The sequence below is a fragment of the Crotalus tigris genome, unplaced genomic scaffold (genome assembly GCF_016545835.1).
Source record: "Crotalus tigris isolate CLP2741 ecotype Arizona unplaced genomic scaffold, ASM1654583v1 scf7180000017631.5181431, whole genome shotgun sequence".
NCBI lineage: Eukaryota > Metazoa > Chordata > Lepidosauria > Squamata > Viperidae > Crotalus > Crotalus tigris.
Window position 1 is genome coordinate 947,319 of NW_024096525.1, and position 72,089 is coordinate 1,019,407.

The 72,089-nt window shown below is 36.9% G+C and overlaps 1 protein-coding gene across 1 annotated transcript; it reads right to left on the reverse strand.

Annotated features, from left to right (window-relative positions):
• Positions 1 to 3,993: 3,993 nt before the first annotated feature.
• IBTK (inhibitor of Bruton tyrosine kinase) lies at positions 3,994 to 50,029 on the reverse strand. The gene is made up of 29 exons (XM_039334449.1): positions 49,867 to 50,029; positions 43,673 to 44,313; positions 42,951 to 43,047; positions 41,286 to 41,410; positions 40,261 to 40,371; positions 39,094 to 39,264; positions 36,915 to 37,032; positions 35,570 to 35,750; positions 33,326 to 33,449; positions 32,483 to 32,657; positions 28,168 to 28,339; positions 26,946 to 27,554; positions 26,200 to 26,286; positions 23,731 to 23,813; positions 23,603 to 23,640; positions 21,420 to 21,516; positions 20,788 to 20,889; positions 20,305 to 20,422; positions 19,447 to 19,507; positions 17,693 to 17,820; positions 16,006 to 16,115; positions 13,547 to 13,704; positions 12,111 to 12,274; positions 11,451 to 11,543; positions 10,924 to 11,067; positions 8,651 to 8,773; positions 7,338 to 7,409; positions 7,117 to 7,249; positions 3,994 to 6,644 (listed from the first exon to the last, which is right to left on the reverse strand). The coding sequence occupies exons 2-29, from the start codon at positions 43,994 to 43,996 to the stop codon at positions 6,519 to 6,521; spliced, it is 4,044 nt and encodes a 1,347-aa protein (XP_039190383.1). The 5' UTR covers positions 43,997 to 44,313; positions 49,867 to 50,029; the 3' UTR covers positions 3,994 to 6,518.
• Positions 50,030 to 72,089: the final 22,060 nt, after the last annotated feature.

The following is a 72,089-nucleotide window of genomic DNA, read 5'->3' on the forward strand; positions in this document are numbered from 1 at the left end:
AGGGACGTGTACATGGAGCCATGGTGGTGCAGTGGTTAGTATGCAATACTGCAAGCTGACTCTGCCAATTGCCAGCAGCTCAAGGTTGACTCAGCTTTCCATCCTTCCATAGTTGGTAAAATGAGGACCCAGATTGTTGGGGGCAATATGCTGTCTCTCTAAACTGCTTAGAGGGGGCTGTAAAGCCCTGTGAAGCTATAAATAAGTTTAAGTGCTATTGCTATTGCTACATATGCATCCAGCTAGCACAGAGGTAGGCAACCTTGGCTCTTTTGACTCATGGACTTCAACTCCCAGAATTCTGGGAGCTGAAGTCCATGAGTCACTAAAGAGGCAAGGTTGCCTACCCCTGAGCTAGCATAACAGCTTGGGAACATTTTCAACACAGAAAATGTTAATTTTAAAAAATCTCAGGTCATTGTGGGTACCTTCCAAGTGGGCAAAGGAAAGCAATTATCTATTTGTAGATTATGCTTGCAAAACTAGCTGTGAAAAGTAAATGTTCCTTGTTTGAGTTAATCTATTTTTTTTAAAAAAAGAGGGAGACAATACACAAGTAGTGTTTTGCATCAAAGCCTGTGAATTTACGAAAACTTATATGTGCAACATTAAACATACAAAAACTAATACATCTTAACTCTAATTGTAATGATGGAAAACTCAGAAGTGCTTCTGAAAATAACTACAGCATTGGGAATAATGCTTTTATTTTCTGTCTCATATATTAATAACGTACCATTCAAGAGTGTATAGGAAAGAACATTAAAAAGTGCCGTTACTGTGATTAAAGTCTGACACACAAATCTCCTTGAAATGATGGCTGACAAGATTTCAATTATAAACCTATAATTTCAAACAGTGGGATATTTGTAGTAATGTCAGCAGTGATAGAAGTCCATTACTATTCTTCAAAACATGAAAGCTGACTATTCAGTTTTTAGAATTTATATAATTATAACAAATATAAAATAAGTAATTTTTTGTACCCTAGAGATTTCCATTCTTGCATGCACTATAGATATTATAAAAACAATGGAAAAAAATAAAAGTTGGCACGCACAGCTGGGAATATTCTTTTATGCTGCCTATCCTGATTTTAATGATTTATTTTCAACTCATTATGTTTTTTTTTTTTATGAATTTGGAACTCTATAAAGAAACTGAGACAGGCTCATTTCCAAAAGAACATTGTAATGGCAAGAACAGAGATGTATAAGAATCTTGGTAAGACCTCAAAAAAAGAAATGCAGAAAACTTCAATCACTGGGAAAATTGGAACTATTTACAAGTACCACCTAATGTTTTAAATGGTGCATAACAGATTTCTGTTTGTAATCCAGAACATCATTCTATTGGCAAAACCAATTCTTCCTCCTTTTCCCAGATCCCTCAAATGTGCTCCACGTGAGATGGTCCGAGCAGGTTCAGACAGGATGTCAGATGATGTGGAATTCCACAGAATAATATTCAGAGGACTTTCTTTCATTATAAACACGTATCTAATCAACAATTGCAATCTTGCAGCTGCTTGCATTTTTAATATCAAAGTACAATATGAGCATATTAATTATGCTCTGAATCTGAGAATAAGGGTAGCTTCTGTCGGCTTTACTTTTATTTTGCTGACATTTTAAAACACGTTTTCCTTGGAAAGTTTTTTTAAAAAGCATTTGCGCGATGGCAATTTTTTAAGATTTATTTATGAATCCAATCAGAAAACTGTTTCTCCAGGATTACCTTGCAAAATTGATCACAAGCCTAATCTGCTTGCGTACTATGATGCAATTCAACATGACTGGCAGGACCTCTACTCATTCCTGGGTAGTACCACCCCTTTTCTCAATCTCGTCCACACGGATCATCTATCTTCTGTAATAGATTTTGAAAGCACAAACCAAATTTTACTCTAATCTTTGTATTTCATTTTAGGCATTTTGTGATCCTGGCACTGTATTTCCTATTTTCCACGTATAACTTTAGTAATTTTTCTTTTCGAAGTCCATATTTTAAAATCGTATTTTGTCTGCACTTCACAGAACAAACGTGTCAATTATTTTTCAACCACTGCAGAAATTGAAGTTTTGCAAGAACATTTTGATATCAAAAATTACTTGTTTGTGACGATGACCGGTTATATAAATTTGACAAATACAGTGCATTCAGAAAGTATTCAGACCCCCTTCACTTTGGTCATTTTTGTTATGCTGCAGCCTTATTCTACGGTTGTTAAAATCCATTTTTTTTCTCATTAATCTACACTCAGTACCCCACAATGACAAAGTGAAAACAGAACTTTAGAAATGCCTGTAAATTTATTTTTAAAACTGGCATATCACATTGGCATAATCATTCAGATCCTTTGCAACAACACTTGAAATTGAGCTCAGGGGCCTCCCATTTCTCTTGATTGTTGCTGACATGTTTCTACGCCTTGATTGGAGTCCATCTGTAATAAATTAAATTGGACATGATTTGGAAAGGCACACACCTCTCTATAGAAGGCCTCACAGCTGACAGGGCATACATACTGTAGCAGAGCAAAAGCCATGAGGTCAAAGGAACTGCCTGCAGAGTCAGAGACAGGATTATTGCAAGGCACAGATCTGGGGAAGGCTACAATAACATTTCTGCTGCACTGAAGGTTCCTAAGACAGGGGCCTCCATCATTCTCAAATGGAAGAGGTTTGACACAACCAGGACTCTTCCAAGAACTGGTCGCCTGGTCAAACTGAGCAATCATGGAGAAGGGCCATAGTAAGAGAGGTGACCAAAAACCCAATAGCCACTCTGACTTGAGCTCCAGAGAGCCTGTGTGGAGATGGGACAGAGTTCCAGAAGGACAACCATCACTGCAGCCCTCCACCGATCTGGGCTTTATGACAGAGTTGGCTAGATGGGAGCCTCTCCTCAGTACAAAACACATGAAAGCCCACTTACGAGTTTACAAAAAAGCACCCGAAAGACCCTGACAGTAAGCAGCAAGATTCTCTGGTGAAACCAAGATTGAACTGTTAGGCCTCGATTCTAAATGTTATGTCTGGAGGAAGCCAGGCACAGCACATCAGCTGCCCAATATCCTCCCAACAGTGAATTATGGCGGTGGCAGCATCATGCTGTGGGGGTGTTTTTCAGCAGCAGGGACTGGGAAACTGGTCAGGGTTGAGGGAAAGGTGAATGGAGCAAAGTACAAGGATATCCTCAATGAAAACCTGTTCCACAGGACTCAGACTGGGCCGAAGGTTTACTTTCCAACATGACAATGATCCTAAGCACACAACCAAGACAACACAGGAGTGGCTTAGGGATAACTCCGAATGTCCTAGAGTGACCCAGCCAGAGCCCTGATTTGAGCCCTATTGAACATCTCTGGAGGGACTGGAAAATGGCTGCCACTTATGGTCGCCATTCAATCTGACTGAACTTGAGAGGATTTACAAAGAAGATTGGCAAAGCTTGTCGCATCATAACCAAAAAGACTCAAGGCTGTAATCGCCGCCAAAGGTGCTTCAACAAAGTACTGAGTGAAGGGTCTGAATACTTATGCCAAAGTGATATTTCAGTTTTTTTCTTTTTAATAAATTTACAGACATTTCTAAAATTCTGTTTTCACTTTGTCATTATGGGGTGCTGAGTGTAGATTAATGAGAAAAAAATGAATTTCAACAACTGTAGAATCAGGCTGCAGCATAACAAAATTTACAAAAGTGAAGGGAATCTGAATACTTTCTGAATGCACTGTAAATGAATAAATGTAGCATTAGAAAAAAAAGTTTCTACTATTTGATGTAGATTCAGCTTTATTACTTTCTGCTACAGCTTGAAAAATATATACTTTTCCTCAACTGTGAAATGGTACATTTATAGCTTTCTCAGATATTTTTGGCTTTATTTGAAGACTTTTAAAAAGAAGCAATGGCTCTATAAATCTATGTACTTTATTGGGTGATGGAAGAGGATTTTAAGCAGAATACGATCTGAAGAGAAACCAGAGTATACATAATAATATTTTTATTTTCCAAAGTGGATATGAAAAAGTGTATACCTTTTGAGGAAAAAAAGAGCATTTTTTTTTTTCATGAAAGTGCTTTCACACTGTGACAACCAGAAAAATTACAATTGGGCATTTTCTAAAATAAAGGTGTGGCAGTTTGCAAGCTGAAAAAAAGGCTGACAGTAATTTTTAAGAGATTATTGGTTACTACAGACAACTAATTGTCCAATTTATAGGGAAAATCAATTAATACATCTAGAATTATTCTTAGGGAATCTTACATTTAATGAGAAGTTTCTGGGAATAAATATTTAAATTACCTACAGATTATCTTGGAAAGTATGCCCTGCAACTCTTGAATTTTACAGTCAATGTAAAAAACACACTTTATTGTTCTGATGCTAAGTAAATGTTTTATCTTGAAATAATGGATATTTACCCACTTGTGAACCACTTAGGTAGAATGGTTTAATAATGACAAAACTATAATTCACTTGTAATCATTACACCAAGCTCCATGGTGCTTAGAAATCTAGTGATTAACTCTGAACCCAAAGTACTATTCATGACTTTAGAGTTACCCAAAGTTCTAACTGCCCATTTTCCACTTTGGGATGAGAAACTTTTTTTTTAAAGACAGTTATCGCCATACTGCACAACTGAACACAGTTTATTGTGTTTGAAAGAAAATGTGAAAATTAATGAAAGTTATGATGAATAAGAATATGTCATTAGTACACCCTAGTGGTGTCCAAAATAATTCAGATCTGAAATGTCCCATTTTGAGTTTCCAATAGTCATTTCAACATCAGCTGAAGTATTTTGACACTGACATAGCTCAGAGCTTGGACTCTCAGAAGATCAGCATCAGAAAATGTTTTTCAGCTGGTTTTGTAACTAAAACAACTGTTTCCAATCCAAAGCACTTTGCACCACTTAAGTTCACCACGGCATATTGAAAAGGTGGACCTTATAACTGAACACTTAAAAAAAACTAATATAAGAAAAAAAAAGCTATACTACATGAGGAAAGTGGACTACTTAGAAGAAATAACACATGTCAATACAGTTTTTATAAGCAACCAGATAAGCACATCTAGAATGAACTTTTTCTTTTTCACACACAAAGAAAAAGGATTTCTGCAGAAAGCCTGATCCGTGCCAAAGCTATTATTTGTGAAGATATCTTGTGAAGAGATAGCCCGTGGAAAAAACATCACTTGAGAAGAGCATTCAAGAGCTTCTTCAATTCTAATCTTAGGGTTGCAAATGAAATTAAATTCATTTTACCCATTGTGCTTGGATCCTGCGTAAGTACAATAAACACGCTCAGAATTTCTCACACTGACACAGAAGGTAAGAACTGCTGTTTTGAGATTGCCTGTTGGAACTTGCTCTTTGCTCTTTAGGGCAGCTCTGTTGACAAGAGTTATTTTTATGCTTCAATCACACACCATTAGACAGAAATACATGATTATGGATAAAAATTATTTCTTCCAAGGACCATTAGTGGTCAGGAGGGGAAGTCCACTGTGGTCATAGGTGACTATGGAAGAATCTGAAATAATGGAAAGAAATCATCCTGCCCTTCTCCCAACTTCAGACATAATTTACATCATTTTCTAGACTTTGCAGAAAAGCTTTTGAGCAACCAAAACCCATACCGCAATCAAGGCTTTGAAGACCCAGTATTAGATGTTATATTTATGTCAGCGCTTCTCAATATCAGCAACTTTTAAAATGTGTGGACTTCAACCCCCAGAATTCCCTGTGCTGGCTTGATAATTCTGGGAACTGAAGCCCAAACATCTAAAAGTTATTTGAGACTGAAAGATGCTGAAATAAGTTGTCCCATTTCCTTTCAAGCTTTAATACGTAGCTTCCATCTTTCCTGAAAGGTAAGACCTCATCTGAAAATTAGCTTCAGAAGAAATTAGTAATAATAGTAATAACAGAACTAGTAGTAAGTAATATCATCATCATCATCAACATTCTTATAACTATGTAAGCGCTTGCATTCCTGTAAGGCATGGAGTTAAGAGCACTGTCCAGTAAAACAAAGACTATAATTCCACAAACATACAGACATCAAATACCCGTTTCTATAACACCACGATTTTTCTTCCTTTTACATACAAAAGCATTTTTAAATGATCTGAAATCCATGTTGATCATTTTTAGTCCCATTCATTTCACAGGTATACATGAGTGTGAGAAATCAATTGCTGCCAACTGGAAATATGGTACTTATTATTGACAACTAATTATATGAAGTACATGACCTGTGTACTTTAACCCTATGTAATATTTTTCAACTCCAAATAGCGAGTAAAAAGCATCTGGTAAATGAGCACAATCTAGTACAGCAATTTGATAAAGAAATCGCACATTTCAAAACAGATACTGTACTGAAAAGCGGTGACATTATCTTACTATCCTCATTCTTACTTTAGAATCAGCATGTCCATGCAAACAACAAATAACCTCACATTTATGAGCAGCAGAATTTTTTTTTAAAATGAGGGCATCAATGCTTATTCCACATAGGAGCTGCAATTGGCCCCTGTGGAGACCTTTCAACAACAACAAACTCATCAGGGTTGCCAACTGCTTGGTAGTGGATTAACAAATCCTGAATAGCGCGTTCTTCAATCTGAAATGAGAGGGGAGAAAAGGAAGGGAGAAAATCTCAGGTATCTGGCAAAAATTGGAATAAGAGCAAAAACTCACAGGGCAAAGTACACAGGGCAGTGACTAGATCTTTCATACACACTAAAATGTTTAATGGGATAAATCACAGCTTATTACTTTCAATTATGGATTCTGGATTCCACAGTTAGAAGAGCAATCCATAAGGTTTTAGCAAAACACAAGGGAAGCAGCCATCAATTATATCCTGCTATGCTACTAAAACCACGATAATTTAGTGTAATCTAGGTGTAAAATGCTTAAACTGAAGTTTAAATAAACGAATTGCAGCCTAAAACCTTAAGAATATTGTACTATATGGCATTTTTAGAAACACCACTAAGGCTCCTTGGAACCCCAAAAGAAGGAAGAGGTGAAAAGAAGGCAAGAAACAGACTTTCGTATAGGGCATAATTCTGACTTTTATTACTCTTTACCTGGATCAAAGCTAAAGGTTTTTCTCTACTTCGTATAAGAGCAGCTTCTTGCTGAAGTTCTTCCTCTACAATTTCTGCAAATGTCATAGGCAATGCTGCAGCCGGGTTTCTTAAGGGTGATGCTAACCAAGGACTGCAAGATAAGTTACAAATAATAAAGCATCACATTTTTACAATATGTACTTTTGTACATATATATTTGCAGTATAAATTTAACTTACTTCTGATTTTCTGATGGTGTTGGTTCACAAGAATAGTCACTTTCTGCTCCAAGAGCAATGGTGTTTTCGTACCTGCCAACAAAAATAAGTACAAGAATTTTTAGAGAGCCATGGTGGCGCAGTGGTTAGAATGCAGTATTGCAGGCTAATTCTGCTGACTAAGAGCAATTCAATCCTGACCAACTCAAGGTTGACTCAGCCTTCCATCCTTCTGAGGTCGGTAAAATGAGGACCCAGATTGTTGGGAGGCAATATGCTGACTCTGTAAATTTCCTAGAGGGGGCTGTAAAAGCACTGTGAAGCGGTATACAAGTGCTATTGCCATTGCTAATACCAAGTGTTCTTTAAGGTACAAAAGGCCAGAACACAGAGCCCAAATAACTTGTATAAATGCAGCACTCTTGTCTTTCACACAGTAAATGTTGTGACCACATAATCTTTATTCAGCAGGTAGGTACTAAAATGTTTCAATCAACACTTCCGTGAAGACATAAACAGCCACTGCAGCGTTGGGATTCACTAGTAGAGAATATGAGTCAGAGGAATGGTATTTTAAGGAGAAAAAATGGTTGAGTAAAATAGAACAGTACTTCAGCTCAGGATGGTTGTTTTGACAGGACTGGAATTGGCAAACATTCCTTTGGTTATGGTAGAGTGGCATATATCTAGACTTTAAAACTAGACTGCACATCAGGAGGAAAAAATAAGAGACATTCCGTTCATCTGCATCAAGTAAAATGTTTTGCAGTCCCAAAAGGATGATCTGTCGGTCATATTGCCTTACCCAGGGACAATGGATGAAGGTTATAATGTAGCCTCCTAATCTTCCTTTGATATGATGCCATCAACTTTTGGGGGGAGGGAGGAACAGGTACAGCTAGCAGCAGAAGGGCAACTTTTAATCATTTCAGTGCGTTGGAGGTAAGAACAGTTTGCTTCCCATTCCCATCATTATAACTTCCCAAAACTTTAAAACGGCTGACGGTGACCCAATTAAGAAAGATTTCAGTCTTTGGAATATTAGATCATGAATAGTAGGAAAGAATGCAGGAGGCACCCCAGCAGCCTGCTGCTCTCACCCTTCCGTTTTGAGGAAACAGAAGTCATGAAAAGTCATACTGAAATTTGACTATTTTGTCACTGAATTTTGGCAGCCTAATTTCATGCTGGACGGCCACCAAATGGCCATCACATCCTTACAGAATGTACACCAAAGTAAAATAATACTTCTTTACTGACCTCTTTTATCCTTGCATGTATTTCTCAGAAAGGTATTTTATCAGAAATGGCAACACAATTTAAATCTTTCTCACCTCAAACATTTTTGAGCTGGTACATTCTCCATCACGTTAGCACAATTGGCACCAACTACTTTTTTCTCTTCTAACAGAAGATCTCTGAATGATTTTGGCAAAGCAGAATGCAGTGAGGAAGCCCTAAAGTAAAATAAACCAAATCTTACTACGCTGCATTTACTGATAATCCTAGTGCAATTCTTCCACCAACTAACTTTTCTATAGGTTGAAATGAACCTCTCAAAAGAATGAATCTTCATAATTGCTGTCCTAGAACATTACTTTTCTGTATTCGCTACTTCCGCGTTCAATCAGTACAATGCATTGAGGAATCTGCTTTTGCTAGAAACTCTAAAATCATTCAATTAAGGGTAAGTAATGCCTTTGGAGGGGGGCCTTTAACATAATCAATGAAAATCACAAAATAATATCATACACTGAAAGATATTATCAGTAGGCTGCATGGATGATGCGTTCCCTCAGGACACCACTATAGGACATTGCACGCCATCACTCTGCTGCACACCCAATTACCACAGTTCTGTTTTACGTCTAAGGATATTTACCCATGTAGTATGGCTGTATTACTCTTATCTATCTCATCTTCTCTTATTGGTATGATTATATACTTTATTGTTTGTATGGATACTGAGAGCTTATAAACCGGAAACAAATTCCTTGTGTATCCAATCACAGTTGGCCAGTAAGTATTCTACTCTATCAGTAATCCGTCTGAACCTAATATAGCTTGCTAAATTTATAGCTCAACTACACTAAATTATATGACCAAAACCAAAAATAAGTTGTAAGGGACACACAAAGTAATTAACAGTGACTAGTCTCCCCTTCTAAACTGACTTTCCTTCTTGAAGCGTGGGTTGAAAATAGCTGAAGTAGGGCTTATTTTAAGGAAACTATTTGAACAATTCTGTTACCTTAAAATAGGGGTGAGCACAAATATATGATGGCCTTATAAAGTTTTCCTTTCTACTATCACAACAAAAAAACCATTGCACCATTTTTTTCTCTGTTAGACACAAAATGCTCTCCCTCTCAACAAGGTATTTCTTCTTTTCAGGCGTTGGAGTAATTGGGATGTTGTGGTCTGCACCTCCATTAAGTTTCAACATTCTAGATGAAGAAACACGCTTACAACGTTAATGTACCGTGAGTATTGCAAGCCTCCTCATGGCCTGAGTTAGGCAAAGGAGGAGGTTTTTCAATTAAAGCCACCGAAGGTCTTAAGCATAATATGAGAAATAAACAATACTCAGAGATGAGAACCTGCTAAACCTGTTAACTGAGGGGGAAAAAACCTGACCATCTGGCACTTAGGAAAGTAACAGCATAATGTATCCTGCCAGGAAGAAGTCGCATCTCCCAAATAGATAAATTGTTATGTTCTTTCACCAGAGATGTATATGCACACATACACACATATTTGGAAATTATACTTAAATCCATTTCCGAATGGAAAGATTAGTCTCTGTTCTTTTAGTGTTCTTCCACGTTTCACTCTTAACAATAATCTCTACATATTTTATTTAATTAATCTTCAAAGAACAATATGAATCCCTGATTCCACAAAACCGTGAAACTGGACATTATTTTTGGCAAGAAAAATGCAAGTACGTTTTAAGGTAGCCTGAATCTCCATGTCAACCCCCCCAAAAAAAAGAATTCCAAAAGGTCCCACACGTGTTGTCTCGCCAGAAGACCTGCTGGATTTCCAAGACAAGTATCTTGTTTCATTGCAAAACAACGCTTCAAGAGAATGCCATATATGTGCAAGCACAGAGATCTCAATGCCAAATGCCATGTTCGTTTTTAAAAATTAGAGTTATGCCATATCAACGTATCTCAATGTTAAGTACATCTCCGTTTTTCTCACTATTAATATTCAGTGAATACTTGATTTACTAATACTATTTACTGATACAAAAACATAAACAAACTAAGCCTAAGATATTAGTTTTACTTGGAAACCTTAAAGACAAAGATAAATACAGTTATTCAATGAATCATGTGCATACACGAGTCTACAAATGACTCTATAAACTTTTAAAATAAAGATTTTGTACTTCCTTTGGACATAGTCATGTTCTTGGTCCAACTACCCAATATTTCCAAAGAACACCCCCTGTAGTGATACTTCATGGTCTAAAGGAGTTTCTTTTCCTATCTAGAGATGCTAGGGATGAATCAAAAATTGTCCTTCCCATACATGAGTCTGAAACAAAACTGAAATGACCCCAATAAGCAGTAATCTATAAAAATAAGAAGGCTCATACCACACAGTTGCTGATTTTGTAGTTTTGGGAGCTGCAGATAGCACAACTACATCTGGCACAATCTCTGGGTTGTTATCCTTAGCAGCCAGAGCCATCAGTTTCTTTTGCTTCTGAGAAAGTTTATTTCCATGAGAAGTCGCTCTACTAAAATTAGACACAGAAATGTAACATTATGTTACTAAAGTTTATCAAACAGAACTATCCAAAGACTATTAGTCACAAAACTAATGGATTATACATTGTGAATTTACAAAATTATTTGCTATTGTTGTCTAAATTCATAATTAGAATAGCAGTTTTAAAAAGAAATGTTCCTAATTGTGATTATGTATCTATATAATGACCCATGTTTACAACACAAATTCTGCATTACTAATGCTAATTTTTAATCCAAAACTGAAACTTCAGAAACATTGTTTGTAACAAAGTTGTGCTTTTTTTAAAAAAAAAAGATACCCAACAAATTAGGACTTTAATACTCATACTACTCAATACAAATGGATTGTATTGCACTCTTTTTTACTAACCATGAATTTATTTTTGGCATGCCTTCACATTTCTGCAAATTTTCTTCACTTTCCATAATAGTTCTTAAATCAACAGCAGGAGGACTGGCAGGACTGAATAAAAAAAAAAATACAAATTGTTCACTTTTTAAGATATCTATTTTTACTTACATTCCAGTTGCCAAACACCATTGTAGCCTTCTATATGTAACCGGATGTATAATTTATGTCTACCTCCTCAATTATGGCAAACCTCAAATAGAATGTTTTCGAATGAACGCTTTATTTATATATATTTTTCAGGAAACATATACACCAAGGATACTTTTAGATCCACTAACAAGACTCGGTAAAATATTTAAGATAGAATTTTAGGAAGCATGTATGGTTATTTTTCTTTTAAAAACTATCATGAATTAATTATTACAGATGGAAAATTTGGAACTGCAACCAAACATAATTAGGCTTGCAAGAGTGCTCACTGAAAGGTAGAAATTAGCAGGCTATGCAGAAATACATTTAATGTTTTGTGCAGAATGATCACAAACTAGCCGTAAAGTCAGGTGATTTCATTCTTCAAAAATTATTTTGATGAAGGCCCCGAATTTTAATGGAGAGGGAAGTTCACATTCCACAGAGGACAGAATTTGACAAAGGCAGAAACACAGAGAAAATGTATACCTAAAAGAGCTGGCAACCCAGTTGGAAGGACTCACATAGGTGCTTTTGTTACTAGGAATACTCTGTGGAAGAGAATGTTTTTGCACTGATGATCCATGACAGATTTTTATTTCTTTATTGGCAGGAGAAACAAATGTATTTGAAATATCCATTTTCTCTTTCACCTGTAGTCAAAACATACAGCCATTACATTGTTACAGAAAAGGAACCTTATGAAGTTTTCAGATAATAGAGTTCAATCTATTTTGGCTGAAGTCTACAAAAGCAACTACTCTCTCTCTCTCTCTCTCTCTCTCTCTCTCTCTCTCTCTCTCATTTTAAAAGCTAGTTCTCGTGTCACACTGCAACGCTTTTAACATGCTTCATCTTGGGAAATTCACCTGGACAAACCCTACTGACTTTTGTGCCACTTTCTCAACTGATTTTTATTTCTCTTAAATGATTTATATGGCTACCCATGTCACAATGATGATTCTGGGAAGCCCATGAAAATTGAAGCATGAACCATGGCAATTCAATGATTGCATTCTCCAAGAAGTTTGGAAAGGAGGACTGTTTTGGCCTGATGTGCTCTAGGAGCTTTTTTTTTTTTTTTTTTTAAACAAGTGTTTTGACACGCAACACTCCAGGAGTTTTTGCAAAGGGGCTTTTTGCTGTTCTGCCACTCAGGCATCATTTTTATTTGTATTATTTTTTATGCAACTGAACCCAACCCTGATCATTCCAGCAGTCAGGCAGGGTACACCCGGCAATTAATGAGAGCTCTAAAATGGCAAAAGTGCAGGGCAATAGGGATCTCAAAAGGGCAGGCTGGCAAAAGAGACTGGGATTGGGCTGGAGCAGCTGCAGCTTCCTAGGATGTGGCAGCTTCCCCTAGAGCCCCATGGTTCTGGGTCTGCTTGCTGCCCTGCAAGGCTGGGTCCAGAGTGGCCCAAAGGCAGAGATGGGGGGGGAGATAGACAGTTGGGGGGAACTGGAATGCCTCTGCAGTTTAAGTGCAGGTGAGTTGCCAGGGGCCCCTACATTTCGATAACATAACCACATAACTTTGGGCACATGCTGTATGCCCATTTTTCAGCACTTTCACAATTTCAACAGTTGCTGAACAAATGGTCATGAATCAAGGACTACCTGTAAATTATTCTGCACCAAACAAAACGTCACTTTTATGTGGTACAGTATTTTGCAGATTACAAAGCCACAATCCGTAGTAGAGGGTTAACATCTGCAGAATTCAGGAAACAGCCCCACATAAATGAAATACCCATAAACCGCCAACGCCCAATCGACAGGACATGGCAGTTTAGATAAGAAAGCATCTCCCCTTAGTCATTTAACCATTGGGTAGGGCTATTCTGTCTCTAAAAAGCTTATTAAAGTTTATGCTGTGTTTAATATATGTCAGTATTAAGGAAAAACAATCAGCAAAGACAAACCTCAGTTTTATCCGTAGGGAGACCTGCTGTGAAATCAGGAGACTGCAAATCTCTGGGACTGTTCACTCCCACAGAACTGCCTTCAGAATCAGATGTCAGCATCTCAGGAAGGGATTCAGTAGAATTAGCTTTATCCAGTTTCAATATTCCTACATGAACTGGAGGGGGGGGGAGGGAAATACACAATTATCTTGGGACAAATCAGAAATGTCCAGGGAAGCAAAACTACTGATACTGCATTCTGCTATCTGGAGAATGGATCACTATGCCGTACAACAATGTTCCTGAAGCTCAGCAACTTTTAAGATGTGTGGATTCAGTTCCCAGAATTCCCTTGTCAGTTGGGGATGAAAAATCAAGTTGCTGAGATCCAGAAAGACTGCTCTAGCCGTCAGATTGCCTGCTTGAGTTCATAGAGAAAGGGATTGCCCCAAATCCCCTGTTTCAAACATGCAGTCTTCAGGATCCACTCTTTTATGCCCAATTGTCAAGACTCCCATTGCGTCACATTGTCACTTCTGAGGAACAAGGTGGCAATGGTTTTTCTTCTTTGCTGCGGAGTTGGAATACAAGAATGTGTGACCTCTTAAATACAAATTACGCTATTTCGAGGAAACATTTTGAAACAGCATTGCTTCACGCATGGAATGGTTTTCTGAGTAATTGAAACACCTCTTTCAAATTTTCAGTTCAAGATTGCACGCCTCAGTGATGTGTGTTATAATAAGTTGCTTGCATGAAAAAAAAAGATTGGTACATTTTCTTCTTACAGAATAAATTTATCATTTGGAAAATGTAACACAATCTTCCTTTTAATTTTCCTTTAGTAAGGTTAGGAGGGCTACAACCCATTTAATTTCCAATTAAGAATGTAGCAAAAAATAGTATTGTTTCTACATAGTCACTATTTTTTACACACATTACATTTAATAGTATTTATTTCACACAATTCAAAAATGTTACTTTGAAATGTTACTTTAAAACTACACAAAAATGACATGAAGAAAATAAGTAATCTGCTACGTGCAGGACGCTAAATATACTTTTTATTACAGGGAATTCTAAAATGCTCAACTATTTAACTCTAAAATGCTCAACTATTTAACCAATGTAAGCTAATTCTATGTGACTGATACAGGCAGAAATGCACCCATTTTAATTAAGTAATCATTACATAATTAAGGAAGTGTTAATTTTATTTTTTAAAAAACCCTTCTTAAAATATAAGGGTAGATTATACTGGAAAGTGATGAGGTTTTTAGTTCTTTACTGTTGTCAAACGAGAGATATTTATGCATATCCTTGATGTAACCATCAAGATCAATGAGGCTTGAAGTAGTCACTTTGGATAGTGAGATGGGCAGCATATAAATTTATTTATTTATTTATGCATTACTTCAAAATAGTTCTTAGCTTAAACCTGAATGAAATTGAAACTCAAAGACTGAAAACCTCTGGAGTTCAAATCTATATTCACCATTTCTTCAGCTGTATGTTTAATCAGCAAGTTTATATTTTAATAAGTCTTGTCTTAATTATATTGTTATAATAAGTAAACATTATAACTAGAGTATGCATTCATTAAGAGGAACAATGTGTATTTACATGTAACATAGTTACTAAATCGTATCATGCAATTCTTGTGTGTTTGGGTATTTTTATTGTAATTTTTCAGATGACTCTATCATTCTGATCCTCTCTCTTTACTGAGATATCTGCAAACTGCAGCCACCTCCCAGTATTGTGATCAACTTTACAGAAAAGAAACTTCATTGTTTAAATTTCACAAGACGTTGTAGTATTTTTCATTTTACAATCTCCTTTTGTGTGATCTCTCCAGGGACTAATGGCAGTAAACTCTTGTGCATAATGTTATAGGGGGAAAAAAGCACTGTGGTTATTGGGATATGTATTAACTTGCTTCAGCAAAAAAAATAAATTTTAATTTTACCTCCTTGAATGAATGTAAAGGGAAGATATATATAAAAGGGAAGGTATATATAAAAGATATATATAAAAGTTAACATGAATCTTGCTTCAAATAATTAAAACGATGGCATCTTTTTCTGGTGTTCTAAAAACTGTCTCCAGTTCTCTGGAATTACCAACAAAGTGAAGTGGCTGTGCATGTATAGCTTTTAAAGCGGCTACACAAGATGTGAAAAGGACACAGCTCCTGTAATGATTGAAAGAAAGCTACTTCATTTGTGCTATTGTGCATTGTGAAACATCTCTTACACACTCTTTCTACAAATCTAGCACGCAATACTCTTCATTTATGAAGTAACTGAACATTGGGATACATCAAATTCCGAAGTTAATTCTAGCACTACAAAAAACCCCCAGCCATTGTAAGCCATATGTTAAAAGTTCATGCTTTATAGTCATGCCATTATGCAGGAAGTTACCTAAAATCGCTCTTTTAAAAAAATAGATTAGCCCTACTTTTTGCCACTAACCTGTAGGTGGATTCTGTATAATATCTGACAGATTATACCCTCCTGAACTGTCGGAACGTCTTCGAGGTTTCTTTTTAGCCTTTGCTTTAGCTTTCTTGAGGAGTGCTTCTCTAATTTAAAAAAAAACAACAACCAATATTGATTTCCATCTCACTAATTCCTTCAAAGTAATTAAAGTGATCATTGGTACCCTGTAATCTCTAGGCAACAGGCAGACTCCTAATCCTTTTACAGACAATATGTTGAAATTCAGTGGCATGGTTTCCCATTATATTGAGAAAGGAAGCAGATAACAGTTGTAGTAATTCTCCTTAACACAGCAAACGCTCAGTGGAAAACACCCCTCTCTATAGGGAAGAACTCCACTCATTTTGCGTCACTGCCCATCAACTGTGGTAGATAGCCCCAGCCATCAAAGAAAGACCTAAAATATTATTATTCAGTGTTATTCAAACTTGGCACCTTTATGTGTATGGCAACTTCCAGAATTTCCCAGCCAGATGCATCACACATCTTAAAGTTGCCATTTTCAAAAAAAAACCCCTGATTTAAAATGTCCTTCCCTCTTAATGGAGCTTCCCAGATTAAAATTTCTCCAAATTCGAGATCAATGGTTTTCTAGCTCAATTTAGAAAAGCTTTTAATTCCGTTCCAAGGTTCCTTTAGTACTCTGCAATTTACCTTGTACCATAACGCTGAAGTGGGCTTACTACTCATAGTACAGGCCAACTAGGCTCAACACCTGAACATTGAAGTTGCCTAACCTCTTCTCTTCTTCTTGTTTAGCTCGAACCAAGACCATGGAAATTACAGCAGCCATTTATAGTACTCAAGAAGCATCAAAGAAAATCTTCTAAGAGAAGAGTACACAACTCTCAGCTGTTTGAAGGCTGGACCAGACTTTCTGCAGCACGGCAAGCACCCTTCAATGTTTTCAAGAGTGAAATTGGTGCTTTAAGGCATTACAAAGCTCTGAATACACATTGTGCCTCCTTTGCCCCTCCCCCATCAATAAAATGGGCCCTGTTCTTTGAGCCTATTGCCTGGGGAGGGAAGATGGGGGGGGGGCTCTGAAGTCTGGCAGTCCCGCTTTATTAAGAAAGATATTTAATTCCATTCCAAATGTATGACTGTTTCTTAAATATTAGAGCTGTATGGAGTGGCAGTACTTCAGAGCCCTCTGGACGGTCTTCTCTGGAGTGAATGCAGGACTCAAAATCCTGCAATCTAAACGTCAAAGTGTGCCCCTTTGCTCGGATATTGCATTTCAGCAGAAATGATTTTATACATGTGCAAAAGACCGAAGGCCAACGCAGCAGCAGCCCCTCCAGAGTAGCAGCTCTGAGACTCTGCTACAAGGCATGGAGCTACAAAGCTTTGAATACACATTGTGCCTCCTTTGCCCCTCCCCCATCAATAAAATGGGCCCTGTTCTTTGAGCCTGTTGCCTGGGGGGGGGAAGATGGGGGGGGGCTCTGAAGTCTGGCAGTCCCGCTTTATTAAGAAAGATATTTAATTCCATTCCAAATATGTGACTGTTTCTTAAATATTAGAGCTGTAGCAGCCCCTCCAGAGTAGCAGCTCTGAGACTCTGCTATAATTAAAGGCTACTTCCATCCGAAGAATGAAGCGCTTCCTTCAGAAGAATTCAGAAGAATACTTCGATCAGAAGGAAAAGAATTCTCACTGCAAAGCTTGCTCTGTGTTCCGCTCCTCTTTTAGGAAGACAAAGGTTTCTCCTTCCTCAGGCTCCAGAGAACTAATATCAGGACCATCTTGGTAGGGAGTAATTACTCTGCGCTCCATAGCAGGAATCTGCAACATTGTAACATCTTTTTAATTTGAAAATTAGGAGGGGGGGGAAAAAAAAGGAAAGTATCAAATTTGTATTTGAAAAAGCTGTTAGGATGCTTAAATTCTGAAAGAAAGAAAAAAACCGTAGAGCAGGGGTTCTCAACCTTGGCAACTTTAAGACTTGTGGACTTCAACTCCCAGAATTCCTCAGCCAGCTTTGCTGGCTGAGGAATTCTGGGAGTTGAAGTCCACAAGTCTTAAAGTTGCCAAGGTTGAGAACCCCTGCCGTAGAGTTTAGAGTGCTACAATGTTCTAACAGTGTTATATAATGAATGAATGAATCTCAGAGAACAATATATAAAAAACACCTAACGCAGCCTTCTTTATCAAAAAGTAGAAAATGTTTGTGCGTTTTTACTTATATTATACAAATGCAACACTGTTTTTTGCTGCCCCGGGAATTTTAATGCAATATCAAAAGAAAACCTATATTATTCTCTAAATCAACTTTTTCTGCCAAGGAAAAAAGCAACATCGGGGATGGCCAATCTTTTCAGGATGCCCCCACTCCGATGCATTCATAAATCATTATCAAGGACAGTAAAAATTAAAAATAAATTTACCAAAATCTCAGTAACGCCAAATTTACAAGCATGAATGCTGGAATGTCATGGTATTTCTAGACCTAAAACCTGATGTAATATTGAATAGGGATATTCCAAAAGTTTCACATAAATTGCAAGCATCTTGGTTCCAACATATGTATTTCATGCTACCATCAGTTGTGCTGCTCAACTGGTTATACTATTTTTAGAGCTGCATTGCTAATCCTAAAGCTATGTTTTTTTACAAAATGAGTAACTATTTACTCTGTCAAGATTCATTAGTGCATTTCATTTTATTTGGAACATCCCACAATATCTATAATTTTAATGAAGCATGAGACTCCTATCAATGCCACTTATAACCCAAAATAAACTGGGAAGAGGATTTCGATTAAAAAAAAATAACTTCAAAATGAACCTTATCACTTAGTCTACATTCACCCAAACAGATACCGTGTTTTCCCGAAAGTAAGCCCTACCCCCAAAATAAGCCCTTAAAAATCAAGCTAGCATGGGGGCGGTGGTGTGGATCTGCCCCACGCACCCTGCACCCACTTATCTTGCAGCCAGGCCTCTCCTCGCTGGCCCACTTCTTCTGAGGTGTCTTCTGCAGCCAGGCCTGCATTTCTCAGTCACAGGCCTTTCTGGAAGGCCATTGCAACCAAGAACTGAGCTATGGATTCAATCCATAGCTCAGTTCTGCAAGACCTCTGCAGCCAAGAACCGAGCTATGGATTGAATTCATAGCTTGATACTCAGCTGCATAGACCTTCTGGAAAGGCCTGTGACTGCAAAATGCAGGCCAGAATGCAGCTGCTCCTTCGGCCCCAGAAGAAGTGGACCTGCTGGGCGGGGCTGTCAGTGCCAGAGGTGAGTAAGTCTTCCCCCCAAAATAAGACCTGGTGCTTCTTTTGGAGGCAAAAAAAAAAAAAATAAGACCCGGTCTTATTTTTGGGGAAACAAGGTACCTAGAAATTTTATTTTTCAAGTTAATTTAAATTGCGGTCTGTAGTCTGTTTTAGCTAATCAGTGCAGAACTCACCATTTTTCTGTAAGAGATAGAAAGATCTTTCAAAACTTCATCACTTAAAACATCCAGAACTCTATGACAAATTCAGATGAAATGTGATTCAGTAATTACATCCTGCTGTGCCCAGTAGTAATCAATGAAAGCTGAACATATTGATTTCTGAATATTATTTAAAATTCATTTTCTTAAAGCATAGAGTATACTAGACTTAAGTTCTAAGTGACCGGAATTTGGAAAAGAGGCATTTTGAACTTGGAACAAAACAGCACCTTGAAATGAATGCATTCCATTGGAGCAAAATTTGAAACCTGTCAGATGTTTTATTTCGCCCTCAAAATACAATTTTTGGAATGTGTATGTTCTGATATGAGGTCAGAATACTCAAATCGGCTGTTTTAACTTCAAAACTCTTCATATGTGAAAACAGAATTGGTTAAATAGCAGCATTTAAAGAAAAAAACTTTTACACCTCATGTAGGTATATATTCAAAGTGTGGGTGTTTTTATTAAATATATGGATTATGTTGTTAGTTAATATAATTCTGTTATGCCTATTTTTAGTACTTTTGTCCTGTTCCAATTAAAAAGCAAAAGAAAATCTTGCCTCTAGACCAGGGGTAGGCAACCTTGGCTCTTTTATGACTCCCAGAATTCCTGCTGAGGGGAAAGGGAGAGTTTCCAAGCTGAGCCATGCTAGCTCAGGAATTCTGGGAGTTGAAGTCCACAAGTCATAAAAGAGCCAAGTTTGCCTACCCCTGCTCTAGACAGTTTGATTTTGATGTCTAGGTTTCATATTTCCAAATTGAAGAGAGGGCTAAAGGATGTGTAACCATTCAGTAAGACATATAGATATCAAGGCCCTGCTCTTACCGTGTTTCAAGCATGGCTGCCATGTTTAACACAATGAACTGCAAGCAAGACTGTTTTAGCTGTTCAGCATTATATGTGGCTGAAAATTCCAGGAGCTCAGCAGTATTCTTTAAAGTCACTGAAATTTATAAATATTTGTTATTTATTTGGAGAACATGACAGAGACAAATAAAGTGATCTCTTTTCACCTGGTGCCAATTGTATAGGATCTATACGTCAAGAAAGGTCTATAACCATATTTCAGTATTTCACAAGGTTCTGGGGAATTTTCTAAAATGCATACTCAGATCACACTGACAGCAAGAATTCATGGAGCATAGATTGAAAACTGTGGGTAACTGCACTTATTTATTTATTTTTAAGAATGGGATTTCTTCTTCCATGTTTAATAAACAACACGACCATGTGCTCACTATGATACAAATTTTTACATTATCTTCATAGGAAATGAAAGTACAACAACATTCTGAAACAAAAACTCACATTTCTCTGTAATGGCTACTTCACAAATTTCTTTTAACCGTAACATAAGGAGCTGGTCTGCCACCACAAGAACATTGCAGATGAATTCCACATTTTGAGATTCTGGAAATCAGTGAATAATTGTAACTTGAACCAATTTTCAATTCACTCTTACTGTCCATGAACCAATATCATTACATGCTACCATTTGTAGTATATTAATTCACTTTACACCTAATGGTTTCAAATGATTGAAAAAGAATATGCAAGTTGTCCCCTAGAAATACTTCTATTTCATTTTCCACAATGAATTATTTTTTTACCCTTTTCCTCATTTCACCTTTCTACAAACATATTTTCAAAAATATCTTACTATTTGCAACAGTTACTGTGTGGGGAGTATAGGATGCCAATTTTAAATGAAGAGTGTTCTCTCCTCATGTAATCTTGGCCTCATTTGCAGTGGAGTTTCATACCATAGTTTGGGGCTGTCAATACTACTTTCTTTTTTACTCCCAATTTCCACTACCGATGTTTATCTTATCCCTAATCATGTGCAACATGAATTTTCTCCAAGGATACTCAAACTTCCTATTAATTCCTAACACTACTCATTTTTATTCTAGTAATGTAAGAAAGGTTAATGCTCTTACCATTTACTGCAACAGCTTCATCTGTGTAAATATAATCCAGGATGACCTGCAGGATTTCAGATGAGAACGGCAACTCTAGAGATGCACAACATGTTGCCTACATGAAAAGGAGTTTACACAAACATTTTCAGTGCAAATCCACTTTATGATCCAGGACACTTTTGCTAAGAATTTTCAAAACAAGTCGTCAGATTTCAAAAGACATATGCTGCCGACACAAAATAACTGTTAAGAAATAAGTATCTATGATTTTCAGATAATGAATATCATTTGCTTATTCTATTGATAGTTCACACTGGTATACATTATTTTCATGCTTGAAAATCAGGAGGGATTTCCCCAAAATTGTATTATCCAAGGCATGCTTTTTTCCGTGACAGCCAGATTAATGCTTCTTACATTTTAGCATAATAGGTACAAAAGAAGCAATATATTTAACCAACTCTGGTTTCTACATGAATTATGCTTATATACCTCTTCTCTGAAAGATGATGGAACCCTATCGAACAAAGAGACTTCACAGAATTATCTGTTTCCAATGAGATCAGTTGCCAGGAAGAAAGCTAATGCACAGAATAAAGCTAAAAAGCAGTTGGCAGGCTCTTCTGATAGCAATACTTCGGATCCATACAAGCCCTTATGTTCTCATAGCATATTGTATAGGAATTAATGATACAGTATATCACATCCATGCCTCATCTATTGTTTTGAACTATCAAGCCAAATGCAAACAAGGGGGAAAATCTCATATAAACACAGTATCCTGAAGACATAACTGAATTATTTCAAAAATTTTGGCAATGCTCCATTTTGGAAAATAACTGTAAGTGGAGTCTACTGAATGCTCCATAGCTATTAGTCATCCACTGGCACTTTCAGTATACGCTAATTTGAAAAAGACTCGATCTGATTTCATGCTTTCAAGATTTAATAGAAAAACCATTGAACATTCACACAAAAAGAATTCCCAGTGCAATTGGGGAGGGGGGGGAGGAAGGCTTGGATTACTGTTACCTAACACTAATATGTGCACATTATTAGTGATATAACAAGCCATGCTCATTCAGGCACAGCCCTAGAAAATGAAGTGCCAGATCCAGCAATAAATCCATTGCCTCTGTTAACATTACCAACAACCCACGAAATCTCTGTTTTAGATTTTATTGTACTGGATGTTGCTTTTAACTTTCAGAATGTTTACGAGTTGGGCAACTTTGGAAAGTTGGGTGATAAATAATAAATGTGCCACTTAACTAGCCATAGTTAAGGCTATGGAAAAATCTATTCCATTGCCATCAGGAGAATAGCAAGGAACCCAAGCATTCAGAAAACAGGACACAGTGAAATGGAAATAAGTGGAGTACAAGAGTGAAGAATCAAAGAATCTGCCGATATGGGATCAAGGGTTAACAAATGGGGTAGACAGAATGCCTAATGGCTTCACCAGACCACATGGACTTCACTACAACAGAATGTGTGACAATAGGAAAAAGGGGTGGCCTTGCTCCAAGATCCAGATATCATCTGGGATTATACTGGCTGGCACACTTTGAGAAAAGAATTACTGCTGCTGTTGTTGTGACAGTGGCTTCTTAAAATCACAAATACAATTTCTATAAAAGTTAACTCAGCCTACTCTTTTAAACACTCTCTTAAAAATACTCTTTTAAAATGCTCCGTTATCTATTAAGAATCTACTAAAAAAATTGCAAATACTCTTTTTAAATGCTCCTTTATCTATTAAGAATCTACTCAGGTCTTCTAAGGCCACTTCTAATAGGCAATGAGGACATTTTAATTTTCTTCCATGTGAACAGTTTTATTATTAACTATTTAATACTTCCCTTTTCCCTGAATATCTGAAGTTTTTCCCAATGAGCAAGGTCCTGCTTCCCACCGTCATATTTATATACATATCATGTCATTAAAATCTATCAATATAGTGAAGCTAATATTTAATACTAATTATAAGTATTAAAATGAAGTATACATTCTTTAATCAATTATACAAAAAGCAAACACTGCTTTTTTCTTGAATGATTTTTACATCCTTAACAGGCATGCTATAGGGCATTACTTTAATATACTTCGTAAGAAATTATTTTCTTCACATAATCCCCAGTAAATACTTTTGCACAATTTCTTTTTTAAGAAAGGCATTGGTAATGGATCTGCACACTCACCTCAATCCAAGAGTTGCTCAGCATACTGTGAAAGTAGTCTGCAAAGGAGAGAGATTTCATTCTGACACATATTAAAAAGACACAGAGCTATTAATAAACTAGCCCAAGCCACTTTATATTATACCTACCAAGTCTAGCACAGAGCACACATTTGTGGCATGGGAATTCCTTTCCATCTTTAGACTTGATAGTCACATCACAAAGGTGTGAACTGGAAAAAAATGACATTATATAGAATACAATATATACAAAGATTTTACTGATTATTCAAAAACAGCAATTTATTCCTTGCAAAGCTTAACATGTAAACACACAATGTATTTATTTATTAAAAAAAAATAAAAGCATGCAATCACAAAAGCTTCAGCCTTTTTTCAAACGTTAACCAAAGATGGAGCTGGCAATCTTTCAAGCAAGTTCAAGTTCAGCACCAGCTATCTGTAGCATCCTTATGTTGGGTACCCAGAACTGCTGTACACACGAGAGTTTTGCAAAGCATTTCAAATCTGAAACATTTTAAGCTTAAAATGGATTGTTCCAACCACAGTGGGAGTGTCCCAATGCTGTTCCACCTGCAGTGAAAGTATTTCAAGCTCAAAGCAGCAAATGTAAACGCAGATCATTTCTGCCATAGTCACCATGGGGTCATAATATTTATGGTAAAGTTGGGACTATCAATTGTGAATACAAAATATTCAGAAGAGACTGGCAAAAGCCAGGAAAGAGGAATTATCTAGCTGTACTGGACATATTCAGAGCTCAAAGTGTGTATTTTGAACTTGGAATACTTTCATTATTAGAAGGAACAACATTTTCATGTTCACTATGTTTGGAAACTTTTAAGCTTAAAATGTTTCAAATGTAGAGCTTTCTTCAGCTATATTCCATATATTACCACAACAGAAAGACATTTTGCCTTCTTAGCCTTTTTAAATTCCTGGATATTTTCTCTATGATCTGTCTTAAATGATGCCAACATAAATCATCTTGAATATAAAAATCATTCAAGAATAAAGCAATAAGTGCTTTTTGCATAACTGATTAAAGAATGTATACTTAATTCTATTTAATATCTATAATTAGTATTAAATATTAGCTGCACTATATTAATTGAGTTCTTCAAGTAATTCTGTCAATTCTAGTCTGCCCTTGAGTTTTCTCACATAATCACGTGGAATACTTCTAAGGTCATATTCTTCTTGCTCTATTTTTTTTTTATTTTAAGTTGTAATTTTGCAAAAACAAATTTGTGATCGAAACCAACGATCAGTGCCAGATCTTGTTCTTGCTGACTGAACAGAGATTCTCCCTTTTTGTTTGCAGACATCAATTTCATCTTGCCCATCTAGAAATGTGCATTTGTAGAGACATATTTTAAGTTGTTTGGAAAATAAATTTGAAGAATTTGTTATCAATGTTGAAATTATTTTTGCTATAAATATTGAAATTATTTCTTAACAGTTACTATCTTGCTTTATTTTATACACCAAAGCCATTTTTCCACTATCTGAGATGCTTTGCTCCCTTAGCCCTTAGCTCTTAGATATCCTAACAACGTCTATTTCTGGTGTTGTTGAGCCAGCAAGTTGTTGCAAGTCACAATGCATGTGTTCATCCTCCAATTCCTCTGCTTCTATGGTTGGAGCCGTATCCTCAAATTTCTGATTGCTTTGCCTAGCATTCAGGTTGAGATTATTCTATCATTTCTCAGGCTGTATAGCAGAACTGACTTTGACTTCCTTTTGCTAATTGATGCTCTGTTATTTTAATATCTTCTTGCCTGCATTAGATCCAATGTTACTCTGATGTGTTCCATTCTATTTCAATTTGCTAATTCTGGGAATGTCAATGTCCAGTACTGACATTTCTATCTGACAATATCGTGTTTGCTTTGGTTCCCCATTCTGCCATTCCACATACCAGTGTTCCAATGCTAAACGTTCTTTTGCTTCTGGGCACATCAGGATTGGCTTCAGTCCAAAATAAATTTATTTAAATTTATTTATAAACTTTATTGTCATTGTATGTGTATACAGTGTACACATACAATGAAATTTACGTGACACCCAAAGACCAGGTCCCACACACATAATCCCCAAACACACTCCCACCCACCCCTAAAACCACCCAAAACATCCACCCAACAGACCAAGTAGTACTCTCCAACAGTTCACTGATGGTGGCCCTTTAGTTCATTACTGAGTGCAATTATAGCTCTGGGATAAAAACTATTCAGCATTACTTGTAATACCCTCTGCTCTTTCCCCAAAGCTCATTGGATAGCTTCTGACCCAAGGAGTACCTTCTAGTATAATACTGACATTGAATGGGTTGCGAGGGTCCATTTGGTTTTCTTGGCAGAATATTGGAGTGGACTATCATTTTCTTTTCCAGTGGATCTTGTTTAGTCTGATCCCTCTACTAAGTTCAGCCTCTCATGGATGACTCTTCTTGGACTGTACACTCTATAGCATAGTTCATAGCCATCATTGAGATTGAAACCCCTTCACCCGCAATTCATGAAGAGTAATTTCTAGATTACACGTTGGTTTATTTAGCCTTATAATCCCCACCTCTTCCAAATCCTATAAACTCACCATTTTTTCTGACTGAACTTTGGTTTGTTGCCATTTTTTCTGTTCACAACATTAACTCTTCCGTTTTCTATCCTGATTCCATCTAGCCTGCATGAAAAAAATGTTTTAAAAATCACATTTGTAGAGGGAAATCATGGTTATTACAAGAATTTATTTTGAAAGTAACAATAAATAACCAATAGAAAATTTATCTGCCAAAGTTCAATACATGGTATTTTTTCAGCAGTGAGTACACTTTTTTTCAGAATTAGAAAAAAATCTGCTTTTGCATGCATTTATTTGTCTATGCCAGCAAAGTAAAAAGATTATGGAGGCTTCCTAAAAACAGGAAAGGAATTAGGGAAGCTAAACAGGATTTGCAGCATTACTTCAAATCCTTGGTAAAGCCCGTAACTAATTTGTATAATTTTGTTATTATACTTTGAGTAGCACAGTAAATGCAGTAGAATGTACACTGTCAACTTATACAAACAAGATACATCTTCAGTTGTTAAATTTTCTGCATATTTGTAAATGATTTCAGCTGTATGGTTCAAACAGCAAGGTGGAACCCTCCTCTTAAGAATATTTTCTGTTCATAAAACTTTGCTACAATTGTACATAACTAAATACCAAAAGCCACATATTTCCAAATAATTTTTTTGAATGTAGAATACCACCCATTACCAGACACATCAATATTGGTCCAGATAGCTAATCTGAAGATTAAACTACTATGTACAAAATCATAAAAAGGCATCACATACCTTGAACTTAAATTACTAAGACCAAATTTCTTTGCAGCAATTTGCAACATTTTAACAAGATTCATTTCTTCTCCAACATCTTTGCATTTTTTAGAAGTGGGTTTTGATTTACTTCTCTGTTTTTCATTCATCATCTGCACTTGGTTGCGTCTATAAACTGCAAATGCAGACTTGTTATTAACGTCCCCATGAATAGCTATTTTATTCAAGTTTGTAATTAAGTTGTCTTCATCCTCTTCCACTCTTTCTTTGTACACCATTCTGGGACTGTAGCCATGAATCAGCAGATCACATGAGTCTGTGTAAATGTACTGGAGAAGGTACATAAACAAGTCTGGATGAAGTTTCTCCATCACAAAGAAATCACAACCAACTTCGTCTTTATCTTTACGATAAAGGTCAGCAGAATCTAACCAATTTGAGTCCGATACAAAGAGTTTCCGGAAAAAATCAGAGCGCATTGCCAACATGTATTTGTGCACAGGAAATGTCCGAGTGTCAACCTGGAAAGTAACATCATGGATGGTGTCCATAATTTCAGCTTCTCTCAACAACTTTCCAAAATCTTCAGTAATGGCGGATCTTGACACATTGGGAATTTCATACAAACTGGAAGAAAAACGCATGCAAGCATTAATTTTTCCAAGAAATCCAGCTTTTAATATATTCTGTAAAAATCTTCATGTTTAACGGAAAGAGAAAGCAACAATTTTAAAAATAGGAATTTTTACCTGCTGATGAACATGAAACAAAAACACAATGAAGGAATACAATCTTGCCCTGGACATATACAGTAAGCGCCTTTTAGATATGGACAAATATATCCTATCTTTTTAAAGAGTGAATGCGGGAAGCTCTTAGCTGCTGAATGTTAAGTGTCTTGAATAAAGAGCATTTATTCATATCTATGTTTTAACAATTAAAAAAAACATTTTCCCGTTCTGAAGATTTAATATGCTATTAATTCTTATTGTGTTTCAACCCATATTTTGCTTGGTTTTTAAAATATAGCCCAATATTGTTTTCTTTGCTGACAGCAAAGCTGGTTTAATCACCCTCTTCTTAGTCAGGTAAGAGCACAAACTTGAATGCTAAATATTAATGAGGTAACAGCTTGACTAATTTGCATTAAGGCATGAATTATCAGCAGGGTGAATTTTCGGTTCAGTAGCACTATTCCCTCCAGAAGTTGCAAAGGGAAACTTGCAATAGGTACTCAAACCTTGTTTTGGGATCTGACTGTAAAACAGCAAAATTACATCCATTAGGATCTGTTGTAATACTGACTGCTCTGTGCACAAAAGCAAGTTTCTCAAGTTGTATTCGTTCATATGCATTATTTGCATCATAGGATGAGATATCACTTGAAGAATTCTGAAGATTTGACACAATATCTGTAAAATAAAAATAATTAATTAGGTGATCAGCAGAGGAAGATAAATATTTTTATCTGAATAATTTTACTGAGTCCACCCATGCTAAAAGTTTATGGATTCAACTTTCCATTAAGAATCATTTCCAGTTTGCGTTCTACATTGTTCTTGTAATCAGGACCAAAACCACAAGGTGACTTGGCTTGCTGTCAGTTTCCCCTCTGGGCTTCTAAATTTTCACCCACAATTTAGCAAAGTGAGGATTTTCTAAAACTTTGCAAGGAACTTAAGAGTAAGATAATGTATAAGATAAGATAACTTAAGAGTAAGATAACTTAAGAGTAAAAATAATGATTTTTTTTTTCTTTAAGGGTTCTTAGTTCTGAAGGCTACACCCTTTTACCCCAAAGACACTGTCACCACAGTGATTCTTCATGATGTTGGATTTTATTTACATATTTATTTATTCAAGCAAGATACATTTATTTAGGTATTAAGCACTTGTTAAGTTTAAGCACAAGACAAGCAAGCTCCATCTTAGGGCTTCTCTAAGGTCTGCAGCTCACACAGGTTACTTGTTCAGACATAGTGTGCACCTTCCCTCTAACCAGAGTGCAAACATCTTCAGTCCACATTTGTGAACGAGGCAAGGTTCTTGCTTATCTGCACTACAAAATGTCTCTTCAGAATTCTTCAAGTGATATCTCATCTTATGACGCAAACACCGAACACAGCTTGAGGAACTTGCTTTTCGTGCACGGAGCAGTCGGTATCCCAACAGAACCTAATGGATGTAATTTTGTTCTTTTAGATCCCCATCCCTCTCTCTGAGCAAGAGAACGGAGACATTTTTCAATGTTTTAAATTTTAACTTTCAATCTTGCAGCAGAACTGGATGAGGAAATGGAGAAGATTGGCCACTATGCCTGAGGGGGGGGGGGGGAACCAGCACAGTTCTCAGCCCTAATGGAAGCTGAAATCTGAAAGAAGCTGGAAAAAGCAGGAAAATCAGAGCAGAGCATTTTGCTTCAGGAATCTATTTTTCCTCGAAGGAAAAGATAAACAAGTAGAGCAAGAAAATTTCATTAGAAAGTTGATATTTATTTGTCTACCTGATACTAGTTAAGCCTTGCCGTCTCTTGTGCTTTTATTTTCTGTGGAAGTAGGATGCGTATCTCATTATTCCTAACACAGGCTACATCCAACATTTGGGATGAGGGTTCTTTATTAACTTCTTAGGAACTAAAAGATACCCTAACAAGCAGTCTCTATTTTAATCACACTAATTGTAGCAAACCACTGCCATCCTGTGGTAAGTCTAGAATACTGCATAAAGCCTGCACCACCGTAGCCTCATATGAGATACCACTGAAAATAAATGGGGGGAAAAGAAACTTTCAAGTTTAACACACTGAATTTTTTTTAAAGGTTTTTCTAATATAAATAATCTTATTGAAAGATTTATTTTCCTTGAATTATTAGGTTTCACTGGATTTTTTTTTGCCAACCCCCTTAAAATTTTATTATTTTTTACATTTTTAAAAAATAAACCCTCATGACTTCAAAGAAACTATCCTTAATTTGGCAAGAATAAATCAAATAATTTCTAAGATGAGTATTTTACCAGATGAAAAAAATGATGAATCTAATCTTCATCTACTATACTTTGGAAGATAAAATTTATCACTCAGACGTTATAAATGCAGCTGATTTTTCAAAACTTTAACATCAAACTCAGTATAATGCACAATTTCATCTTTTATCAAATCCAAGGCAGGCTTCGCTTAATGACTGCTTGCTTTCAGGCGCTTGGAACTGGCTAGCAGTTGACTGACTGCATTGTCCCATAGTCACAATTGTGATTTACTATATTGTTTGCTGTTTTCTTGCAAAAAACACCCATTGCATATGTTGGTTTCACTTAACAATCATGTGGCTCACTTAATGACCACCCCAACTTACAACCAAAATTCCAGGTCTAATTTTGGTTGTAAATCAAGGACTACCTGTATAATGCCTGGCTAAATAGAAAGAATCCAGTATATCTGGTTTAGGTAGTTGGGGTGGTTAGAGCAGTGGTTCTCAACCTGTGGGTCGGGACCCCATTTGGGGTCGAATGACCATTTCACAGGGGTCGCCAAACCACGCTGTCTACCATTTTTTTCCCTTTTCCCTAGCTGTCCTACTCCCTCTTATTGGTGGCCACACCCATTTGGGGGTCACCACAACATGGGAAACTGTATTATGGGGTCACGGCATTAGAAAGGTTGAGAACCACTGGGTTAGAGTATTGAATAAATATGCTGCATTTGGTTTTCTTTTTTTTGTACATACAAGACACATTAACTGGAAGCAAACAGCGAAAGAAAGGAAGGAAGGAAGGAAGGAAGGAAGGAAGGAAGGAAGGAAGGAAGGAAGGAGGGAGGGAGGGAGGGAGGGAGGGAAGGGAGGGAGGGAGGGAGGGAGGGAGGGAGGAAGGAAGGAAGGAAGGAAGGAAGGAAGGAAGAAAGAAAGAAAGAAAGAAAGAAAGAAAGAAAGAAAGAAAGAAAGAAAGAAAGAAAGAAAGAAAGCTTTTTCAAGCATACAGCATTACAAGCCCTAACATTTCAACAGCAAATTTTCTGGAGCAACAAAGAAAAGAATTAGCAAGTGAAACTTATCAGAAAAAAATTGTGCAGTGCTCATTCATAAAATAACATTTGTTGGAAGTATACTGCTGAAGTAACCTATAGCTAATTAAAGAAAATACTTATAGTTAATTATAGTTTAGTTTTCTTACTATATAATTTTCTTTATTTGACATACATTAGAAAACTGCAATTTCAGTAGACCCTTGCACAAATTTCAGTATAATAGCCCAGCATCTGCCTTACTTTATACATACTAAACAACTATACACACCAACATTTTACACTGGCTATGCATCCAATCCCATAAGTTTGCAGTTGCAGACCAAAATGTCATATATGAAATAGTATGAATGTAATTCTTAATTTACAATAAAAGTGGCAATAAATGCATGGAATGGGCAAGGCAATTAGGCAGATAATTACTTTCTGTAATTATTCTGTAGTATCTATGAGTTTCGGAATCAGAGATACATGTATATATTAGAGTGCATATCGTGTTTCTTAAAACTATCTCAAAATATTTAGAACCAACCTAAGTATGCTTGGTTAAAAAAAAAATCAATCATCTGTACCTTACTTGTAGTTTAGAAGATATGTTGGTTTATGTGATCATGTCAATTGAAGTTTTAGGATTAATGGAAGTTTTTTTTTTTTTATAACTTTGTGTGGTACTCAGGATTGTTATCCCAATATGGGCAGCTGTATAAGCATTTTAAAAAATACATATTGGTAAAGTAATGTCAATTTAACAAGCACATAGTCCATCAGTTCTTATGACCACAATTGAGCCCAAAATTTATGTTGCTAAGTGAGAAATTTGTTAAGTGATTTTTGCCCCATTTTATGACTTTTCTTGCCACTGTTAGTAAGTGAATCACTGCAGTTGTTAAATTAGCGACATGGCTATTAAGTGAATCTGGTTTCCCCACTGACTTTGCTTGTCAGGTTGCAAAAGGGGATCGCGTGACCTTGGGACGCTGCAACCGTCATGAATCACGTGTCAAGCATTCAAATGTAAATCATGTGACCATGGGAATACTCCAATGGTCATGAGTGTGGAAAAAATGGTCATAAGTCATTTTTTTCAGTGCCGTTGTAAATGGGAACAGTCATTAAGGGAACTGTTGTTAAGTTGAGGATTACCTGTATACATCCATACTATTTCAATACACTAGATGGCACTAACTGGTCAGATAACTTTTGCTGTGCTGTGTAATACTGTCTCGACGGTCAGCGGTCCCACTTACCTCAGTAAAACTGCCATTGCGATTTGTACTTTTTAAAATTTTGTGTCTGTACACATGAAGTTAAGAAATAACTTTTGAGTGAAATTAAATGTTATCTTTTCACTGAGGGAACTGCTTCTGTTAGGTAAACCTAAGACTGCAATTTGCCACTTTCACTGCAACTTTCTCATGTGCCCCCCAAAATATTCTCATTTCATATCCAGGATGTTCATGTTGATGCATATCCAAAAATGATTAAACTTAAGGCTTCAGTTTTGTCAAAAGTAACGCATTGGAGTTTAACTGACCTTTCTTTTCTGAAGGTCTGTTCCCATCCATCCATTTTCCCTTAAAAGCTTCACCATCCCGTGTGACAAACATAATTTCATTCTTATTTAGAAAAATATCAGACATATACACTTGGCGGCCATAGATCCACCGGCACTGCTTCATTGAACTGTTGGCAGATTTCCAGCACAACACCTAAACATAACATTAAAAAGGGGGAAAGAAAGAATTGTACTCGCTCAAAATTGGAAAGCTACGGCTATACCTAGTGAGGAAATCTTAATTCATAAAATTATGCACTGCGCAGAATTAGATAGGTTAACTAAGAGACTCAAAAATCAGGATGAAACGGACTTTTATCAAATTTGGAATAAATTTTATAGATGGTGGGGGGAAAAATATGGAAGTCATTGTAATGAGATAAATTAAGATTGAGATTAGAGTGATGTTATTGTAAAGGTTTTTTTTCTTATATTAGTAGTTAATTGTGAATATGAACTGTGATGTATGTCAAATCTGATTTACCATGTTCAATGTTTTTAATGTTTGTTATTCAATAAAAAATATTTTTTAAAAAGGGGGGGAAAGAAACATAGATCTACATCAGTGGCACTATCTTCATTCTACATTATTTTGTGTGCTGAGAAAAGTGCTGCTTTCTGCACTTATTATTTTCTGCACTGAGGAGTCAGCAGAGCCTATCTTGCTTCAGAAATCCGTCTATGATTCTATTGATGCAACTAGATATAATCGTAAACCTATTCAAAGAGGGGGAAAGGGGGGAAAAAGAATACAATAAGTATACATATTGGATGCTATCCAGGTGCAGCAATGGAGTGCGGAGAGGAAGAGAAACAACTTACTCTTCCAGCTTGATCCAGTGCAAGAATATAAATCCTCAGCCCTCCATTTTCTTTAAGATGTTGAGGATTCACTCTGTAATCCAAATGCCCTCCGCTTACAAGAACCTTTTTTAGGTTTAGTTGCCTACACAAGGACACAAAAATATTTACGCCGACATAAACAAAAATAACAATAGAAAAAGAAATCTCACTTTGCAATTTAAAACGTGAACTTTTAAATGAAAGAACTGCAGTGTTGATATACACAGCCCAATGAGTAAACCAAGAAAACATCATACAGCAACCTTTCTCACTCCTATAAGAATATCACATCTGTACCATTATAAGCCAATGTGACATTTTGTCCTATTTTGTAGGCTAACAATTTACACTGTATCTGCCACATAACTCAATGTCTTTAAAAAAATATTGTGCATCAATAAAAACAACACAAACTATTGATTGTAAGATATTATTTGAAAGAATCACTGAAATACAACAGAAAAATAGGAGAGCAACATTCAAAATTTCCTTACAACTCACAGCAAGAGTTAGAAAGTGCATTGGCTTAAATCCTATCCTTGGAGACAACTGGAGAGTTAAAATAGTTAAAATCTAGATAAGGCCATTCTGGGTTAAAATATCAGCGCAAACACAATAAATTATTTTAATAAACCATAATCCTTTCAGCTTTCTTTATACTCAATAAATCAAATTGACTCATTATACGAGTTGTATGAATTAAAATTGTAAGGATTAATGACAAGAGTGCATGCATAGTTGCTTGGGCACCTAAAGAGAGAAAGCATTATTTTGAAGAAAGCATTACAGTTGCAGATTCAAGTAAGCTGGAAAGAATTTGATGATAATGATTCAAATGATAGTCACAATCTAGATAATCAAAATTTGAGAAATCCAAAAATCCATATACTGTAGTATCCAGTTGTAATTTAAAAAGTGGATCATAAATTTGTATTTAAACATTTACAGAATTTCCAATTTTATTTTTACAGTAACTTAAGCTGAACAAAATATAATTTACATTATCTACACTATCAGCATTTGGAGTGACACATTGGCAGCTGTACTCCAAAAAACTAGGCTTAGAAAAAAAACTATTTTTTACATTGAAGTTTCACTAAAATTAAATACTGTTACATGCAGTTGACAATGCGAGTTTACATTTCCTACAAAAAATTGGTGCGGCATATTCTCCAAGCAGGATTGATCTTATTGGATTTAGTGGTATACTAGCTGACTGACTGACTGACTGACTGATGGACTAATGAAAGGAAAAAATGAATATACACATATACATTCCATTTGATTGCCTGCACAACACAGACTTCTCTGCAAACAATGCTGCATACTAACTTTCAAATAAATCTCAGTAAGCCCAACATCATTTTGTCACAGCTACTGTCACAAGCCAAATAAGGAGAATTTCATGTGTAGTGTCAGTAAATAAAAGGTAAGTAATTGGAGACTGTGGTCTCTAGAAAAATGCATCAGGCTGCTTGCCTTCAATGGGCAACTCTACCCACAGCTGTCACATGTCTATCTAAAACCAATTCAACTTTTGGCCATACATTATTACCCGACCTCTGCAACGGAATTTTGAAACTAAAAGCAGCAGAATGATTTACGATTTATATCTGATTTACATTTTAACTCTAGGTGTATCATCATTCTCTTTTAGTGGGCAAAATTTCATTATTATTACAATATTAATTTGTTGCACTTTAAAAACTATAATGGAATGTCATAAATGACTCCAATTTAATTGCTTTAACAGACTAACACAGGTACTGTTCAGAAAATGTTAAGCTTTTTTTCCCCCACTGAAATCCTTTCTCTGGAAAAAATGTACAAAAGTTGGATTTTTTAAAGGATTTCTATGTTTACAAAGTAGATTTGCTTTACCTTGTCTTGTGTTCTTGCAGTGCTATATTTTTTTAAAAAAAGATTGCATCCAGGCCAGTTTTACATGCAGAAGCCCATTTCACACAACTAACACAACAGTCTAGACAAAGACTTGTACAACTATAACAATGGAGCAAGCAATATTTGCCCTTCCACATGCAACCTTCTGCATCACAACTCAAATAGCCTAGAATTAGATGTCAGCAATATTGGTATGCTCAAAACACAAGATTTTGCAAAACAAAAACAAAAAACCACATAGCCTTTCAATCTGTTGACAATAGTTAAAAAAATTCAGAAAGAGAATTTTATAGATTTCTCTGGAAAAAAAAAACCACTCACTTGGAAGCAATCTTCTTGCACTGATAGTCACTAAGCAAATAGATGTCTCCTTTTTCAGTAACACAAACTGTGGCACCATCACTTGCAGTGACAAAGGACATATTGATGTCCTTATGATGTAGAGCAGAGACTTGGCGAGGAGAAGTTACACACTTCTCTCCATTAGGATCTAGCAAGTATCCTACAATGTAAGAGAATACTCTAAATGTCAAGTTTTTCAGAACTAGAATTATTTGGCATTTAAGCACAATTCTTTTCTTATTAAGAAAGGCAGAAATAAGTGTTTCCATTCACCCACTTGCACTTGCCTGGAGGATCAAAAAATAATTTTAAACATATGCCAACATATGAAGCAGCCTTATACTGATTTAATCTACTGTCCCACCACACTCGGCACTTTTTTTTTTTCTGATCAGTAACAATGTTCCAGGATCTTCTTGCCAAAGAACAGATCTTTTGTAAATGAACACCACATTAAAAGAGAACACTGGAAACGTTTACGGATTACCGCATGGAAAAGAAGGTCACAAAATCTGTTTATTAAATGAAAAATTGCACAACACTCTGCTTAGCATATCACTAAAAGCCAACCTTATAGGGAGGATCCAACTGTATGAAAACATTTTACAAACAAAACTTGACTCCTAATACGGTTATTGTGTATATCTTTACTTGAAGCACATTTATTTGGAAGGGACTTAAAGCTGCATGGTTTCATACAGATTCATAACGCAACCTTTTACCAGTCTAAATCCATTGTTAAACCTACAGATTAAACTCACATACCCTTTCAAGGACCCTGGTAAGTTTTTCTAAAAATTGTACCTATGTTCTCTTATGTAGCTCCTAAACTGATAAATGTTCAAGTTCAGTTTCATTTAATTACACAATTCCGTGTTTTCAACATTAAAGGCATCTACATTCTGGGTATTAAGCTTGGAATTTGTTAGAAGAATCCTTCCTTTTGTGAGGGTGGGCAGGAACATTCATTGCATAGGCAAGATAGAAAATAACAAAAATCAAATAACTAAGAGAAAAACTACAAATGAAAAATCAACAACGTCCCAAGCCTTGCCCATTAACAGCACTACTTTAAATGCATTTCAACATTGGCATCTCATTAGTGTACAGCAAACAGATTCTAAAGCAGTGTTTCTCAACCTTGACAATTTTAAGGCCTGTGGACTTCAACTCCCAGAATTCCACAGCCAGCAATGCTGGCTGTGGAATTCTGGGAGTTGAAGTCCACAGGCCTTAAAATTGTCAAGGTTGAGAAACACTGTAGAATATAGCAAAATTTAAGAGATTTCCCCACAAACATCAAGTGGTTTTTATTCCCTCTCACCTAATTGTCCACCATTCAGTCCCATTGTATAGACTGCTTCTTTGGTCCATAATACTGAATGGAATCTCCCTGCAGCCACACCAATCACTGTCCTTCCCTTAAGATTTTTTGCTTGCACCTGTTTAAAAAAGCCCACAGACAGACATACAGGTGTCACAATCAAATCTGCTTAGCCATGAATCTAAAGAACAGGAAAGCAATAGAGTTCAACAAAGACATTTAGTTCATACATGACAAAATAAGAACACGTATTATTAAATCAGCCACTGACAGAAGGGATGATGAACACTGCCATAGTGACAGCACAACTCTGGAATTCCCTTCTCAGGGAAAATTGCCAAGCAATCTCTTTTTAGTTTTAGATGTCAGAGAGAAACATTTCTCATCCAGCAGGCTTGGACATCTTTCAATGATCTCAAAGAACTCTTAATTGTTAAGAGAGCTTTTCAAGTGCCTGCAATATTCCCTTGGATTGCTACATTTTATTACTGTCATCTGTTTGGCTTATGTTTAGGTTAAAAGCACCAAGAACGATGTTAATCACAATAAAATGCTTGTTTGATAGAGTTCTCCAAAGCACTCAAAACCGAGACTCAGGACAGCAAAGCCTTCAAAGCAGCTTTCCTGGGCTCTCTTTGTGTATTTGCATGCATGCTGTCACTTCATTTTCCTGTCAGAGCCAGTAGAAGTGCCGTTTGTGCATGCACACAGATGCAAAAGCAATCAGGGAAAACTTTAAAGTTAGCCATATCAAGCCTAGCCTTCTGGATGATGATTTACCGTATATGCCGCCGTATTAGGCGACCCGGCGTGTATGCCGGCATATTAGGCGACTCGGCGTATAAGACGACCCCCGTCTTTATAGCCGGGCCGCATTCCTAGAACGTCGTCTTATACGCCGGAAACTACCAGTATTTCCGGCGTATAAGACGACTCGGCGTATAAGACGACACCCGTCTTTGGCGCCGATTTCAGCGCTCGCGGAAGTTGTCTTATACGCCGGCATTTACGGTAAATTTTTTGATTTAATATTACATGTTTATTCTTCCTTTATTTTTTATTAATTAAAGGCAGTTTACATTACCTAATACATACCTGAGCCTTGGTGGTGCAGTGATTAGAATACAGTATTGCAGGTTAATTCTGCTGACTGCCGATTGCCAGCAGTTTGGCAGTTCGAATCTCACCAGGCTCAAGGTTCACTCAGCCTTCCATCTTTCCAAGGCCAGTAAAAGGAGGACCCAGATTGTTGGGGGCAATAGGTTGACTCCGTAAACTGCTTGGAGAGGGCTGTAAAGCCCTTTGAAGTGGTATATAAGTCTTATTGCTATGGCTAATGTTCCTTCTTCCTATATTCCCTACAGTAACAATCCTGAGAGTGACTGACCCAAAGTTACTCAGATGGTTTACAGGTCTAAAGGAGGACTAATATTCAACCTTCTGCTATCTAACTCGGCACCTTAACCACAATCCCAGCTACATGATCACCATTTATGATCTTCACAGCCAGCTTCCGACAAGCGATGTCAATGGGAAAGCCAGCAGGAAGTGTAAAGCTGCAAACCCCAGTCAGCGTAACATCACACTTAAATGACTGCAATGACAATTGCTATCGTTTAAGTCGGGTATAAGCATGTGACTTTTCATTTTACAACCTTGTTGCTTAGCAATGGAGTTGCCAGTCCAATGGTGGATGGTAAATGAGGACTACTGTATCGTCTGTCTTTGGGAAGTTGGCCTTTCAGATACGATTTCATAGATTAACGTCTAACTGCTGCATTTCATTCTAATTTGTTGTATGTTAAATTTTAATTCCGGATTTTATATACTTATATTGTGAAAGAACAGTTCAATAATCCTTTTACAAACAGGCTTTGTGAACTGCCTAGAATTTTTGTAATGGAGCAGAACATAAATACTGTAAAATAAATATCACACAATACTACTACTTGCACTACATCTGATATACGAATGTGCATATATGTGCTTTTGAATTGTAAGGATTGAGATGGGCAGCTATACAAATTGAGATGGATGGATGGATGGATGGATGGATGGATGGATGGATGGATGGATGATAGAGTATGTTCAGGCTAAAAAGGTGAGCACACTTCATGCATGAACATACAAATGTATAGGCACATATAAAGCACCTTCTTAGTAAGGAGGTTAATTTTACCTGTCTGGGAACACTGCAGTTAGGAAGAGGAGGATGTATACCAAGTTGATGAAAAGTATTGATGCCAAAGGCATAGAGGCACCCATCTTCTGTTAGTACAAGCGTATGATCTTTAGCTGCTGCCACTTGAGAACACTGATGAGCCACCAAGCTTTCTACCAGTCTAGGAATCTAAGACAGATGAAGAAAACGTCACCTTCAATGTTTCAAGCCACATCTGTCTCTTATTAGAAGGTTCATTATCAAGACCTCAAGCAAAATCACCTTCAAAGGGATTATTTTATGCGTTTCTACTCATCCTTTGTCTTCTAAGACACCTAGTAATAATACTGTTATTATGATACAAGTTTTTTGTGGAGAAAAGAAAGCTCTCTTAACGTACTACAAAGCTCTGTTGCTTTTCCTGCAATAATATAACCCTGGAGACTGACTAAATAAAAGTCCCAATAGTGTTTTCATTATATCCCAATAAATTTGTTAATTTTAAAGTATAAAATTCTGTTTTGCTGAAAGGTTCTTGTCCATGACTACCTCTCAAAACATTATCCAAGATTATTCTTTAATTTATGTTCACTACCAGGTAGTTTGAGAACTCGTTAATAATGAAAGCAACACATTATTTACGGAATCAACTACCAACACAACCTTTAACTACAGATCAAAATAGTTCAATATGGCCTCTCCATTAAAATTAGAATTACAGCATCCCCTAATTTCAAGAAGTATATATGTTAAAAATATGCATGTATATATATATTTGCTTGTATGCTGTATGTCTGTGTAACATAAACAGTTCAAAGCATAAGAATGGTATTTTAATATTATAAGACTACCTTATACCCTCCAACTACACTGGACTATTTCCATCATCATTTCCATTATTCCATTATGGAATAAAAGTTAATATCTGATGCCTCTCAAGCTGTGGATAATGGGGGAGTAATATCTGTATACATGTACTGTATACATGACATACTGGCTATGCAATCAGAATTATAGTATTTGTATTTAAAGCAGACTATATTAAACAAACATGTTTTTCAATATCTGCAACACTTTAAAAAGAGCCATTTTTAAAAAAGAAATCAGGTCCTACTATGGATATAGCTTAGTGGATCTGAGAATCAATTATTTTTTTCATAATCTAAAGTATTAGTTTTAAAATACCAAGCAAGTCTGTTCGTCACCATGCCCCAAGCGACCTCCTTGACCATGCCCACAGGTGTAAACCTGTCCTTTCTGGGAAAGGAACACAGAATGAAATTTGCAGAGTACCACCTAAGGAAAGAGAGATTTTTTTAAAAAAAAAAAGTAAGAACTTGGACTTCATCTAGCTAACTTTTTCAAAGTAAGTTGATATTTAAATCATTTACTTTGTAATAATACGGAAAAAAATCATGCCTCAATTTGATTTTCAATATATACTAAACACATTTAAATAAACTGCACATTTACATTTATAATACTGGATGCCTACACAAAGAACCACTTACTATTTTGACTGTATTGCAGGAAAAAGTATCACAAGAAAAGCATATACTTTGAAAGCAATTGTCTTGTTTCTAATATTTTTAAATGAGTTTTAAAAACAACAAAAAATATCAAGATAAAGCATAACTTTATGCATGATTTTATGCATATAGGTCATTTCCTACATATCCACCAAAGGAAAGGTGGGCTGTACCCTTTTCTGGCTATATTCCATGCCAAACCTGGCTCCTACAGATAACCAAGGAGATATGGAACATTGGGAGTGATAAGGGATGAGATGCCAACTCCTTCCTGGAGATATGTGCTCTCTTGAAGAAGCCCTCTCTCAGTTGAAGCATGCTGAACAACTACTGCCTAGTCTCCATCTTTCTCTTTGAAAAGAAGGTTGTGAAAAGAGTAGGGAAGACCACAGAGGAAAGAGTGACATCAAGGTACTAAAAATTATTTTTAGCTAAGGATTTTAGGATAGCACTGGATCAGAAACTAAAATATTTATGAAATCAGAAAGAAAACTGCTTTAGCCACAGAGGTATAATAAGGAACATGGGCCAAAAGAATATCACAGCTCTTTTCAAATATACCTGTTAAGAAGAAAGGGAGCTGCTACATTAAGAACTCCTTCCAACCTCTATGGTCAGTCAAGTGTTAACCATGGCCACCACCCTAATTTCCCACCTTGCAATACTTTCCACAATGCCTACCTGTTTAATATAAATCCCATTTCGAGGAAAGAGATCCACCAACTCAGGATGATGTCTATTCTGCTGACCACCATGGCCTAAAGTAAAATTGATATTGATTCCCCAAGTGTAGACATCTGTGGGATCTAAAGTAAAATGGTAAGTTCTTAACTGCAGTATATCATTTGATGTATAGATGAAATGCATTTATTTTTTTTTGTCTGCTTATGAATGCTTTTCACGTATTTCCAAAATAAAATTTAAGAATATTAATCTGTATTACTCTATTATTATAACAAAATTATATACCCAATAATTTGCATAATCAAAATACCATCTTAAAAAACATATTCAGTATGCAACCAGACATAATAATTCTGAGCTGAATCAGACATTATTCATAACAGCAAGTGTTGTATTTTCAATTTTTATATTATACTAGGTGACAACCCATGCTCTGTTGGGTCATCACTTCAGGGACATTTCCTTGCCTGAACAGAGAAACTCAATGACCAAGGGCAGGCAAAAAAAATCAGTGGGAGCAAGAGCAGACTACCTGCCTGCTTCCCCATTGAGTTTCTTTGTGGGAATCTAATAGGGAGGGTAAGAGATCTCCCTTACTTCCTCCTTCCCACTTCCCTTCTCTTTCCAACAGGCAGGTAAGTGACTGCTGGAGGGGAGGGAGCAAGGGATTGCAAGATTGGCTGGGAAACTGTCACGGAACACTGAAAATGAAGATCACATGGCCACTACAACAGTACAACAGCAGCCAGTAGCAATGAAGCAGGCCCAACTTTTCTTCCCTCAGGAATCATATATATATCCAGATTCTGGATATATTCTGTAAGCCCATTTGAGTACCTTGGTTCAAAAAATATTGCTTATGATGTACCACTTTGCTTGGTTAAAGGACATGACAAGAGTTTTAATAAATTATATATACAAGTACATTTTACCTTACAAGTATATTTTGTAAAATATGTTCCTAAAGGCATATTTTGTACTATAGTTGATACTAAAGCTGATACTTACTTTTTTATTACAAAACAGAACTTTAAAAAACTGTGTTTTGGAAGAAAGGGCAATTTATTTAAAAATAACATACTTTACAAAAAAAATAAGTTGAAATACAAGTTCAGAAGAACGAATCAGTACTTACCTGATGTATGTAAAAGGGTAGTAAAAGTAGTAGTTGTTATTAGATAAAGTCTATGGATTACTCCATTTTTTAAAGAAAAGAATGTAATTTATGAATTTAAAAAGGTACAAAAATGCAGGTTCAATATGCTAAGGTAAATTAGCATAAGATGACTTTAAGAGAGTAGATTATAACCTCACCCTTTTTAATAGCAGCAGTAATATATACACATGATGGCCCAAAACAGATGATTTAACAATACCCTCAGGCTGAAATAGTCAATCACAGCTGCTTTAAGATAAAAGGAAGATTATCTTTGGGCTCAAGCAGAGAATGCATTAAAAATGGACAAGTTAAAGTACCTAAAAGTGCCCGCAGATTCTAAGAATTGCTTTTATATCAAGGAAGATATTCAATATCTAATGGATTATTATATCCAAGAGATATTTTTAATAATTTTTAATATACTCACTGACTATATTCCCACCATCCAGAAAACAATTGTGGGTATGCTTAAGTGCATAACAAGTCTCAGTATAATGACCAACCTGTATTCTTGAAGGTAACGAAGGCTGGCCTATCTTTCATAACTAGATCCAAAGCAGACAAGCCTTCTTTATCCTGAGCATACAAGTTCACACCATGCTGAAAGCAAGGGAGAAACAAATGAAAAAAAATGAGACACTGCACTAAAAATGAGACACAAAGAGAATAATACCCCAAGCTGTGATGTCAGGCTAAACATTCCCCAACCTTGTTAAATGCAAAAAATAATTTTTGACCAACTATACTACTACTACTTTCTTCATTTTTGCATTCACACATTGTCTTTCATATTCTTTCACTTTCTCTGGCAAGTTAAATTCAATTACTGCACCCATAAAATAGGGATATTTAATAAAGCAGCTACCAAATGCTGTCTACATAACACAATGTAGAAGTACTTTCTAGTTTGAAGCCATTTTAATAGACAAAAGAGGCAAATCTGAATGTGTTATTATCTCATATATTTCTCTACTTGATTGAGAAATAAATTTCTTTCCAATTATTTTTAATTCGTCAACATTTGTGGGTGGGTAGCCTTTTTGCTTAAATAGTTTGTCAAAAGACTAATCTAGTTAGATTTTATTTAGCACTTCAGCAAACAGGTAAAAGCTAGGTGTAAATAAAAGAAATATTAACCAGGACCTGTTTATACAAAAATTTCTTTTGCCCACTATTTGATTTCAGGTTTGGCAGATTCGTAATGTTAATAAAAGCTGTGAAATACCTTTAGTAATGACCATGCACAATCTATATGACCATAGAAAATGCCACGATGCAAAGCTGTCCATCCCGACTCCTTGTCTTTTGCCAACAAATCCACTCCGTTTGTTTCTGCCAGCCAGTCTAGCACTCCTTTTTTACCACAGGAGGAGGCAATATGGAGGGCATTCCTGCCAAACATATCCTTGCTTGTTGCGGCATTATAGCAGTGAGAAGTGAGGAAGGCTTTGATTTGACCTTCACTTCCCTGGGTCACTGCGGAAACAATATCTAAAGCATGCTGTAATGAACGACACTTTGAGGTACAATCAGGCACCAGAGAACTCATCTTTTCCCCACTGAACTGTTCATTTACGCAAGACAAGGCCCTGCAAATTCTCCCTTTGTTCTTTCTTCACAAGAAGTTCATGATTTCCACCTTTCGGGCAGCTTCCGTGGGAATCTTTGTGCTATTAAGACTTGATACTTAAAAAAATAAATAACTTTACCAATATAAATTCAGAATTCATTTCCTCAGTTTTAATCTATAAAATATATTATTACTGTCCAGAAAAAATATAATTCCAAAAAGCAACAAATGGAGGGGGGAGGGCTCCCCCTCCACTCGGTCTAGTTCTTTCAGATAGCCATAATTGCAAGAGAGACCTGTAAGAAGAGTAGAAAAAGAAACAGATTAGATTATCTAACATAGTAGAATTGCAGTTTCTTTCTTCTTTCAGAAAAAAAAGCAACTTTTCCAAACCAAATATCCCTCCCCCGCCCCCCCACAGCATTCACCCACATTCTATCCAAAGCTTGGAGAAAGACCCAGATTTTGAGAGCTTGTTTAAGGGGGTGTGCGGGCAAAAATATGAAACTGATAGAACATTTTTCCAGGGGACAGGTGCTGTGACAGAGAAGGCCTACTTTATTTGTCCCATCAGGCGATACTGTTTAATAAGAGGACCTGAAGTAGGCCGACTTTACCTGATCACAGAGTATGGGCAGAAACACATGGCTCCTCAAATAATAAATTTGGCAGAAGGGAACTGCACCCAAGAGGATGGATACACGTGAATAAATGATCCTGACAATTACTGTCATGATGAGACTTCAGTACCTGGATGCAGCCTTAATTCCGAGAACAGCGTTAATAGTGGTATTGTAATACTCACTTGTTGAGATCCAATAAAGTAAATGTTATACATGATATGCATAGTGCTTAATCTCAGAGAATATATTTTCTTTTTTAATATGATTTCTTTTTAAATAGAAATTATGTCTCCTTTTAAGAGAATATTGATTTAAATTTTGTGTAAAATATATACTGTGTATATTTGCAGATAAACCCATCTGCGAATAAGCTGACTCTTAAAAGTTCTAATTAAAATATTATGAAAAATGTGGCACCTACAGATAACACAACCCTCAACATTTTCATATATTTTAATTTTCATAATTGACATCCACTATGGGTGCATTTTTTATAGTATTTTGATTAAAAATATGACGGTCTGCCTGTTTGCAGACGGGTTTATCCCCGAGTACATTCAAAATATGTGGGTACTTTTAAAAAGCATTACCATTTATATAAGAAGTTCTTGTTTAAGGATGGCAGTTAGTGTCATGCTTGGCTGATTGATAAATAAACTTAAAGTGACAGTTGTAGCTGTCTCAGATGCCACTGTTAGGCAAATCCCAATGGTCACAGCATCCTTGGGTCATGTGATCACCATCTGCACCTTCTGACAGCGTCCCCCTTGACTTTGCTTATTGATAGGTGGCAGCAAAAGTTGCAAATGGCGATCTATAACAGAATACTGCAGTCTAATAACTGCAAATCAAATCTCAATCACATGACCATGGAGATGCTGTGACACTGCAAGTATAAGGACCCATTATAAATCTCTCTCATGCAGCACATCATACCTCTGAAATGAATAAGTGATAGTTCCACAACTTGTATTTGCAGATAAACCCATCTACAGATAAGCCAAACTCCATTTTGGGGATGTATTTCAGTATTTAAACTTAACCATGAATACAGTATATTCAGTGTCTTTATGTTGATTTAAAAATAAATAAAATAATATGTTCAAACATCAGCTTTTTAACATATCATGAGGTAAATTTTATAAGCAAGAATCTCTTTTAAGGGGATAGGGCAGTGGTGGCGAACCTATGGCACGGGTGCTAGAGGTGACACTGGGAGCCCTCTCTGTGGGCACACGTGCCGTTGCCCCAGCCTCGCCTCCCCCCATGACCCTCTCCTCTCCAGCAGCCCCCTGAAGGAGTGTCGCGTGGGCCTGAGCATGGCCCACGCGGAGCAGCGCAGCCAAGGACATGGCAGCCAGGCAGCGTAGACAAGACTCTGCCCTCACACCCCATTGTGTACAGCTGATGCTGCAGGGCGCAGGCAGAAGGCTGGGCTGCCTGGGCAATCTGTGGCGGGCCCTGGAGGAGGTGAGTGGCCCTGTGGGCAGGCAGGGCAAGGGATGGAGGGGCGGGGCAGGGCAGGGCAGGGGGTGGAGCGAGGGCGGGGCCAGTTTTTGGGCACTCAATCTCTAAAAGGTTCGTCATCACTGGGATAGGGCCACAGGAATGGCAATATACTTAATTCTATCCATGCTGTAAGTACAACAATGTATTTATTCTAAAAAACATTACAGTACACTGTGACCCCCAAAGCATAATGTATTCTAACCTCATAGATTTCAGATATATGCCATTCAAAATATCAGCAACTATACTATACAATATAATATAAACAAATATCCAACTTCTCCTCTCTGGACATCAGATGCTTGCAAACAATAGAGAACAGAGAATGTCACAGAACAAAGAAACCTGCAACAAATCTCATGACTGATTTTTTAAAATGATTCAAGGAAAAAATCCCAAAGTAGCTTGCAACAATGCAAGTGCCTCTGTGTGTACCAGAAGCCTCTCAGAACACTGAATTAATTATTCAATAAACTAATTAGTGGTGCAATGGCTTATGTACTTTAAAACCTTATACAATTCTAGTCTATAATATCCTTGCAGCAGGTATTCCATAGCAACTCTTTTCTTCAAGACAGCTTATCCTCAGGATTTGAGGGAACAGGCTTGCCCAACTCAGATTAGAACTAGATGCCAACGCCACAAGTTACAACTTTCCAAATATGAACTTCACAACTCCTTTTAGAAAAGTGACATCAATCTCCGATTTCATAGCAGTGCAGAATGATTAAGTCATATATTTTATGAGGGGGGGGAACCAAATCACAATCAAGATTCTCTAAAGCTATGTGGTTAACTGTTAGCAGATGGGCAGATTTAAAAAATGTAGAAAAAAATGAAGCAATACATTTTTTATTTTAAAACTAATCAAAGCTTAGCTGCACATTGTATAGCTGAAGCAAGTAAACAGTTTTAGACATACTTACTTTAGATAAGAATGCAATTTGAAGCCTTCACAGCACAGTATTACTGGTCTCTAATTTCTCATTTTATTTTGCTACAGAACATTTAGATTCATTCACTTTTAAATCATTAAGATTTTATTGTAAATTCATTCTATTGGGAAATTTAACTGTTCTTTCCATTTTAAATAAGAAATATATATAGGGGTTTATTTTAAGGTTTAGCTAAGGAGACAAAGTAACTAATGAGAAAATATATTTAGGACTCCAAATAAATAAATGTTATACTAGTTTGCTCTGCTCTGAAACAACTAGTATTGTAAAAACATTAACTCAATTATGAAACTCAGTTAAGAGCATTTTGTAAGGGATAGTTATGACTCAGGAAAAAAAAACAAGGAGGAGCAAAGGACAAAATTCACAGTTAAGCAATCAAAATGTCACAAAACAATGAACAAACGTTGATATTTTCCTGAACTTTTATGAAAGGAGAGAAAATAAGAAAAAGCTCGCAAATTTCATCATCTGAGCATTTAATCACAGTAAAGTCAGCGCTAGAAGAGAAAAATAAGAAACTACTGTGTGAAACTTTTCTCTTCACAAATGCAGACAGGTAACCATGCTATTTACATGCCACTCTCATCAGTTCATCTCCATCTTTTTATTCAAAAAATGATACAGTGGTACAAAAGCTAAGTGTAGTGATGCTAGTGCTGGACTGGCATCAAAAAACCCAGGGCCAAGTGCATGTTCAACCACAAAAGTTTATGGATGACATTGGACCAGTCTCTCATTCTCAGTCCAATCTGTCTCACAGTGTTCTTGAATTAGCGCTAGGCTCACCACGGGTTTTTGAAAAATGAGATAAATGAATGTCTTTAATAAATAAAAAGACTATGGAACTCATTGGAAGTTTTTTTGGGTGGAATGACAGATCTCTTCAAGAGATTTTTTCCTCTAAAAATATATTGCATTTCTATTAATCCTCTTCCCATATATAAGTAATATTGCTTTAGTTATATGAGGTCTCAGACAACAACAGCCATTCAAGCTAGGCCAGATCAAGAAACAGATACTATAGGAATAGTAATTTACTGTTGTAGGGGATAACAAAATCTTGAAATCCAGTCCAAGCTTATCTCTGTCCCAGGTTATATTAAAGAAAATCAGTGTAGAGGTATTTTGAATTTCTTTCTCAAGCATCTTTCAATTTTTGGACTGGTTAGTTCTATGTAGCATTCTTGGACTCCTCCAAGAATCTCCTTAATAGCTTGATCCTTCTTTCCCCATTTAATAGCTCCTTCATAGTTTCCAAGGCCAATTCTACATCTCTTTACCTTCGTTTTGCTACTAACAGATGCCTGATGCTATTTCATAAATTTTACCAGGGTGTGAATACTAAGCATTAAGTACAGTTTGTTAACAATATTAATATTGGAGGAAAAAAATAAAAAGAGGCACTTCAGTCACTCAATCCATAACAAACATTTTTGTGGCTTGCAGCTGGAATTCATTTTAAAATTTTTGCCGAGAGCCAGCAAATTATAGCAAATTCATATATACTTCTCTACCAAAAGTTGGCATATTTGGCACAATACTGAAGGGGCTGTAACAAAGATAACCAAAGAAAAACCTAAAATATCTACCATGTTTGGAACATAATTCACTTAGCTTCCCAACCATAACACAGAATTTTATTCAGAAATAGTACACCACAACAAACAAAATGGTGAAGATGTCACAGAGAATCAAGAAACTATCAAGACCAGCATAAAAGAGACACAACACTAAACAACGAAGATGAGATGAGCTGTATCTGAATTAGATATGGATGGATGGATGGGCAGATATAGATACATACACACATATATACATACATTCTCTGGTATTTCTTGCTTCTCAGTATTTTACCATTTCTTGATTTCTAAAAGCATCCTGAGGATTAAGGGACATGAAAGCTAATACACCTGGGGATCACAAAGCTGAGGAAGGCTGATAAAGTGACCATTCTAAAGCTGAAATATCTCCCAGATGAGATCTTTCTCACAATGTAGGGTTTTCTCTATTCTATCAAGATAAACAAGTTGCTAATGCGTGGCAATCATCCTATGGTCAGGGTAAAAAGAGTCAGGAGTTCCTGACCTCAGCAACAGAAACATTCGAGAGTCAGGTAGTATTTAACATTGTCAGTAAGACAAACAATCATGCAAAAAGCTGCCCAGTATGCAACCCACAAAACAGTGCAATTTTACTTCAGGATCCGAATCAGGAGGAAGAGTACTACAGTACTACTCTTGGGCAACTGTAGAATACAAAAAAAAAAAAAAAAAGGAAAAACGGAGGGCACTTTTTTTTTTGCTACAAATCTTTAAATCAAATACATTACAGCAACCCTGTAATACCATTTTTTTTCATCCAGCCTAATCATCAGAAAGAAGAGGCAAGGGTTAACTCCCTTTCCTTTTATATCCCTAATCTTTCTCCAGACATTTTCACCGTTACACCGACGGCCGACTTCCCCTTTCCCTGCTATTTCTTCTACATCTCTTGGGATCAGCAACACACACACACAAACACACACAAGCTTTAATATCTCCGTGACGCGTAGAAATTTAATCCGGGCACCTCTTTCTTCTTGCCCATAATTGGAAACTCTGCACCTGTCGGATTTCTGCTTACAGTCGGTGTAAAAAAGCAGAAGCCCAGAAGGGGATGAAGGTCCGCTCGCCCGCCCCCTCTAGCCACACGGCTTCCCCTCCATTCCCCCCCCCCGCCCCAGCTGAGTTTTTTTTTTCCCTTTTCGGGACTGCCTCACCAGTCGCTAGTTGAAGGAGTTAGGACGGTCATAGGAGGACGCGCGCTGGAAGGCCGGGAAACTCATCCTCAATGGATCCGAAGGGCGCCGGGGCGAGTCAGGACGAGGCCGCGGAAAGAGAAGGCAGAGACGCTCCGAGAAGCCGCCACGGCTGCAACCCTCCAAATGCCACCGAGGGTGGCGAGATAGAGGCGGCGGAGACACGGGAGCAAAGGAGCGCAGGATTGGGCGGCGTGCTGAGTATTCCGAGTGCTTATTGGCTGGTGGGAGGCTAGCCTCCGGCTTCTGCCCAGAGCTGAAAGGGGCTGACGCGTAGAAGTGCGCTTCGGGCAGGAGACTAAGGATAAGGGCGGCAACTGAGGAGGAGCTAACAAAAGCGACTCACGCTTCCCTTGTTCTGCCTCAGTTGCAGCCGGGGTTGGTGTGATTTGAAGGTCCAGAACTCCCTTGTGTTTCCTCACTGAAATATGTTCCCTACCACCACAGCTTTTTTTTGACATATAACCCACCGGAACAGCGTTCCGGCAACCTTTCTTCCACCGATTTTCCAGAGTTGTATTCTTCTATTGCTGCCATTCCTATCACTTGCTTTTAAAAATACCCCGCCGGCGCTAAAGCGCGAGGAGGGTCTCCTCCGCCTTTCTGCCTCCTCTAGGAGGAGCCATGAGGCGCCGAAGCGCCACAGCCAGAGCGTGGCTTAATTGGCTGGGTCAGACCATGTGATGTGGAAGCTGTTGGTGGCGGTGGGAGAGAGAGCAGCATGGAGGACATCCTTCAGGAAAAGGTGAGTGAGCGTTTTGTTTTGCCTTACAGAAAGTGAGGTGTGAGGTTAAAAAGAGGGCGAAGCAAGAGGAAAGAAGGGTGGCTGGTGTGGAAGCTTGCCCGACAGCGAAACTTTGTTGTTTCGGTTCCTTGGGTAGTTCAAAGGCTGGGATGTCTACGAAAATCTCTTTTTAGTCTTTTATACTTTATATTCAAACTGCAGAGGGGAAGAATAAGAATAAAGCCAATGTCTTGTGATTTGAAGGTATTAATAATAATAATATATTTTCATTATGTATTGGTCAGATGTAAAGGTAGACCTACGTTAGCATGAGGTTTAATCAGATCTATTTATTAAATTGGGTTTAACTTAAAGGTAAATTAAAAGTGACCCGTTCACTGACAAAGTTTCAACTTTAATTTGTTTCAAGTCAATATCCATATTAAACTCCAAATGTAACTTTTTCCACCTTGTTTGACAACTTCTTAAAAATAATTCAATTTTTTACAAGCAACCAACTTTTGTTTTATTTGGGCCAATTTCATTCCACATAGAAAGCTGACATTTCCACTCATTAAACTAAATGGGTATGCCAGTGGTAAATGTCCCAAAAGAATAATAAAATGCTCTTGTAATTTAAAGCCACACAGTGCATGGTAACATTAATAGTATTAACTTACCTTGAACAAAATCCTAGTCTTTTAGATACACTAAAAATTGAAGGGGTTTTTTTTTCCGACTACAAAGATAAACCTTGTAGGGTAGGCAAGGCAGGTTATATGGCATGTGTGGGTGTGTGTACAGTGATTGACTATTGTTTACTGAAAGATAAATTATTTTTAAAAATCATTGGTGAATTGAAAATCTTTTTTTAATTTTTAGGGTAAAACTGCAAAAAAAATTTGAACTGCATATAACGTAGCAAAGGAAAATCAATCATTCCATCATTTTGAAACGGAAATTGATTTGCAAGAACTGAACAGAGTTGAAATGGGTTGTATTCTTCATTCTACAAATGCGTATATTAACATTGTTAATCATATAAGTGAAGAAATGAGGAAAACTGGTTAAAGAAATTGTTCAATCCAATAATAAAATTTCAAGGATAATTGAAGAATCAACCACAATAAGCAAAAATAACTACCCTCATAGTATATGTTCGATGCTGTATCGAAGGTGTTGGAATGAATTCACTGATAAATTTGTTTTTGGACTTGGTAGAACTTGAAAAAGAAATGGCAGAAGGAGTATTTGATTCCTTACTCCAATGCCTTCACTCGTATGGGATGACAGAAGATTATTTAAAAAAATATTTGGTTTCTCTGGCATGCGACGGCGCTACTGTGATGATAGGGTGTAAAAGTAGAGTGAAAAAAATTCTGTCAGAACATTTTCCTTCTATTATAGTTTGGCATTGTGCTAATCACAGACTAGAATTATCAGCAGGTGGTGCTATTGAGGAAACTTCAGGAATAAATAGATTCAAATCATTTATTGATAAACTTTATGTCATATACCATGCTTCGGCAAAGGATAGTAGAGAGTTGCATTTATCTGCAGAATTACTGGCGGCTGAGCTGCTGAAAATTGGAAGAATCCAATTTTGCATACAGCTTTGGCTGTGTGGAATAATTTTGAATCTCTTGTGTATCATTTTGAAGAAGCAATGCATGATCCTACAAGAGATAAAAATGATAAATGCACTTATGATAGCTTGAAAAGAAAAATCACATCTGTAGAATTTTTATTGGACCTAGGATTGATGTGTGACGCTTTCCAAGAATTATCAGAATTAAGTTTGGACCTACAAGACCGCAACATAAACCTGTTCAAGGCAAATGAGAAAATAAAAATAATGGTACAAATTTTTGAAGAAAGAAGACAGAACTTTGGGCCCTATTATAAATGCGCTGTTGCTGCTATACGTGATCTTTGCTTTCGTGGAGTTTTACTTCATGAAAAAGATTCAAGAAAGGATCCTCCCATTGACCCAAGTACATTCTATACAAAATTGAAAGAGTCAATCGAAAAAAGATTGCTTGATAGCAAAGACGATGAGTTGGCATATTGGTCTCGCATACTTGATCAAAAACATTGGCCTGAAGATGTAAATACTCCACTGACATTTGGAGAAGTGGAAATTAGAAACTTGTCAATCAGACTGCAACTAAATGAAAGAGAAATGATTCTGGATTCCATGAATACATTCTCGACAAGACATATCCAAAAAAACTGTTGCATTTGATACGGACTCTGAATACCATTCCCATTTCTTCAAGTGAATGTGAACGCGGGTTTTCACAGATGAATCTAATTGCCACCCCAACAAGAGCTTAGTTGAAGACTAAGACAATTTCAGCACTTTTGTTCATTAAACTTGTCAGACCACCTCTGAGACTTTTCGATCCTTCAAAGTATGTTGATCTGTGGTTACTCAGAGGACAACATTCGGCCATAGATACTAACAGCAACGAAAGGAGTCGAGAAGATTTGCCGGATGAGAATTGGACAAAAATTTGGAATTTACTATGAACATTTGCCTTAAATACAATAAATTAAATTTATGTTAAGAACTGAATATATATGTACAAGACAGGGATGTCCTTTATCCCCATTGTTATTTGTTTTAACAATGGAGATTTTACTTATTAAAATTCGGGAGTCACCTAGAATAAAGGGAATAAAAATAAATAAGAATGATTATAGGTTGAGAGCTTTTGTTGGTGATTTGGTTGTGACATTATCTCAACCGACAGACTCGGTTAGGGATTTGGTAAAAATTTTAACTCAGTATGGGAAGGTTTCTGGTGTTAAGGTAAATAATAATAAGACTAAAATATTATCGAAAAATATGTCTATGAAGGAAAAGGATGTTTTGACTAAATTAACAGGTTTTGAAATAGTGAGAAAGGTTAAATATTTGGGAGTATATATCACAGTTTCCAATGTTAAATTGTATAAAAATAATTATGAGATACTATCGGCAAAAGTACAAAAGGACTTAAATGATTGGAAAAAATTACAATTATTTTTGTTGGAGAGAATTTCTGCAGTTAAAATGAATATACTTCCAAAATTTCTTGAAGAAAGATGCTAATTTGGAGGAATGGCAGAAAGGGATTAATAAGTTTATTTAGGCAGGGAAAAAGCCAAGAGTTAAATTCAAGATTATACAAGATATATGGGAAAGAGGAAGGCTTAAAGCGCCTAATTTAAAATTGTTTTATGATGCGGCGGCTTTAACTTTGATTAGTGATTGGCTCAACTTAAATAAAAATATTCTTTCTCTTGAGGGATGGGATTTATTATATGGATGGCACACTTATTTAATTTATGATAAAAAAGTTGATCAGGTTTTTAAAACCCATATTTTGAGAAGTGCCTTGTTGCGTATCTGGAAAAAATATTATAGGTTAAATTATAAAATTCCAATTTGGGGGATTCCTGGACACGTGATAGAGGGAGTATCTAGGGGAGTGAATTTGGATAAGATTTCTTATAAGGAATTACTTAGTTTGGTTGGGCAAGATTGGCAATTAAAGTCATTGAGTGAGTTGAAGCAAGAAAATATTGTACACTCTTGGTTTCATTATAATCAATTGTTAGTGAGGTGGAGTTTAGATCAAAAGGTTGGTATTACTCTAGAGGATGTTAATTTGGTAAAACATTAAAGATCAAAGTCGAATTCATAAAAAGAATTTATAATGTTTTAATAGAATTGAATTCTGAAACAATTAAAGATTGTATGATTAAATGGGCGCAAAATATTCAAGAACCGATTTTATTGGATACATGGGAGATAATTTGGGTTAGAAATGCAAAATTGACTCAGGCGCAAAATTTAAGAGAAAATTTTTATAAAATGTTTTATGGATGGCATTTGGATCCCCAAAAGTTGTCCCGCATATATCCGAATTTACAGCCCAAATGTTGGAGATGTGGAAATTTAGATGCAACTTATTTTCATATTTGGTGGACTTGTAGAGATATTAAAGCTTTTTGGATTAAGATTTGGTGGAATATTCAAAAGATTTTTAAGAAAAAGATAAAGTTTACTCCGCAATTATTTTTGTTGGGTATTATTGTAGATTTTGATGTTAAAGAAACTAATTTAATGTTGAACCTTATAACAGCTGCAAGACTATTGGGGCAATATTGGAAGAAAAATTTATTGCCTACTTTGGAAGAATGGATACTTAAAGTTTCTAATTTAGCAGAAATGGCGAAAATCTCCGCCTATTTGAAAGATCAATCACAAGAAAAATATATTATGGTTTGGAGAAGATGGATTGATTATATTCAGAAGAAATAGGAGATTGAAAAATATTATCTTGCTTTTGAGTAGATTTTAGATAATTATTAATAGTTATAATTATCTTATTATCTTTTATTTAATTTGTTAATATTTGTTTGGAGAAGGAGTTAAAGTGTGTTATGGTTTTGTTTGATAGTATAGTTGGTTTATGTTAGTTAGATTATGTTTGTTTATTTTATTTTTTATCCTGTAATCAGCTCTGGGAAGTGGGGGAGGGGGGAAGAGGTGGGGGGGTTATATTGTAATAAATTTATAAAACTTTTAAATAAAAAAAACTGAATATATATATATATATATATATATATATATATATATATATATATATATATTTGTTTTCTGAGGTTTTCGCGGGTATTTGTATATAGGTCTTTGGTTGTTCGGGTTTTCTCCCGCGTAAAATTGGAAGTGTCTTGGCAACGTTTCGACGAAGCTCAAAGCAAGAAGCTAAAAACACCAGCCTGAAGATGACGAATGTGACTTCGTCGAAACGTTGCCAAGACACTTCCAATTTTACGCGGGAGAAAACCCGAACAACCAAAGACCTATATATATATATATATATATATATATATATATATATATATATATATATATATATATATATGTATATATATATATATATATATATAATAAAAAGTTAACAAAATGTGAGTTCTGGCACCTTTTTTTTTTTCTTCAAAAAAAGCACTTCCTACAACACTATCCAGAGGGATCTTTGGTACTCTCTGAGCTTGTTTTCTTGCAGGTGTTTCATTACCCAAACTAAGTAATATCATCAGTGCTACTCTAGTGCTTGATTAGCACTGATGATGTTACCTAGTTAGGGTAATGAGACATCTGCAAGAAAACCAACCACTTCAGAGAGCACCAAGGACCCCTCATTTCACCCCTGAACTATAAATATTCTCCTTTATTGACATTGTCCAGAATTAGTCTATGATTGAGCGGGCTGCGTGCATTTACCCATTGATGAAGTCAGCAAGGCTTGCTCCGTAGTAAAGGTCTGCACAGAGGGGGCAGGACAGGAATGGGAAATACCTCCAAAAGGCAATTGCACGGAACTAAAGCTCTAGTGGTGTGCAAACACATTTCAGTAGAAATACCTACCGTTTATTTGAGGCCAGGGCTGGTCCTGAAGAAGCTACGTGGGATCAGATGAGAAACCACTGGGAATCCCAGAAAAGCAGGCTAGCCTGGGAAGTTAAGACTTCCCAATATGAGGGAGATATAAAATTCATCTATAAACGCAACGAGTTATGGGCTTAGATTTCAGTTGCCCAAATGGAACCAGGAGGTGGGGACGCTATTTGTCTAGAGTGGACAGTGAAAAAATATGAAATACTCTATGTAATTTAGCTATTAAAACAAAATTATATGAGCATTTTTCAAAACAGCTAAGTGATTATTATCAAGAGCAGGGGTGTCAAACTGCCAGCCCACGGGCCGGATGGGTCATGAGGAAACTGCCCACCCCATTACTGGCAATGGGGAAAAAGCTCCAATACGTTGCACAACGTCACAAGTTTGACATGTCTGGTCAAGAATGTGTGTGCTATTTTAAAAAAAACTGTCCAACATTAAGCAATCACCTCATAAACCAAACCTGAAAAATTCAAATGTCATAATCAAAAGTATAGCACAGATGTTTCCTCCCAATCAGAAAATTCAGGGTAATAATTGCAAACCTAACAGTTTGGCCTGCAAAAAAGAACTGGCAGCATAATAATTATAATGATAAGAATAGACTTCAGCATCCTAAGATAAATAACACGTAGGATTGTTTTTGTTGTGAAGAGTTTTGAGTCTCCTTGTGAAGAAAAGAATTTTTGCCCTATGATTTAGTAAGAAATTTAAAATGTATTGCTATTCCACTAAAATGCTTGCAGAAATGGAGACTAATCTTAATAGCTAAGCTGTTTGCTTTTTTATTGATGACATCGTTTGAGATATGACTTAAGGAAAATATGCCTTGTGGTTACATTTTACAACACTCAGCTGCACCCTCTTTTAATAATGTGCTAACTTTGAATGCTGCAGGTGTCAATATCAACAGTATTAGAAATCAATTTGAAACATTAATATCCATAATTATCTACATCAAGGCAATATAAAACTATCAGATTGGATAGTTGTATAAATAACATCACAGAACACAATGCAGACCAATTTGTTAACCAATTCATTGATGGAGCAGAGAGGGTTATCTTTACATAATATACAAGCCAAAATTGGACAGTCCCATTTAATTTTTTGCTCCATGCCCATGCGGTTACTTTATGGATCAGCATATCATGTGACCCAAAAGGTTGGGCTGAATTAAACTACAGATAAAATTTCTCATGCCTAAGCATGAATACAGCCTGGGTTTCAGGGCCAATAAATATATACTGTCATTTTAGTGTTCCTTTGATATCAAGCAGCTGAAAGTATAAAATGATTCAACCACAGGTAGCCCTCGACTTAACAGCAGTTTGTTTAGTGACCAAAGTTATAACAGCATTGAAAAAAGGGATTAATCATTCTCCTGGTTGTTCTGTTACTAACTTAACAACTGCAGTGATTCACTTGACAACTATGGCAAGAAAGGTCATAAAATGGGGCAAAGTTCATTTAACTATTGTCTTGCTTAGCAACAGAAATTTTGGGCTCAGTTGGGATTGTAAATCGAGAACTACCTGCATAGTTCTTTCAGCACTAAGCTCTGTTAGCTTTTTCATGGTTTCCTTGCATGAATGCAACGAATGTGGCAAAAGGGACTGTGGACTTTGCTGAATTGGGACTGGAAATGGCAAAATATTAGAAATATAATCCTGCCTCAAAGGATATTACAGCAGGAGGGACAACATAACTGAAGAAGAAGATGCTAAATGCTGTACACATTCCAGAATTCGCAGTCATGGTGCACAATTTGTGTATTACAGTCCCAGCACTGCTGGAAGGCTTGCTGCCCTAAGGGGGAACATATTCACAGATATCTTTGTTTTCGTAACTGATATATGGCTGACTTCATACATGCAAATTTCAGTTTTAGCCAGGACTCTTCAGAAAAAGTATAGGCAGCTAGAATTTTGGGACCAAAGCGAACAAGAAAGCAAACAAAAATTGCTTTGTGAGGCCCTTTAGCAGAGGGAGGAACAAGACAACTCAAATCTTGCCCAAAAAAATCAACATCAATCGAGCAGCATTGGTGATTTATCAGATGAGTGCTATGTTTCCATACTAGAAAAATAAACTAGTTACTCCTATTGCAAATGCTAAGCTTGTCTTCTTACTGGAGGACAAAGTAAAAGAATTGAAGGCCAGCCCATCTTTTTAAGAACATCAAAGAAGATGCCGCATACAATATCACACAGAGAGCTGTCCACAAAGGCCAATAGAATGAAGCCTGCAGATAAAGACAGGGCTTAGCAATAGAACTTAGACTTAAAAAAGTCTGACATAAAAGCCTCATAGTGCTTTTCAAAAGTGAGCCAATTGCCAAGGACCCAAATTGTGATCACATGACTGCGGGGATGGTCCCACAGTCGTACCTGGAGGGTGGCTGGTAAGTCACTTTTTTCATAGCATCATAACTTTGAACTGTTGTTAAATGAACGGTCACTAGTCAAGGGCTACCTGAACTGGAATATTGCTTCCACAGTTAGCATTCAATAATGTTACCTTGTGTTCTGTGGAGTTAAATGGGATTTTAACTAGTATGATTGATTTTGGTAAATGAGTTTAAATTCTTGTGATATTAAGAACTGTTATTAACCCGTTTGTCAGATTAATAGTAGTACTGTAATAGTAATAATCTCAGCAAGTGCTTGAGCTTCTGTGTATTGTTTTAGCCACAAGATGTCACCATTGAGATACCTTGTTTTCCAATTTCCAGTATTGGGGGCGAAACTATTCAACGCTATTATCACGTATGAAATTTTTGCTGAATTGTTGAAAATATCTACTAAGATGTAACTCTCTTTCTTTGGTAGATCCAGAGCTACAGCAATCTCTAAATAATGCCACAAACAAATTTCAAGACAAGAATATTCTGAACCTGGAATCATAATGCTTTTACCAATTCACATCATCCTAGCATGTATAAAATGAAAAATATAGGCCATCAGACAATAGACTCTTATCATTATTGTTATTGTTAGTGACATGCTTGTGTTTTTGTTTTGTTTTGTTTTGTTTTGCAAAATAGCCAAAAATTATGGAATATGTTTGCTTAAAACATTTTGGGAAGAATATTTAGGTACCTATTTATTATAAACTGTGCCAGTAACATTTTGCCACACCTGTACAATCAAATCTATAAACCTTATCATATCTACTAATATGACTGAAAGCGGTGGACAAATTTCATTTATCAGTGGTAAAATACTGCAGATTGAGGACAAGATAAATGCAAAATCTACATTCTCTTGAGAAAAGTTCCTCTACATCTCATATAACAAAGCTTCATATTCATTATTGAAAAATATTAGGCTGAAGGGGTTCAGCAGGCTACCAGTATTGAGGTTCAATTCTACCTATTTATATTTAAGTTCTGGGTTTAACAAGGTAAGATAGTGAAGCTATTTGAGCCTTTTGACCATGGTGCATGTTCTCATTTCTTTCATCTTTCCCAAGATGATGTTCTCTTATGTGGGATGAATAATAACCATCATTTCAAGCCAATATCCCATGCTGACAAAGGATGAGGGCACTGTAGGCAGTAGGCTGGAGAAAGCTAGTCTAACTACAGTACTCCTTTCTGATCAATTGACCAGTATTCTTTTTTTTAGTTTGAATTACCTCTTTGTAGCACTTTCACTTTTATTCAACTAGGTCAATTTCCAGCTGTCTGCTGGGGAATCAGATTGGCTAGAAAAGGGATAAAATTCTGTGTCAAAGGAGAAAGATAATGGTATGATGTTTCTTTCTTTCTAGGGAAAAGTGATATTAAAACTTTAAAAAAAAAAAGAATTCAGCCAGAAGAGTAATTTGTACAAATGTAGTCCAATCAAACAATAAAGATTGGTATGATAAGATCCTAACAGTCTTCTGATTATATCTGATTTTGATTTGATCTTGGTCACTAATAAATTGATCAATGTAGTCTACCATTCCAAATGAAACCTTTATGTCACTTGAAATATAGGATATGGAACTGAAGCTCTTAGTAAATTCTAGTTTGCACTGACATTGGTTTTGCTGAAGAATGGCCAGTTTATGATTAGAGTGTCCTAGAAATGGGCTGATCACAATATTCTACATTTTCTTTTTTTATTAGGAAACCAACATTGCATCTATCAGCTTTTGTTGTTGTTGTTGTCAACCTGCACTAAGATTTTTACTCCAAGGCAAACTGAGATATTCCTTTTCCTTATAAAAGCTACATGGTAAATAGATGAGCTGTTAATGCTGCATCACATCACAGGAACCTAATTGACTAATGTCAGCAGCATGATCACTACCAGACAATCCAACAAGTCTCCAGTTTAATGAGACCTACCTGTTTTTAATTAGGATCCCAAGAGTCATGAAAAAGATCTTCCATTGGAGACCAATGTTAGATCAGTGGACTTCCCTTCAATCAATGGGGACTTCCCCATTCCCTGCTCCCACCCCTAGTTTCTTCTGTACCTTCTAGGTCTGACCAATGGAATACCCTCTAGCAATATTGATGATATACCTTATGGCAGGGGTCTTCAAACCTGGTCCTTTTATGACTTGTGGACTTCAACTCCCAGAATTCCTCAGCCAGCGTGCCTGGCTGAGGAATTCTGGGAATTGAAGTCCACAAGTCATAAAAGGGCCAGTTTTGAAGACCCCTGCCTTATGGATTGGAATTCATCCCATACAATTCCACAAGCAGTACATTCCATACAGTCTTATTTAAATTATTTAAAAGAAACAGACCAAATAAAAGAGGAGGTGGAGTTGCTCTCTATATAAGAAATAACTACATCTTCACAGAAATAGAGTACAACAATGATAAAAACTGTCTTGAATGCATTTGGGTCAATATAAAAGGGGGGGGGAATGACATTGCCATAGGTGTATACTACAGACCACCCAACCAAACAGAGGAAATAGATGAACTTTTTGCTAGTCAGCTAACTAAGGTATGTAGGAAGCACATCACAATAGTAATGGGGGACTTTAACTACCCTGACATCAACTGGGAGACAAACTCCGCACCAAGTGGAAGATCAAACAGGTTCCTGGCAAACCTAGCAGACAACTTTGTCTCCCAAAAAGTAGAGAATGGAACTAGGGGATTAGCCATTTTGGATCTAATTCTCACTAACAGAGATGAAATGATAGACGGTGTTGGAGCCATAGGAACCCTGGGAGGAAGTGATCATGCAATATTAGAATTCAACATTATAGAAGCACAACCAATAGAACACAGTCAAACTAGAGTCTTGGACTTCAAGAGAGCTAATTTCAATAAACTTAGAGAGGGCTTGGGAAGGATTCCATGGATGAGAATCCTCAAGGGGAAAACAACTCAAGAAGCTTGGGAAATTTTGAAAAATGAGATAATAAAAGCACAGTCTAGCACAATACCAACAAAGAGGAAAAATAACAGCTCTCAAAAGAAACCAGCATGGCTGCATAAAGAACTCTCTGACAAATTGAAAGATAAAAAGGACAAGTATAGAAAGTGGAAAGAGGGGAACATAACTAAGTCAGAATATCAGCAAATAGCCCGAGCCTGCAAAGATGAAGTGAAGAAAGCCAAGGCTCAAAATGAACTGAGGCTTGCGACCAAAGTCAAAAATAACAAAAAAAGCTTCTTTCAACATGTAAAAAACAAGAAAAAAGTGAAGGAAATGATTGGTCCATTAGTGGGTGGAAGTGGCAAGAAGGTGACAAGCAACAGGGAGAAAGCAGAACTATTTAACTCATTTTTTGCATCTGTCTTTACACAAAGGGAAAAAACAGACCAACCTATCAAAAATAGTGCCACAAAAAACAAAACAGAAACACAAGTTAAGATAGGCAAGAAAATCGTTAGTGAGCACCTGTCCAGCCTAGATGAGTTCAAATCGCCAGGACCAGACGGATTACACCCCAGAGTTCTCAAGGAACTGGCAGATGTGATATCGGAGCCACTGAACTATATTTTTCAAAGATCCTGGAACACAGGGGAACTACCAGAGGACTGGAAAAGAGCTGATGTAGTTCCCATCCTCAAAAAAGGAAAAAAAATGGATCCAGGAAATTACAGACCTATCAGCCTGACCTCAATACCTGGGAAGATCCTGGAAAAGATAATCAAACAACGAATCAACGAACACCTAGAGGCAAACAAAGTCATTACTAAAAGCCAACATGGGTTTGTCAAAAATAGATCATGCCAGACAAATCTTATTGCATTCTTTGACCAAGTGACAAAATTAGTGGATCAGAGGAATGCTGTGGACATAATTTACTTGGACTTCAGTAAGGCATTTGATAAAGTAGATCACAACCTACTACTTGACAAGATAGAAAAATGTGGGGTAGACAGAACCACCACCAGATGGATCCGTAGCTGGCTGACCGGCCGTACTCAGCGAGTGGTCCTCAATGGAACTGCATCTATATGGAGGGAAGTGTGTAGTGGGGTGCCCCAGGGCTCTGTTCTGGGCCCAGTACTCTTCAACATCTTCATCAACGATTTGGATGAAGGGATAGATGGGGAACTCATCAAATTTGCAGACGACACCAAGCTGGCAGGAATAGCCAACACTCCAGAAGACAGGCTTCAGATACAGAAGGATCTGGACAGACTTGAACACTGGGCACTAACTAACAAAATGAAATTCAATGGTGAGAAAAGCAAGGTTCTACATTTAGGCAAGAAAAACCAAATGCACAAGTACAGCATAGGTGGCACCATGCTCAATAGTAGTAACTGTGAGAGGGACCTCGGAGTCCTAGTAGACAATCACCTAAATATGAGCCAGCAGTGTGCTGCAGCTGCCAAAAAGGCCAACACAGTGCTAGGCTGCATTAACAGAGGGATAGAATCAAGATCACGTGAAGTATTAATACCACTCTTCAATGCCTTGGTAAGGCCACACTTGGAATACTGCATCCAGTTTTGGTCACCACGATGTAAAAAAGATGTTGAGACTCTAGAAAGAGTACAGAGAAGAGCAACAAAGATGATTAGGGGACTGGAGGCTAAAACATATAAGGAACGGTTGCGAGAATTGGGTATGTCTAGTTTAACGAAGAGAAGGACAAGGGGGGACATGATAGCAGTATTCCAATATCTCAGGGGCTGCCATAAAGAAGAGGGAATTAAGCTATTTTCCAAAGCACCTGAAGGCAGGACAAGAAGCAACGGGTGGAAACTAATCAAGGAGAGAAGCAACCTAGAACTAAGGAGAAACTTCCTGACAGTGAGAACAATTAATCAGTGGAACAGCCTGCCTCCAGAAGCAGTAAATGCTCCAACACTGGAAGTTTTTAAGAAGAGACTGGACAGCCATTTGTCCGAAATGGTGTAGGGTTTCCTGCCCGAGCAGGGGGTTGGACTAGATGACCTCCAAGGTCCCTTCCAACTTTACTACTATTACTAATTACTATTATTTAAAACTGAAGAATGTAGTAATTCCAAGGACATTCTACTACAAATCAAATCAACCTTTATTGTCAAAGTACAACATGTGTACAATGAGATTGGCTAAGCCTCCTTTCGTGCACCCCTCCCGACACAATTCACAGTGACAACACATCTAATAATAATAATAATAATAATAATAATAATAATAATAATAATAATAATAATTAGTAAAGTTGGAAGGGACCTTGGAGATCATCTAGTCCAACCCCCTGCTCAGGCAGGAAACCCTATACCATTTCGGACAAATGGCTGTCCACTCTCTTCTTAAAAATTTCCAGTGTTGGAGCATTCACTGCTTCTGGAGGCAGGTTATTCCACTGGTTAATTGTTCTGTCAGGAAGTTTCTCCTTAGTTCTAGGTTGCTTCTCTCCTTGCTTAGTTTCCACCCGTTGCTTCTTGTCCTGCCTTCAGGCGCTTTGGAAAATAGCTTGACTCCCTCTTCTTTGTGGCAGCCCCTGAGATATTGAAATACTGCTATCATGTCCCCCCTTGTCCTTCTCTTCATTAAACTAGACATACTCAGTTCCAGCAGACGTTCCTTATATGCTTTAGCCTCCAGTCCCCTAATCATCTTTGTTACTCTTCTCTGTACTCTTTCTAGAGTCTCAACATCTTTTTTACATCGCGGTGACCAAAACTGGATGTGGTATTCCAAGTGTGGCCTTACCAAGGCATTGTATAGTGGTATTAACACTTCACGTGATCTTGATTCTATCCCTCTGTTAATGCAGCCTAGCACTGTGTTGGCCTTTTTGGCAGCTGCAGCACACTGCTGGCTCATATTTAGGTGATTGTCCACTAGGACTCGGAGGTCCCTCTCACAGTTACTACTATTTCTCAAGAGATCTATCAGAAGATTCAAATCTACATTCTGTCCATCCTTAACTTTAATATACAGCAGTAAAGACCTTAACCCTGAAAAGGTAAAAAGGAGTAAAAATCCAATTGTTTTGTGACAGTTTGATCGCGATTCATTTTTTAACAAAAACAACAATCTTGCAATTGCATCAAGTTTAAACAATTTATTAGGGCTCACTTTATAAAATGGTGTATTGCCTTAGATTACAGATATATTTTCACAAAGAGGGATTGTAAATACGGAAGTCAGAAGAAAACAAAATGCAAAAACTGAAAAGATTTTTCTTTCCACTTTCCACTTTCATAAAATTGTTTATTCATAAAACTGTTCACACATAAAACTGTTCAGTATCAGATTATAATACTATATCCAGGCAAAGGATGAGCACAGTTTTTTTTTTTTTTTAAGGTAAATTTCCTTTAAGATGAATTGAACTCCTAACTAGGCTCAAGTCTGTACAGCCTTTGGGCACAGACAAATAATCAGAAAATAAACCTTCTTGCTTTATTCAAATTATAGAAAAAAAGCACAAATGGTTTGTTGTTTTTTAACTTAACTATTATTTCTATTTTTAAGTTCTTTTACAATAAGGTACCATAGGATTTTTTTGTGGTTTTGAATAATACAATTGACTTAAAATGGTGACCCTTCTGAATTTTTTTTTCTTCCCCTTTTTGGTCAATTGCAAGAATTTCAGAACCAAATTGCAGCATAGTTCTTTTAAGTAATAAGTAAGAAAGAGAGAGTGAGATTAAGAAATGAATACTATTGTAGGGATGCATTCATTTATTTTTAGTAGAATATGGCTTTCAAGATAGAATTTTCAGGGAAGCGCTCTCATTACATTTTGTCAACATTTCTTTTTCTACTTACCAAAAACTCTACAATTTGATTACAGGTTGCAAGAAACACCTATGGGTTCAAATCAAAATCCCAATGAGCTCAATAATTAAAAGTTAATTCAACACCCCTTGAAAGCCTACAAACAGGGCATTGGTACAATGGCGTCATTCTGTTGCTTTCTCCAACAAATGGAATTCCGAAATGTGCTGTTTTTAATGTTATCAACATAATACAGCCATCATGACTAATAGTTATCTTTACCTTCGTCTTCTTCAATCTAATTCCCACTTAAAGTTATTCAAAATCAGGTATGTTTGGGTCTGCTATAGTTTATTGACTGAGCCCAGTCTTAGGCTTTATTCAAGAAATCATGGCTTAGTGCAATAAATGAATCTGACATGTTACTAAACTTCCCATTTTAGTAGTGTGCTACACAAAGAATTTCCTTTTTCTCCTGGATGCAGAAAGAACAAAGAGTTCATTTGTTCTAAATAGAAACCACTGCAGCACTAATAAGGCAGAACTGTAGAGATCAAAGAGGCTTCTATGTTGAGCCATTTTCTGCAGCATTGAGGGTGTTTGCTCACCTATTTACTCTCAAAAATCCAGACAATGTCTATTCCAAACTTTCACGTGCACTTTTTAAAAATTGGAATGAGTATATTCCTTTCAGGTGTTAAATAATAATAAACTGAAAGTCAGTTTTCAAGTATAAAAACTTCAAATCAGTTTTTATTCATGGCAACTGCCTGGACAAAGAGAGGGGGGGAGGGGGGAGGGAGGGAGGGAGGGAGGGAAAGAGAGATTCCAGTATACTGGTATATATTCATTCCAAATGTTGAAATCCATCAGTCTTAGTTAATATAGCTGAAAGAAGATGAGTAGTGCAGTTCAAAAACATCTGGAAGACCCAGGTTACTCTTACCTCTCCTAACCAACAGGATCATTTTGGGGGAAAGATAAATCAGAAGGTTTTATTCAAGAATGCTTTCATATTTCTCTGCTGATAATCAGCACAGAGGTTTCAACTTAATCCTTAACTTAAAAAACACAACCTCCTTCTCACAATCACTATGACTGAAAAACAGGATTCAAAACAAGGCTTACTCTACTGCCACCAGCAGTATTGCCAAGAAGAACAAAGTATTTTCAGACCTAGTCTTTGAAAAAGATAGATCCAAAATGGAGATTAAAAAGAAAGCTGGTACTTTAATATTATGAAACGATTGCAAAAGGCTGCCTTGTAGGAGCTAGCAGGGGAGATTAATGCTCTTGTGCATTACTGGAGCTGGTCCTGAAGCCTTTGAAAATAGCTGATAAAAAAACTCTGTCATTTCATGGGATCTAGAAAAGCAGCACCAAGATTTGAAAAACACCTTTGGAATGCCAGATTTTGGACCAGTATCTACAATTCAATGTTGAGAAGTCACATTGCTTACGGAAGAGTTCGGAGTCCACTTCCAAGCATCAGTATTTCAAAAAAGAAAATAACTGAAAAATCTTTGCCAGAGACTCTATCTATATTGCCATATATGACATTCACTCTAAAAACTGGAGTGACCACTAGATGGCAGTAAAGAGACTTAGAAAACTACCTCTGCTGCCCTTAAATGACTGACTGGATTTTTGCAACCCTTTCAAAGATGATAGGCCTAGAGAAGGCGGACATACAGTTTGGATACATGGCACCATACCTTATTATGTCCCTAAAATCATCTGATACTGATATTATTTTAATCCAATTGCAATTATATATACTTTATATCCCCTTTATGGATTACTGCCTTGTCGTGGCGAAGGGGCTTGCGTAACTCAATGAAGCTATAAGCTATGCCGTGCAGGGCCACCCAAGACGGACAGGTTATAGCAGAGAGTTCTGACAAAATGTGATCCACTGGAGAAGGAAATGGCAAACCACTCCAGTATCTTTGCCATGAAAACCCCATGGACAGTACTAAAAGGAAAAAAGATATGACGCTGGAAGATGAGCCCCTCAGGTCGGAAGGTGTCCAATATGCTACTGGGGAAGAGCAGAGGGCTAGTACTAGTAGCGCCAGAAAGAATGAAGCGACTGGGCCAAAGCCGAAAGGACGCTCAGCTGTGGATATATCTGGTGGTGAAAGGAAAGTCCGATGCTGTAAAGATTTTTTCTCCATAGGAACCTGGAATGTAAGATCCATGAATCAAGGCAAGCTAGACATAGTCAAAAAAGAGATGACAAGAATGAACATCGACATCTTAGGAATCAGCGAACTAAAATGGACAGGAATGGGTGAATTTAACTCAGATGACCATCAGGTATACTACTGTGGGCAAGAATCCCTCAGAAGAAATGGAGTAGCCTTCATAGTCAATAAAAGAATAGGAAAAGCAATACTGGGATACAATCCCCAAAATGACAGAATGATCTCAATTCGAATCCAAGGCAAACCATTCAATATCACAGTAGTCCAAATCTATGCCCCAACCACTGGTGCTGAAGAGGATGAAATTGACCGGTTCTATGAAGCCCTACAGCACCTTATAGAATTAACACCAAAAAATGATGTCCTTATCATCATGGGGGATTGGAATGCTAAGGTAGGAAGCCAAAAGATAACCGGAATAACAGGCAAGTTTGGCCTTGGAGAACAAAATGAAGCAGGGCACAGGCTATAGAATTTTGTCAAGAGAATACGATGGTCATAACAAACACTCTTTTCCAACAACCCAAGAGACGGCTCTACACATGGACATCACCAGACGGTCAACATAGAAATCAGATTGACTATGTACTCTGCAGCCAAAGATGGAGAAGCTCTATACAGTCAGTAAAAACAAGACCAGGAGCTGACTGTGGCTCAGATCATGAGCTTCTCGTTGCAAAATTTAGGCTTAAATTGAAAAAAGTAGGGAAAAGCACTAGGCCACTCAGGTATGAACTAAATCATATTCCTGATGAATATACAGTAGAGGTGACAAATAGATTTAAGGAACTGGATCTGATAGACAGAATGCCTGAAGAACTATGGATGGAAGTTCGCAACATTGTACAAGAGGTAGCAACTAAAACCATCCCAAAGAAAAAGAAATGCAAGAAAGCAAAATGGCTGTCTGAGGAAGCTTTGCAAATAGCTGAGGAAAGAAGGGAAGCGAAAGGCAAAGGAGAAAGAGAAAGATACACCCAATTGAATGCAGAATTCCAGAGAGTAGCTAGAAGAGATAAGAATGCCTTCTTAAATGAACAGTGCAAAGAAATAGAAGAAAACAACAGAATAGGGAGGACCAGAGATCTCTTCAAGAAAATTGGAGATATGAAGGGAACGTTTCATGCAAAGATGGGCATGATAAAGGACCAAAATGGCAGAGACCTAACAGAGGCAGAAGAGATTAAGAAGAGATGGCAAAACTACACAGAAGAACTATACAAGAATGAGCTTAACATCCCAGATAACCACAATGAGATGGTCACTGACCTCGAACCAGACATCCTAGAATGTGAAGTGAAATGGGCCTTAGAAAATCTGAGCAACAACAAAGCTAGTGGAGGTGACAGTATTCCAGCTGAGCTATTCAAAATCTTAAAAGACGATGCAGTAAAAGTGCTACACTCAATTTGCCAGCAAATTTGGAAAACTCAACAGTGGCCACAGGATTGGAAAAGGTCAGTTTACATTCCAATTCCAAAGAAAGGCAATGCCAAAGAATGTTCAAACTATCGCACCATTGCACTCATTTCACATGCTAGTAAAGTTATGCTTAAAATCCTACAAGCTAGACTCCAGCAGTATGTGGATCGAGAACTACCAGAAGTACAGGCAGGATTTCGAAGAGGCAGAGGAACTAGAGATCAAATTGCCAACATACGCTGGATCATGGAGAAAGCTAGGGAGTTCCAGAAAAACATCTACTTCTGCTTCATTGACTATGCAAAAGCCTTTGATTGTGTGGATCACAACAAATTGTGGCAAGTTCTTAAAGAGATGGGAGTACCAGACCATCTCATTTGTCTCTTGAGAAACCTATATGCGGGTCAAGAAGCAACAGTGAGAACTGGACACGGAACCACTGATTGGTTCAAAATTGGAAAAGGAGTCCGGCAAGGCTGTATACTGTCGCCCTGCCTATTTAACTTATATGCAGAGCACATCATGAGAAAGGCAGGGCTAGATGAATCAAAAGTTGGAATTAAGATTGCCGGGAGAAATATCAACAACCTAAGATATGCAGATGATACCACTCTAATGGCAGAAAGTGAAGAGGAACTAAAGAGCCTCTTGATGCGGGTGAAGAAGGAGAGTGCAAAAGTTGGCTTGAAACTCAACATTAAGAAAACCAAAATCATGGCATCCGGCCCTCTCAATTCCTGGCAAATAGATGGGGAAGAAATGGAGGTAGTGACAGATTTTATTTTTCTGGGCTCCAAGATCACCTCAGATGGAGACTGCAGCCAAGAAATTAAAAGACGCTTGCTCCTGGGGAGGAAAGCTATGGCAAATCTAGACAGCATTCTAAAAAGCAGAGACATCACCCTGCCAACAAAAGTGCGCATAGTCCAGGCCATGATTTTCCCAGTTGCAATGTATGGCTGTGAAAGTTGGACCATAAGAAAGGCTGAGCGCAAAAGAATTGAGGCCTTTGAACTGTGGTGCTGGAGAAGACTCCTGCGAGTCCCTTGGACTGCAAGGCGTTCAAACCGGTCGGTCCTAGAAGAGATCAACCCCGACTGCTCTTTAGAAGGCCAGATCCTGAAGTTGAAACTCAAGTACTTTGGCCACCTAATGAGAAGGAAGGATTCACTGGAGAAGAGCCTAATGCTGGGAAAGATTGAGGGCAATAGAAGAAGGGGACGACAGAGAATGAGATGGCTGGATGGAGTCACTGAAGCAGTAGGTGTGAATTTAAATGGACTCCAGAAGATGGTAGAGGACAGGAAGACCTGGAGGAATGTTGTCCATGGGGTCGCGATGGGTCGGACACGACTTCGCAATTAACAACAACAACAACAACATACTTTATATGGTATTTGATTCAACATTGCTTATATTTAGTTTATTCAGTTCCTAATGGCATCACAAGATGATTTTGCTTATTCCCACATGACATTAAATTCTTCCACCATTGCCCTTCCAAAGTTCCGAAACAGGCAAAAGAATGAAATGTGTTTCCAGGAACATCAAAGGAATCTGAAGAATGGTGAACAAAATGATAAATAAATCCTGACGGGATTTTGCTATCTCTAAAAATGTTGTGACTATTTGTGACAAACTAAATGTTGTAAAAATGGTCCTTTTCAAAAGGATCCCAAATAAAATTACAATACACGGACAATGCTCTAGATATGTTAAGCAAATCACCATTCAAACAATGGATTTTTTTTCTTTCTCTATTCACATAAACCTTAGAAGATCTCGACAAAGCCACTGAGTTTTTAACTCTTTGCAATTGTTAACTGATAAAGTACATGTACTTGTAATCTGTCCCACATGAAACATGATTGTATAACCAAACTACCTCCCCCCCTTCCCATTTCACCCCATTTAAATCCTTCATCAGTCTAGGTACTCTATGCATTTAATACAGTGATCTGCAACTCATGAAAGTATATACTTTTTGTATCTTATCTAGCGGAAATGGCAAAAATTTCGGCTTTCTTGAAAGATCAATCGCAAGAGAAGTATCTCTTGGTGTGGAAAAGATGGATAACTTTTATACAATATAAGTATGATATAAGAAAATACCATCTAGCTTTTGAATAATTTATATTTAAAGTTTAAGATATTTATGTAGAAGTATAATTATTATTATTCTTTAATTATTATTTTTTTTAATCCTCCTTTTTGTTTTTTACATATAATGGAGTTAAAGTATGTTACAATTTGTTTATTGAGTGTAATGATATTAGTTTAAGGTTTATTTGGGTTTAATTTTTTTTTTCTTTTAAGTTCTAGTTAAGCCTGTATTCAGCTCTGGGAAGAATGGGGGAGGGTTTTGGGGAGGGTTGGGAGGGATTGGGGAAAGGGTTTTTATTGTAAAATTTTAAAAACTTTTAATAAAAAAAAAGTATATACTTTTTAAATAAAATTTGTTAAGTCATAAAAGATGCTACAGTACTAGAGTCCTGATTTTTTTTTTTTACCACTATAGACTCTCATGTCTGCCCTCTATAATGTCTTTATTTCATATGAACTGGGATAACCTACATGTCCAGTTATAAGCCAATTCTAATCAAATGCAAGGGACTAATGGCACGAGGGTTAAGGTGTTGAATTAGAATCCAGGACACCTAGTTTAACTATGGAGATTTACTGAGTGATAATAGGTAGATGCTGTGGGGCAGGTGGGGGAACCTACAGAGGACAGAGTATTCTATGCACTACTGTAAACTTTGGAGGAAAAGCAGGGCAGAAATCTAATAAATAAACTAATAAACCTAACTCAGAAGATGAAGTGTTTTGTTGTAGTTCCATGATTCCATGGATGGAGGTTAGAAACCTTGTTATGTACAGCAAATTATCCAGAGACATACTAATTGTTCCTGATTTATTTTCCTTTCATCTTTTTTCTGAGCTGCATCTGGTCACCTTTTTCAGAAATGTAGCCTTTTTTTTTTTTTTTTTTTGCAGTTTGGTTTTCATTACTCCCAATGGGACCCAAAAAGAGAAGAACAGGGTATCTGCAAAGGCATTGCCCCCAATCTGCCAGCGCAAATGTTGCGTGGCTCTCTGTGTCAGCCACAAAGCCTTTAGTATACAGGCAATTCTCAGTAGAGCCAGACCACTTCCCCCAAACCCCCCAGCCTTAATGGGATTTTGTAAAATGACCAATCACCAGTCAGTCGATAACTCCCCAAAGTATAAAGCAAGAACTGTGT

Excerpts from the sequence above, each read along its gene's own strand:
- IBTK (XM_039334449.1), bottom strand. The coding sequence starts at position 43,996 with ATGAGTTCTCTGGTGCCTGATTGTACCTCAAAGTGTCGTTCATTACAG. Across the intron at positions 32,658-33,325 it reads CACTGGATCAAGCTGGAAGA|GTGTTGTGCTGGAAATCTGC; the intron begins GTAAGTTGTTTC and ends TGTTATGTTTAG. Across the intron at positions 7,410-8,650 it reads CCAGCTCAAAAATGTTTGAG|GTACGAAAACACCATTGCTC; the intron begins GTGAGAAAGATT and ends TTTTGTTGGCAG.